The sequence below is a fragment of the Ascaphus truei genome, chromosome 7, assembly GCF_040206685.1.
Source record: "Ascaphus truei isolate aAscTru1 chromosome 7, aAscTru1.hap1, whole genome shotgun sequence".
Lineage (NCBI taxonomy): Eukaryota > Metazoa > Chordata > Amphibia > Anura > Ascaphidae > Ascaphus > Ascaphus truei.
The window spans coordinates 104,020,425-104,092,513 of NC_134489.1; the positions used below are offsets into that span (position 1 = coordinate 104,020,425).

Sequence of the window (72,089 nt, forward strand, 5' to 3'; positions counted from 1 at the left end):
GCACGTGGGGCATGCGCGGGTAAACTCCAGAATATCTTGAGACATCCTTGGCCACCAGAAATTCCGACGAATGAGATCAGTAGTCTTCTTAAAACCTGGACGACCTGCAGATTTAGAGGAGTGACCCCAAGACAGGACCACTGGAAAAAATTTGGATGGTACAAAGTGTTTTTGTCGGGAACGACCAAGTCCTTGGGAATGCGTCTCTGGGAGTGCAAAATCTTGTCAAGATTCTTGAAAGTAGACGTGGCGAGAATCCTCTCATGTGGAAGGATAGTCTCCAACGATTCCTCTGGCCTCTCTTCAGAAGAATGTATTCGGGAGAGTGCGTCTGCCTTTACGTTCTTGGTCCCGGGGATATAGGACAGGTGAAAATCGAATCGAGAAAAAAAAAGAGCCCAATGAGCCTGTCGTGGACCAAGGCGTCGAGCGTTCTCTATGTAAAGAAGGTTCTTGTGGTCCGTGAGAATAGTAAACGGCTCTTTTGACCCCTCCAGCAGGTGTCTCCACTCTTGAAGAGCCATATTCACGGCCAGAATTTCCCTGTTACCCACGTCATAGTTCCTCTCGGCAGATGAGAATTTCTTGGAAAAATATGCACAGGGATGTAACTTATCTTGGGACATGGGTCTCTGGGAAAGAACGGCACCAGCGCCGCAATCAGAAGCGTCGACCTCCAGGACGAAGGGACGTTCGATGTTGGGATGACGGAGAATAGGTGCGGATATAAAGGCTTCCTTGAGTGTCTCGAAGGCGGAGATGCCTCGGATGACCAAGCAGAAGGATCAGCTCCTTTTTTGGTGAGCGCAGTGAGGGGTGCCACAATGGTGGAAAAACTCGGTATAAACTTACGATAGTAATTAGCGAACCCTAAAAAATGTTGTATGCTCTTGAGAGAGTTGGGTCTTGGCCATTCAGTGACTGCTTGAAGTTTACCGGAGTCCATCATAAACCCCTCATCGGAAATGATATACCCCAGGAACAGAGTAGAGGTCTGATGAAAGGTGCACTTCTCCAGTTTGGCGTACAAATGGTGTTCACGGAGACGGGAAAGGACGTAGGAGGTGTGGCGTATATGGTCCTGGAGATCTTTGGAAAAAATCATGATATCATCCAAGTATACAATAACAAAAATATTGAGTACCCTACGAAAGACGTCGTTGATGAAATCCTGGAAGACAGCGGGAGCATTACATAAGCCGAAAGGCATTACCAGATATTCGTAGTGTCCACTACGCGTGTTGAAGGCCGTCTTCCATTCATCCCCCTTTCTGATGCGCACCAGGATATAGGCACCACGTAGATCCAACTTGGAAAAAATCTTGGCCCCCTGTAATTTATCGAACAGTTCGGTAATAAGGGGAATGGGGTAACGATTTTTAATAGTGATGTGGTTTAAACCCCTGTAGTCGATGCAAGGCCTCAATGACCCGTCCTTTTTCTTGACGAAGAAAAACCCAGCCCCTGCTGGGGAATTGGAGTGACGAATAAAGCCTTTCTTGAGATTCTCCTGGATATATTCATCCATAGCGTGAGATTCTGGTAACGACAAGGGGTAGGTCTTGGACTTGGGTAGGGAGTAACCTGGAACTAGATCGATTGGACAATCGTAAGTCCTGTGTGGCGGCAAGAGGTCTGACTGTACCTTATTGAAAACGTCCCGGAATTGATGGTAAACGGAAGGTAGAATAACTTCGGGAACAGAGGTATTGGCCAGCAGTTGATGAGTCTCGCCTGACCTCGGCCTCCAGGAAATGGGAGTAGAGGAAGTCCAGTCAATGAGAGGATTGTTAAGCTGTAGCCAAGGAAGACCAAGGGTGATGGGTATCCCAGGAGCGTGAATGGCATCGAGAACTAAGATCTCCTTGTGCAGATGTGAGGACAGAAGCAAGGGAGCTGTCTCTAAGGAGATGTGGGCCGGGGTAAGAGGACGTCCATCGATACCGACGAGTGCGATAGGAACCTTCTTTCTCACGAGTGGTATGCGGTTTAACCTGGCGAATTCAAGATCCACGAAGTTTCCTCCAGCTCCTGAGTCAATGAAAGCGGCGGTAGAAGTCTTGAACTTATCGCCTGAAAAGGAGACTGGAAATGTAAGTTTCTTAGGGAGTTCACCTTTAGCAAGGGGACGTGGCGACATTACACCCAGAGAGAGCCCCTCTGTACTCACTGGGTGTTCCCGTTTTCCCTGACGCAGTGGACACTCCCGAACCAGATGTTCCATGGATCTGCAGTAGAAACACAATCCCCCGGCGTGGCGGAACTGCCGTATCGGTGTTCAGATGAGTTGTACCCCCAATTGAATTGGCTCTGGCAACTCCAGTGCAGGAGTGTTGCTGGGAGTACTGGAGAACGGAACTTGAAAGTTATGGATGCGAGTGCGCTGACGCTCTGAGCGGCGTACCTGGATACGTTGATCCACTCGAACAGCCAAATCAATGAGGACCTCCAATTGATCCGGCCTGGATTGGCGAGAGAGTTCATCCTTGATGGGATCTGCCAGGCCTTGCCAGAACACAGAGACGAGAGCCTCTTGTCCCCAGTTAGTCTCGGCTGCTAGAGTACGGAATTCCACAGCATACTGCGTCACCATTCGCCGTCCCTGAGTGATCTGGAGGAGAGAAACAGATGCCATCTCCCGACGAGCAGGAGAATCGAATACTTGTTGAAACTCGGCTTTAAATGCCGGGTAATCTTGGGTAAGGTCAGAACGTCGCTCCCAAACCGGGGAAGCCCAAGCCAGGGTGCTGCCAGTGAGGAGGTTATAAATGTAGGCTACCTTCTTGCGATCAGTATTGTAGAGATGGGGGGCCATTTCAAACTGCACCTCACACTGGTTTAGGAAACCCCTACAATCTTGCGGTTCACCTGCATAAGGGGGGAGGAATCCTTACATCTGAGCTGCTAACTGTGCTTGCGGAGTGGGGGCTTACATCTGGCGGGGTCGCGGTCGGTACCCTGTCTGAGAGTCTGAGTCTGAGAGTACTGCGACCTGGCGTGTAAGTGTCACAATTTGATCCGCCATGGCCTGGTTTTGCTGAAGCAGATTGGAGAGAAACTGTTGAAGTTCGGTCTGGTCTGCGTCTTGTGGGCTCGACATAATGTTACGCCGGTGCTGCCCGCAGACCAGACCCGTCCCCTGAGCTGAAGGGGGAAGTGGTAATTCATGCACCCACAGCAAAGGTAGCGTGTCCGGAGTGTGGTTTGAAGCGTTGCCAGGCCAGGTGTAGTAAGGTAGACAATACTTGCCGGTACCGGTTGTAGAGATAGAGTGAAGGATGCCTCGCCGAAGTCAGGGAGTGGAGAGTGGAGATAGGTCGTTGTCCAAGCCGTGTACAAGGGGTTACCAGAGTGTGCGTTGTCCAAGGAGTGCCGAGATCGAGAGCCAGAGGGGGTAGTCGTACAAGCCATGTCAGAACCTGTGAAAACACTGAGAGAATCCAGAAGTACTTCCATACAGAGACTATGTCGAGCAAAGACTGAGAGCAGAGAGGAGCTAGATAAAGCAGGAAGGTCCAATTTGGAACGGAGACGGGACATGAAGAGCTACAGGGAGACACTGCAGATTGGTGCAGGCATAACAGGCCAGGTGAGTCTTGTTAGTAACCTGAGTATGCCCGTGCAGTGTGCGGGGCGGAGCCTGAGGTCCGGGGGACGGGAATAAGAGTGTGCAGACTGAGCGTGCTCCGTAACTCGTGTACGCGTGTGAACCGAGCCAGTGGATGGTGCAGGTGTGCGTGCAGGTGTGCGTGCAGGAGGGCGTGGGCGCGCCCGGCGCTGAGCAGAGGAATCGCCGAGGGGAGTGATCCTGCGACGGCGGCAAGGGTGAGGAGCCGTGGAGGCCGGTAAGGCAGAATTATTTTGTGTGTCCAGGGGCTCCCTGCGGGGAGGGAGTGCTCTGTGTGGGAAGCAAGGAGAACGCCGATTCCTGACACCTAAGTACAGGACTTCTGCCATTCCTACCATACACTTAGTGGGTTTTAAGGTAAGCCCAGCCTCCCTGATCCTATCCAGCACCGCAGCTACATGTCCTATGTGGGATTCCCAGGAACTACTAAAGACAGCAATGTCATCTAAGTAAGCCCTGGCTTAGCTCTGCATCCCTTCCAGTAACCTATTGACCAGGCATTGAAAGGTAGCCGGGGCATTCTTCATCCCAAATGGCATCACCAAAAACACATAGAGGCCACTTGGAGTGATGAATGCTGACTTCTCCCTAGCCTCCAGGGTCAGTGGGATTTGCCAATAGCCTTTGCTCAAATCCATGGTGGTCATATACTTTGCCCCCGCGAGTTCATCTAATAACTCATCCATGCGGGGCATGGGGTAAGCATCTGACACCGTCCCAGCGTTGAGCAACCGGTAGTCCACACAAAACCGGGTTGTCTTGTCCTTCTTAGGAACTAGGACTACTGGACTTGCCCAAGGGCTCTGGGACGGAGTAATTACCCCTAGGGTCAGCATCTCCTCTATCTCTCTCTCCATACTTGTCTTGACCTGTGCTGACACTCTATAAGCGTGCTTATGCAGAGGCTGCAGGTCCCCTGTGTGCACTGGGTGTTTTGTGAGATGTGTGGTCCCTGGCATGTCAGTGAAGAGGGCGCTAAACTGAGCTAGCATGTCCCTGGCTTCTCTCTTCTGCCTAGCACTCAACTGTGCCCCTATCTCCACCTGTTCCACAGTGCTTCCCTGCCTAGCCTCCCCTAGGAGATCAGGCAGAGCATTGCTCGCCAGATCCTCCAGCAGTGGGCTACAAATGGCCAGCACTGCTCCCATACTCGGTGCTCTGTATTCCTTCAACATTTTAATGTGGTATGTCTTGTGCCTCTCAGGCGCCACCTGTACCACATAGTTGCATTAGTTCACCTTTCGGATAACCGAGTACGGTCCCGACCAGGCAGCCATCAGCTTTTTCTCCCGAGTGGGTTTGAGAACAAGCACCTGCTGTTCTGGAATGAATTCTCTGCTACAGGCATGCTGGTCATACCATTGCTTTTTCTTGGTCTGAGCAGCCCTGAGGTGGTCCTGGGCCACCCCCATGATCATCTCTAACCGGTCTCTGAGATCTACTACATACTGGATCACTGAAGCATCAGTAGCAGTAGTCTCCCCTTCCCATCCCTCACGGAATAGGTCCTGAGGTCCACGTACCCTGTGGCCATATAGTAGCTCGAAGGGGGAGAAGCCTGTAGATTCTTGCGGTACTTCTCGGTATGCAAACAGCAAGTGCTGCAGGTGAATCTCCCAGTCTTTCCCCTCCACCTCTATAAAGGTCCGAAGCATCTGCTTCAGGGTACCGTTAAACCTCTCACATAATCCGTTTGTCTGGGGATGGTAAAGGGTAGTGTGGCAGTGCTGTACATCGCAGGCATCCCAGAGACAATGTAACAGTTCACTCATGAACTGCGACCCCTGATCGGTTAGGATCTCACTAGGGAAACCTACCCTAGAGAAAATGTTCAGCAAAGCTGCTGCCACTGTCTTGGCACTTATGGTGCCAAGCGCTACCGCCTCAGGGTACCGGGTGGCAAAATCCACCACTGTGAGGATGTAGCACTTCCCTGACCTGCCAGGAATCATGAGGGGTCCTATAAGGTCCATCGCTACCTTCTGGAAGGGTTCCCCTATTATCGGTAGGGGTCTCAGGGGTGCCTTCACACGGTCGCCCGCCTTACCCACTCGCTGGCAGGCATCACAGGAGCGGCAGAAGTTGCTCGCATCCCGGAATGCCCCCAGCCAGTAGTAACGCTGTAATAACCGGGCTCGCGTCCTGGTGACCCCCTGATGTCCCACTAACGGAATAGAGTGAGCTACCCGTAACAATTGCTGTCGGTACCCCTGGGGCACTACTAGCTGTCGCTTACCAGTCAATCCCTCCTCTATCCCCGGGTTCCCTTCTTCTCTGTATAGGAGTCCCTTATGCCATAGGCAGCGCTCAGTGCCCTCCGCTGCCTGAGATTCGGACGCCCGAAGTCTCACGCCGGCCAGGGTAGGGCCTCCCTTCACTGCCTCCCTAAACTGGGCTCCTAAGTCTGGCCACCCCCCAGTCATGTCATTGTCAGGGGAAGGGGACAGGGTGAGAGGGAACAGTAAGTCAGCCTGTGGTTGCAACTGATCCTGGCTTACCTCCCCGGGCTCCTCTGCGCCCTCCGCTAACGTTGGTCCCAAAAGCTGGGGGACTGGAGCGGCCGCCGGCGGCATTGCCGCGGTCTGGCTCCGGGTAACCGCCGCCACTGCAGCGGGCTGCGGCACACGGTCGTAGGTGCAGGTCATCGGTCCCAGGTCGTTGGCCAAAAGAATTTCAGCATCCAAACCGGGTAAAACCCCCACCTCCCGCACACCCTTGCCCACCACCCAATCCAAAAAGATGCGGGCCACCTGCAAGAAACGTGGCTCTCCGTCGGCCACAGTGATCTGCATCCCAGGGCCTGGGAGCAATTCCTCTGGCCGGACCATATCAGGTCGGACCAGGGTCACTGCAGCTCCTGAATCCAGCAAGCCGACTGCTTGCCGGTCACCGACTGTGACCGGGGTGAGATGTTTGCTCCGGCCATCCATCTGCTGCAGGTCTGCGCTGAGATGTCCTCCGCTCCTGGCTGTAGGCACCGATGAAACCGGGATAGGGGTGACATGGGACGTCTTGCTGGGAGTTGTTTCCATGACCAGTCCTGGTTCTTTGGTGGAAGCCACCCACACGCGGGCTACCGGCTTCGCAGCTGGGGTGCGTTGCCCCCGATGGGGTCCGTTGGAACGCAGGGGTTCCGGGCAATCTGGTCTGAGGTGACCAGTGCTGTTACAGTTGTAGCACCAGCGCTCATGCCGGAGCTCTCCCGCCTTCTGTGAACTGCTGCCCGCAGGCGGCTTTTGGGTCCACTGGGGGGTAGTAACAGACTTCTTGGCCGGCGCCGGTGCCGCCGCCGCCACTTTGGCTGGTGCCTTGGCGGTCATCTGAGACTGGCTGACCACATAGTCATCTGCCATCCTCGCAGCCTCTGTGTAAGTCTTGGGTTTTTTGTCGTACACCCAAGCCCACACCGCTGGCGGGCACTGCTGCATGAGCTGCTCCTGAAAGATGAGGTCCAGCAGGTGTTGGTAAGTCTTTTCCTCACAGCCCTCCACCCAGTGTAGCCCGTATAAAGCCATGCGGGTCACATAGGTGATGTAGGTCTCCTGAGGCTGCCTCTCCTCCAGCCGGAATTTTCCCCGGTAAGCTTCAGGGGTAAAACCGTGCTGAAATAGCAATAGTTCTTTCAGGTGGTCATAATCATCAGCAAACTCCTCTGTAAGCGCCATCAATGTCTGCTTAGCCAAGCCGGAGAGTAGCGGGTCCAAGCGTGCAACCCACTGCTGGGGAAGCACCTTGTACCGCCGGCACTGCGTTTCAAAGTTCCTTAAAAACATGTCGATCCGATCAGTGCCTTCCACGTACTTGGCGAGACTGTGCTTGTCCAGTTGGAATTCATCTTTGCGGGGTTGGACCGGGGGGCAATAAACGGGTCTGTTCACTGCCATAGAGATAAACTTTAGCCACTCCTCCGCTGTCCCTCGGTCTCCCCACATTGTAATCAGTGCCAACATTTCGGGGGTAAACGGACTGGTGGCCGCAGCCATCAGTGCCCCTCCTGTCGCACTTGTTCCGGGAGGTGCACTCGTTCCCTCCCCGGGATGCTGCCACCCCGGCATTGGGTTCAGTCCCTGATCTCCGGGCGGCTGTACAAGGGCAAGCTGAGCCGTATCCTGCGACTCTGCCCGCTCGGCTTCATATTCCGTGATTGCGGCAATCATGTCTTCGACCTCCTGGTCCTCATATTCCAGTCCATAATCACAGCACTTGTCTTTTAGCTGAGCTCTAGTCCTCAGGTAGTAGACGTGTTCCGCTTCACTCATGGTTCGGGGTCGCAGCAGTGAGGTAGTGTGACAACTTGCGTTACTTGTTGCACTACCGTGTGTTCAATATCTTTCGTCCCAGGAACTTGCAATTACCATCAAGTTCCCACTGGATATAGTACCCCGCAGAATACTGTAATCCAGGTCCAGTTCAATCCCGCCGCTGCCACCAGTTAATATACAAGCCTGTGACGATAGCTTATCACAGGTTGTAATTTACACAAATAACTGGGTTTAAACTGAACGAGGCTTAGATATAATAAAGTATATTTATCCCTTTGGATAGGTGAACACATGAAATAATACAGTAACCGACAAGAAGTACACTTACTTTGGGGATGGGGGATGAGAAGTATGTTGCATAGCAATTCTCTCGCAATCAGGTAACAATTCAGATGATATCAGAAGACAAAGGATAAAGGGTGGACAACAGTTTATAAACCTTTTGTACCCGATCCTTAACATTAAGTACAGGTGATTGGTCTTCAATTACTCTAGCCATTCATTAACGTGGGAACACATTTTGATACCTGCCCCCCTGCTAGCTGGTACATGCACATTAGAACTCTGGGGTTTCTTTTCTCTAGCCCCTCATCTGCATCAGGAATGCCAGCTAGTCTACCAGATTGGATTCCTGGCAGGATATTCTTTGTTGTAAGGTGTTAAATGGGACACTTAAAGACTGCTCTGGTTTGAGTAATCTCCGCCCTCATGCAAACAGTGGAGGTGACAAAATCCTTTGAACAATACTTAAGTCCTAGACATTGGGTCGCCTCTCTGGCCATATGCTACCCTGGTATACAAAGGAACTTCCTCTGGGTTTTATCCCTGCTTTGGGACACAGTATGAAGGATAAAACACAAACATATTAAAATATCAGGTTCCGTTGGGTCCAGCAGGTCCAAACTTCCCAGTACTCAATGCCGGAACTGGGAGACCGTATGGTCTAATTTGCGACTTGCTACGACCTTCGGAACCGGAGTTACACAAATACCCCTTTAACACTTTTCCTATTTTAATACAAAAAACTCCGCTGTAAATTAAATCACGGTTTTTCACTAAATCCCCATTGAAAACAACGGGCTCCGCCGCCATAGACTTTCAATGGCAAACCGCCGCCGTTGGCGGCTATGGGAATCCGCCACCATAGACTTTCAACGGGGCGACGCCGCCGTTGAAGTCAATGGGGGTTTCCGCCATAGCCGGTCAATGGAGATTGCCCACCATTGGAGTCTATGGGAAAAGTCCCGAACTTTCAAGGGGGTCCATACTCCGTCAGGTTGGTCCAAGAGGGTCAAGGATGGTTCTGCAGCGATGCCGGAGCAGTGACTACAGATACCCCAAACCCGGATCCTCTGGACCCTCCGGAACCAGAGCTATGGATTCCCAAATTTCAGCTTTTCACACTTAGCCGTTTTCTGGAGCTGTTTCTGCCGCCGCCATTGGAACCTATGGCGCGACCCGCTCTTCTCGGTTCGACCCTTATCGGATTGTCCAGGATACGGGGACCAGGTTGTGGTCAAGTGGGGGGAGGTCTAGGAACTAGGGGCAAAAAGAATTTTATTTCTATGTGCTCTAGAACTGTTTATTCCCACGCCACTTGTCGTTGAACTTGACTGTTAAGTGATCAAAGCTCTCCTATTGAAAATGTATCCTTTTTGTGGTTTTGCGGTTTGGACGGCAGCCAACTCGTTCCTGGAAAGCTCCTTCGAGGATTCTCCATTGAAGTCAATGGGCCCATTGGCTTACAATGGGAAACCGCCGCTCCTCCTCTCGGACGCCATCTGCTGGTCTTCACAGGAAACAGGACCCAAACAGCAAGATTCGCCATTGAAACACATGGAGCCCCAATGGCGACCTATGGGATCCTGCAAAATGGTGCCTGAAAAGGCGGGAAAATTACACAAAGGGCTATAATCACTAAACAACTATTAACCCTTGTGCTCCCGGATTAATCCTAGTGTGTGTGTGATGCAGACACTGATTAAACCAGATATTACAATAAAGCATGGGAACAGGGGAATACACATTTTCATGTCATAACAAGGGTTAAATCACATTGCTGGACCTCAGCCCAGTTAACCCCTTGTCTCCCTGGTGAGGTTAGGGGATGATCAATGGGGTGCAACCCCTTTAATCCTGGGCCACCCCCTTTCTCCCTCTACACTGACCCCATACCCTAACCGCTAAAACAAATCCAGATACCCCCTATCATAGCCACTAAAACCCATAAAACTGACCCCATACCCTAACCATTAAAACTTACCTTCTGCTAGCACTGGCCGGCAGCGGAGGTTCCAGCAACGAATCTGCTGCGGTGGAGGGTCAGTCTGCGGCCTAACGCTGGGGTTCATTAGGTCGCCGTGAAATGGCCACAACCCAATGTCTCATTCCGCATGGAGACGCACTAACTTCGTATTCTTGTGTATCTGCTGTACGACCAAAGCACTTATGACGACAGCTTATACAGACCTCCCAATAAGGCCCTACTTAAAAAAAGCGTGTAACCTGCCATTAAACTGTGTTCTAAAACGGGGAGACTGTTGAACTTGATGTCCAACAATTTATTTTCAAAGTGGTTGTTTCTCCTTAAGACGTTCTTAATGTGCTATTGTTCCAATATATAATTAGTGCTAATTAGCAAAGCGTGCGCTTTGTTGAAAACAACGGAACAGGAAAGGTGTGAAGTGTATAAATAAATTGATTCCAGCTTACATGTTCATCTACAATATATAATTTACTGTTTACTTAACATGGGCTAATATGTGTTAAACTGACCAGCTGCGAACATGCTGTATACTGCCATTTGATATATGTGCATGGTTTGCCATTAAGGTTTACATTTATTTTAAAACATTGCTCATGCAAGCCTCATTTAATAAGATATTCTGCAGGGGTGGCAAACTCCAGCCGTCAAGACCTACTAATAGGTCAGGTTTTCAGGATATCCCTGCTTCAGCACAGTCTGTGCTGAAGCAGTGATACCCTGAATATCTGACCTGTTGGTAGCCCTTGAGGACTGGAGTTGGCTACTCCTGATATACTGTATGCTCAAAGAGTTTTATATTTTATTTTCTATAAACTCTGTATTGTATCCTGAAAACAGGGACGTATGTTTGATTAAAATGAGTAAGTCTTTTAATTAAAAAAAATAATCTAATACAGCTCACAGTTTTAAAGCAGCAAAATGTGAAATCGTATATGTTTTTTTTAAAGAAATCAGCGTAATATTAGATAACAGTAACTGTTTTTTTTTTAAATTCAATGCTTAATGCCATTTTTATGAGTTTTAATATACTGCTCTCGCTTTGGTTTCTATAGCAAGTGTTAGCACAACCTCCCCAGCAGTGCAAGATTTTTGTAATACTTTCCTGTTTGTGACAATTTGTTGCCTATTTTCCCAGCAGTTTGAGCTGTAAAATGTAACTATAGTCAATGTTACCTTAGTAATATCAGCATACATTGTAGCTGCTGAGTTTCACTGACTGAAGGATTCATTGGAAACGAAAGGCTGCCATTATGTCTGTATTGTCTTCAAATACTTTCTGTGCAAGATACCCAGCCATCTAAACAGGCTCCTCACCCCTTCCACATGCAGCTCCTATGACCTGAGATCAGACTCCAATGGGCCTATTCTAGTAGCCTTCATAAACTAACTTGCTGGTTCTGTTACACCACCAGTTTTTTCAGTGTAGTTATCACGGTATTCAGAAAGACTCTGATGACCTGCGATAGCTAAAATGCCCAAAACTGGCGAAGATTAGCGACAGGGCCACCAACAGGGGGGAACGGCTGGTTTTGGCGCCCCGGGCTCCCGGACTCACGGGGCCCCTGTGCGGCCGGGCCAGTTAATTTAAAAAAAAAAAGTGACTGGAGCTGCATGATCTGCCTCTAATCCCTTCCTACCTAATGGGCTGAACTTGTTTCATTTTGATCCAAATCTTCTCTCACATCCATCCAAACTGAGATTCCTGATCTCTGCAGAGGGTGTAGCAATGTTCTGTATGTGGACATATTATAGGTCCTAACTAGAGGTGAATAAAAAAAAATGACAAACATTAAAAGTCAATGTGCAGGGTCACATGACTAAATTCAGGTCACATGACTAAATTCAGGTCACATGACCTTTTATATACTGACATATTTGCGAAGTGATGGTGAAAATTGCCATAGATAGTAAAAATCTTGAGCAAATGTGACCATTTGTGAAATTTACGAGAAATTCACACAACCATTGAGGCAAGAAAAGCCAAGAACCCCCTAATGGGGAATTACAATAAATGCTGAGTGTGGTGGAGCTTTACTTTGCTTTTACAATTTGGGATACCTTTTATTTAACCAACAACAGAGTTCTAAACTGAACTCAAGCAGAGCTCAGGTACAGAATGTTACAGTCCTCGCTAATCAGTGGGTTTGGACAAAGAGCGCTAAACAATGGTTTCCTCCACTAAACAACAACTAGTAACATTGTTGAAAACACATTTTTGTATCCATGTAAATCTTGGATTTAATGCTTCAATCTGAAAAAATAGAGCAATTTAGTAGACAGGTTTATAAACTCTACGTACTGTACCTTCCAAGTGATGGTTTCCACGTTGCATCATCTTCTCTTGTCTTTGTCAGGACAGGAAGAAAAGGACCATTAAAATAAATTACCTGTCAGAGAGGTAATAAAAGCATTGCTTCACTAAATTAATTTGCGTTACTCAAAGTTCTCTCAGAGCCTGAAGTTATGTGTGATAAAGCAATTTAAATGTCCTTGACCAAAGTAATTGTTAAATTGCAGAGTAGTTCAAGGCGTCTTTGACAGTACATTACGTAATGGGATAGTTCCTCGAGTCTTATGTTTTTGGTTTCTTTCTTGCATCTTATAGTACTAACTATACTCTCTTATTAACTAACAGGTTAGGGTATTTTACATACATCTCCCTTCGATTTACCTTTCATCTAAACAGTACTGACTTAGCAGGGCTGCTCAACTCTACTCCTCCTCCCCACATCAGGCCAGATTTGTAGGATATCCCAGCTTCAGCACATGTGGCTCCATCAGTGGCTCAGTCCCTGGCTGCACCACCTGTGCTGAATCATGGATACCCTGAAAACCTGACCTGTTGGGGATCTTGAAGACCACTGTCCTACAGCACCAATGGTACAGTATGTTTGTTACTTTGCCACGTACAGCTTTATTAAAGTGCTTACATACTGTACCTGTTATCAGCTTGTTATTGCTTCATTGAGGATTTGTTCATCAGTTTAAAGGTGGATTCAATCATAGTTGAAATAAAAATAAATGGTATGTTCTATCTGTCTCTTTGCTTATTTGTATTTTCTTACAAACGTCTAAGAATCCATCTCCAAATGTATACAACATGCACATCAGTTAGATTCAATGTAACACAATGCATTGCTGCTTCTAACCCTGAGCTATGTGCTATTCCATAAGACAAATGTCTGTGCTGCCAGGCACCTTGTGACCATTCAAGGGACTGGTGCCGGAAGGTGTCTTATGTCAAAGCACCACTGAGTAAGCATCCCCTAAATGGGTTAAACCAAACTACCTAGTGTTTGAGGTGCAATTCACCCCCAGAACTCTGAAACTCAATGTCATCACATTTACCAGCAAATCATTTCCATTTCTCTTTTATTTTTTTATTTCAAATATTTTTAATGTCTAGATCCAATCTGGAGGCTGAGATCAGAGAAGGACTATTTTACCTAATCTTCCAGTGATTCCCCCTTTTTATAAAACCTTAGACCATAGCTGTCACTTCACAATGTTTAAACCTCGCTTGAACCTGTTCCAGCATCTTTTATATTATTTCCTGAAGAAATGATCCACACAACGAACCCCTCAACACAATCCCCTTCCAATTAATATCTTCATTTACTCCATGTAGTTCTGGGACGGCACAAGACTGAACGAGTCGCTCGGCAGTAATGCCGCAGCCTTAGAAGTGGGTGAACCTGGTTTAAATCCCATTGTGACCTTGAGAAAGTCACTTATTATCCCTGTGTCTTAGGCACCAAAATGATAAATTCTACGGGGCAGAGACTTATTGGGCCTGCTAAATGCTACATACAGCGCTGTGCTCTCTATCAGGGCTATATTAGGAAAAATAATACAAAATATCAATTGCCCAAAAGTGCATAGAAGTTAAGTGGTCTGGGTAGGAAATTAAAAACATCTTAATCACTACTAGGGGCGATCAATCTTTCTTTCAGGCGTGCCAATAAATGGGCACAAATTTGCTGGTGGGCCACTGTCCTACTCCCCCCTACATCTAGTTCAAACTAATAGCTAAACCTAAACTTAAAACCGGCTACAAGGATAATAAAAACTCACTTTTCCCTCTCCCTCTTCCCCCTACCCTCTCTCTCACTCCCCCTCCTCTCTCACTCACTCTAACACTCCTCTCACTCACTCTAATACTCCCCTCCTCACTAACTCCCTCTATCACTCAATCCCCCCCTCTCTCATGTATTTCCTTAAGGGGAGGCCTCTGGTCCTGTGGTGGAGGGGAGCTGGGGCCCTGTGGGTGGATGCGGAACCCAACTTCCAGGCCGACCCAACCTCAGAGGGGGTGGGGTGAAGGTTGAGGAGAGCCAAGTAACGGTTGATCCCAGATTATCATGTCGGCCATTACAAATGCAGTTGGCTAGCCTTGTCAATGGATTGCATAACTCGGGGTGATATTATGAGGCCTAATAAGTCACAGGCTTCAACCTCCCAGGGCTTCTAATTGCTGCTGAACATAAGAGATGGTCTCAGAAATGCTAGGCAGCCAGGCAGTTATCCTCACTAACGATGCCAGCCTGACACAGTGAGAAGCATAAAAGGCCTCGTAACAGCACTACTGGGAAATCCTCCTGCATAGCGCATTTATATTTAATAAACCCATTTGTCAGAAATTATTCGGTTTCACAAATACTATCTGTGAGTGACCAGAATGCTGGAACATCTCTCTGTTACCAAATTAATTACCATTCCCTGTCACTCAGCACTCAGTGTTACTCAGATAGACCAGGCAATTATTTTCTGGGACCATTAGACTTGTGATTGGTTGGAGGAAACGGCCTTATACAGAGTCCTGCACTCTTAAAGCAGCAGTCCCACCTGAATAATTGTTTTGTTTTAACAGAATTTAAGAGCGGCATTGAGGCCAGGGGATCCTCCAGAGCTGAACCAAGTTAATTATAGCTACCGTCCCTTGTTCCCAGAACACTTTGCGGTGTAGATACTGGCGTGTTCCTCACCTTTTAAGTATGGCTGCCAACTATCGGGGTTTCCGAAAGCCAACGGGAAGCAGAATATAAAGCAGCAATAATACTTTCCCCCTTTTCCCCCTTATTTGTATATGTAAAGCATATGACAATTTTATAATTTTACATTCTTACCTAAGCTGCAAATTGTTTGGAGCTTCTGTTATAAATCTGTAAAAATCCTGAGTGTGGGCCTAATACAATGGCAGTCATTCAGTTTCGATCAATCCTTCAGTCAGTGTAACTCAGCAGCTACAATGTATCCTTATATTACTAAGGTAACATTATGTATTGTTACAGCTTAAAGCTGAAACTGATGGGAAAATTGGCAACTAATTATTACAAACAGGAAAGTGTTGCAAATATCTTGCACTGTTTGGGAGGTGGGCTAAAACCTGCTATAGAATTTAAAGGATGCTTTAAAATGCAATTAAGAGTTGAATAAAAATGATAATAATCATTTTAAAAAGCAGTCACTATTATCTGATACTACAGAACTGATAAAAAAAACCTATCTAAGATTTCATGTGTTGCTGCTTTAAACGCTCTACGAGAACACCACTAATTATACCAGTAAGTTTCATGAAAACTACGGGGTCCCCAGAGCTGAACATCACCATTCAACTCCAAAGGACCCCCTGGTTTCAATACTGTTAAAATGATCTTGACTGTAAGTGAGGTTGCTTTGTTAAAGACTTTCCTGCTGGAGTGGAAGGGTTAAAATGGGTTGAAGAAACCCCTAATGGTACACATATATGTGTGATGTGCTTCTAAGATAAGGACCAGGATACATAGGTGTTGAATGTTTCTCTGTATTTTATATGTCAGACCTCAGGACAAGGGTTTCTCTGATATTGTACACATCAGGATCAACATTGGGTTGAAAGAGAAGAGCACTGTTCTAGTCCCTGCCTTTTAAATCTGAGTATGACCTCCTTGTGACATTGGGTAAGGGACTTTAACTCCCTGTGACTCAAAATGAAAATGGAAGCTCTTCAGGGCTTATAATCGCTGTACCCTGTGTCAGTGCTATACAATAGCATTATCATGTTGTTAAAGGTGAAATTCCCCATAATTTTATATTTTAACTGGGTCACAAAAAAGCAAGTTTCTTCTCAGAAGCGAATATACACATGGAAGAACCAAGAAATTAAATCATTTCCTATGGGGATGCGCTTTTCTTCCCAGAAAAAAAAGTAATTACATGTTGAATGTGTCACCTCAAAGTGTATTACGAAGTTACAGTACAAAGAGTGTGTGTACAGCAGAAACACCTCACGCTTTCCCGTGTTTGAATTAAACATAATAGATGTCATTCCTTGTGTTATATTTGCAATGGCTCATTACCGAGCTTCGACCCGACAGGATAATATCTTCCCCGATGACTTCCATAACAAATATCCTGATACATCGCACAATCTGTTCCTCTCCCTCGGGTAGCAAAGATGTCTATGTGGGGGTTCTTATGGGGGCAATTAATGTGGGTGATCTTATGGGACAAATTAATGTGGGGGCTCTTATGGGGTCAATTAATGTGGGGGCTCTTATGGGGGCAATTAATGTGGGTGATCTTATGGGACCAATTAATGTGGGGGCTCTTATGGGGTCAATTAATGTGGGGGCTCTTATGGGGTCAACTGATGTGGGGGTTCTTATGGGGCCGGTACTCCAGTGTGCTTTGTGTGGAAGCCAATCAATTGATCCATTAATAACCCCTGCAGATTTTAATGTACCATTTCCTACTTAAGAAGTGAAGGGAATTAAACTGTAGCCATATTATGGCAAATACTGTATATGTCGTATATATTTAGCTGCAAATTGCTGTTATATTTTGACACTTTTAAACATAATACAATTGGCTGTTGATGTTACAGTCTCCATAGAGGGTGGGGGTGGTGTGTAGAGGCAGAGCTTAGTAATAAGTAGCTGTAATGCCATTCTGCGCTGTCCCCATTATTTAAATTTAGGAGGCATTTGAACCAAGGGACTGCTGCTGAGCTGGACTCCAGCTGCTTACAAGTGATAAATGGATTGCAATCCTGGCTGTGCTATGGAGGGAGCAACCACGAAGTCTGATAATATATAAACTGCACGTTGTGTATAATGGATGAAATGGAGGGTTTGCCACTGTGTAATGTAGAAATGACAGCACGGACATGTGCAACATGCCTCGATTCTGCACTTGCATTGCCTTTTATTTTCAGTCAATGTCTAAAGGCTGTTTCCAGAATCCCACACATAGAGAAGGCAGGGCATGAGTGCAAGAACATAAATACTTTACATGTTCCTTCTGAAACATGGCAATACCACATAGCAGATATAAAAGTTAAAACAATGTGATTCTCTTTGCTGTCTTTGTGTTCTGAAACAATAAACACTGTATGCTGAGAGATAATGGTATAAAGCAGGAACACAGGCCTGTCTCAGAGATGTGAATGTGCTTTCAAGGGATGTCACAGGAGACCTGGACTCTTTCACAGGGTCAAGAACCAGACAGGACACAAAGATCGAATAAGCAGGTGTTTATTTCGGTTGGAGCAAACAGACGCCACACAATAATCACCAACAGAGCTATACTCACACCAAACAGAGAATACAGGGGGAATCCTAACAGTCCCAGGTGCCCGGCACAACCGAAATGACTTACCCGGCACAGCTTCCACTCCTGTTGGGGATCGAGAACTCCAGGCAGCGCTGGCTGCAAGATGCAGGCAGGTAAGTTCGAATCTCCCACTTCAGAAAAGTACGTAGTTTTGTCTTGGGGTGTATCCGGCACAACCTCGGAGTACACCGTTTAGTCCATCTACACGCTAGCCTCAGCAAAGTCTGTGGAGCTCAGATCAGCTGCTCCATTTCTAGATTGTGACCAATCACAGAATGGATGCTGTGTGTTGAGCCAATCACAGTATCAGGTCTTGCCTGTGTTGGCCAATCCAGGCTAAGCATATGACGGGGAGGCTGAGGCAAGGAGGGCGGGCATTACAAACCAGCCAATGAGAACAGCGCCGACCTGCCTATGTTCACAATACTGACCTGCTATCTCTGGATGAGATAGGCACCTCTTTGTCTCGGGAAGACAGTGACTCCCAGATAGGAGGCCGGCCCATCCCCACTCTCCTTTGTCCTCAACCCCCTAGTGGAAATAGCTAAACTCAGATCTCTGAGCATGTAGGCTGGGTAAGTGTATTACCAGCCTAGCATGCCCAGGGAACAAAGAAACACACAGTTACACCAAGCACAAATACATAGTCACAGAAAATAGAGGTTTACACATATACATTCACACAATATATTTGGCCAGATGAGCTACAATAGGATATATACAGGGCAACCCTATATATTCATCCAAGGCAATGGCTTCATCTTTATTATTTTAAAAGAGCCTCATTGCCCATATCATCACATGGGATATTTTTATGTGCTGTACACTGTAGGGTGGAGAGTTTTTATCACTGTTTACCTATCATAGCTTATATAATGTGTGCTTGAAACCTATTCCCGACTTTCCCCGATCCTCCCGAGCCACAGAACCGGCTCCCTACGGAGGGAAGGGGAGTAGCCTGCTACAGCTTTATCTAACTCTGCATGCTCAGTAACTCCTGTGATGGAGCATAATCTCATGAACAACATCTGCAAGCAAACCACTCTGTAGAAGTTATGAATACAGCATCTCTCTTTACGTTTGACAGACAGAGAAAATGAATCTTAAATGATAGTGAGAACCTACCATAACCTCACAAGTCCTGCAGGGTACCATTTACATTCTTCCGACACCGACGCTAACGCTAAAGAAAACAAGTAATTGAAAGAAGAAGTGATGGAAGTTATAGTCTCTATGGCAATGGTTTTTTTCGGAAGAGGGGGGGGGGGGGGGGAGGGGCGGCAGAAAATAAAAGAAGCTTCAGCTTTTCCATTGTATATTCCTTACAACTCATTGAGAAAGAATACAGTGCATTTTTGCAGTGTGTCACTGTGCCCTTTTTGGAAACATGAAACTGATTGTAGATTACTATGCAGCGTCCTTTCCACAGGATACCACTGTGCAGCTGTTCGCATTATGTATCTAGTACAAAGTATTAGTGGCCTTATTGGGCCTCTCGTAGGCAATCATACCTTGAAAGGGAACATTAGGATCACTCCACAAACTTGATAGAGCACACAGTTTTGGAAACATAAAAGTCCACCATGTCTCATGTTAGTGCATGTATGCTTCATGCACACGTGAAAAAGTCACCTGTGTCTGTACATACTAGTGCAGTGAAAAACAGAAAGGCCACCGCATCATACATACAGTACTAGTGCAGTGATTTCCAACCTTTTTTTGGTCAAGGACCCCCATGAAATTCTGAGGAACCCCAACGCGCTCTAACAGCGAGTTTCAGATCAGATGCATTGTATATTCTTCTGTATTTGGTGCAATTTTAAAATGACATTAAAATTTCAGGGAACCCTTTATGGATGCCCGGGGAACCTAAGGGTTCATAGGAACCCTGGTTGAAAAGCAATGTACTAGTGCATCTATAAAGAACTCTTCTGGTCCACTGAAAGGTCTCACTGCTGTGACAAACCTGTTATTTATCTGAGCCAAAACGTAATGCAGTTCTCCTCGTATAGGGGCTTATTCAATAGCTCCTGAAGGGACCGATTGCCCTGCTATCAACCTGAAAACTCATGCCAGTCAATAACAGTTTTCAGCATATTGTGGTGCGATTGGCCACTTATTGAGTAAGCCCCATATAGTCTTTACCCAACGAGCGATCCTTTGTGGTGTATTTCCATCCCAGAAGTTTCATAGAAAACAAGCAGGGGTTCAGCTACATGTCAGATTTGATCACACACATAATGTGTACGATTAAACTGCAGATATCAAAACAAGAACACTTTTTATCTTCCAATAACACTTCGGCAGAGTTTTAATGAAGTAAGAAATGTACAGTATATAACCAAGCCTGGGTTAAGAAAGAACAGAGCCAGTCATCAACTCAAAGGCAGCTATCATTGTGGACAAATCAGAGGCTGTCGTGCTGGCTCTGGATTGTGAAAATGGGTTTATGCTGCAAGGCAGACACACGGTATATAGAAAAAGCAGAGACCTTCCGACATATCTTAACAGGAAATGATCCAGAGCTACAGCAAAGCTACATGTTTGCACTTATTAACCTTGCATGACCTTCACTATAGGCATTTTGTGGCTCCAAGCTTAGTTTAACTTTGTACAAGTACACTGGGATAAACCTTTCTGCAAAACAACCAAATGAAACAAAAACGGTCTGTTTTTTTGTGTGTCCTAGGAAGTGTAATCACTTCACTCGGAGTCTTGCTGGGTACATTGGCTTGCCTCAGTTGGCAAACTATGACTGTTGAGTTTCACCTGCTTTCAAGATCTCTCTTCGTGTTCCTTCTCTCCATGGGGCCGATGCAGTAACTTGCGAGAAGGCTGAATTTGGCTGTTTTATTGCGAGATTGGCATGTAGTATGCAGTTGATGGCGGTATGTGTGCGAGTTACCTGAAAAACGGCATATGCAATTGTTGCCGGAAATCAAGCGCTGGCGGGGTGGCGAGAATGGCTATTTCGCCATATTAAGCAGCACGCAGAATGCAGTAGATGCCGAGTAAGATCTCGGGGGTGCGCGGGAGAAACTCCTTGCGAGAAAAGCGCCAAAAAGCTGCGGCACCAACAAGCAGGCGAGAGCCGAACATTTCTGCTGCTAGTGACATTGTTGTGTCATTGTACTGTTGCTGCTGGCAGCGCAGCTTCAATTGTATTACATGTCATTCAGAACCTGTTACATGGGTTGTTTATAATAAAATACATTATTAATATTAGCCAAAGGTGTCTGTCTTGTGAATGACAAGAAGCAGGTATGTTCCTAAAACTATCTATTGAGGGACAGCGCTGTGAAAGCCTTGCTAATGTCACTAGCAGCAAGAAACACACTGCTGTGAGTAACAGAATGTAAGGTCAAACTATCCTGAGGTGATTTTTTCATGTTCAAAAGTTGCCGCCAAATTCTCCTTCAATACAGATGCATGAAGTAATTCCCCACTTGCTGCATGCACGGGTTACAGTACACACAGCAACTCACTGAAATGTACTGTAAGCTTTGCAACATAGTCCAACACACAGACACAAATGTACATGAAATGTCACAAGACACATGCACACATGTATCACCTCTTCACGTGTCAAAGAACAGAAGACACAACTGTAGCACTGCACCAGGTATGTTTCTAAAAGTATCTAATGAGGGACAGCAGTAAAAGGTTTGCTAATGTCAGTAACAGCAAGACAGTCACTACCGTGAGTAACTGAATGCTTTAAGCAAGAAGGAGGTTTTTTTATTTATGTGCAGAGGTTGACGCCACATTCAAGTGAAATACGGATACATGCAGTCACCCGCCACTCACTGCAGGAACTCGCAACATGTGCAACTCACCATTGTATCTCACAATCGCTATTTACTGCATTTAGCGGCAAATTCCCGCCAAACACAGGAGATTTAAGCGCGCTGCCGACACACACATATCGCAAGTTACTGCATCTGCCCCCATGTGTCGGATTCACAGCTGTTTAATGACCTGGAAGAATTTCAAAAAATATTCCTCAGCTTTACCTTTTTTTTTTTTGCTGTTGATAGTTAAAAAACTGAAATGATTTATTTACATTTCAGGGAAGCATGTTTCCAGGGGAATTTTTTTACTGAGTTACATTGATACTTGCAACAAGTTTAAAGGGAATGTTAACCCCGTACACCTTGCAAAGTTTTCTTTGGGTGTGTAGTTCATATAAATATAAACCACCTGTTGAATCTAACACTTTGTGTATAAGCTGCAATTCGTTAATTTTTTATTACCTTCTCAACAAAAAAAGAACAATATTAAAATTCTCATGTGATTAAAAACATTCATTTATCAGTCAGTTTCATTGCCAATTTTTTGGCCAATATAATTCTTACTCTCACTGCGTTAATTTGTAGTAGCATTGACACTGCAATACCACATCCCCGCCTCCCCCCCCCCCCACCCCGACCCCCCATGTGCTTACTGAGGTTCACAAGAAGATAGATTGCAGAGATTAGGCCATGAGTTCAAGAGACAATGCTCATCAAGGGTCACAGTCACTATAGACACAAACTAAGGGTGATTTTTTGCGGTACTGTAGGTGTATATGTGTATTGTGTTGAATGAGAGATATGCTTGTAACTGTAATAAATGTATATATCTATTTTTATATTCTGTAGGTTTTTATTTTGTTCTGTAGTGAAGGGCAGTTTTTCTCAGCCACATACACTTTGCCCCTATAACATTACAGCTTAACAGCACTTACTATATATGTCCCTAGATGTTCTAATGAGGATAAAACTAGAAGTAACCTGAATAATACTCATCGCTGTTAAAAGGTGATAGTTCATTCAATGGGGGTGGTAAGAAATTTTTAAGAGCTGCGTTATTATGTGAGACCTATAAAAAGAAAATGTGATGAGATGATATTGTAAGTTAAATGACTGACCTTTCCTGGTGCAGAAAACATAGCGTTAGGGTCATACATCTTATTTTGGAATTCTGGGGCTGATACATAATCAGCATTATTGGAATCTCTGCTGTCAAGTCATACACACGATTTACACTTAACCCCTTCACTGCCAAATGTGCTTTAAATGCATCATACAGTATGAGTGTGTGTGTGTATATATATATATATATATATATATATATATATATATATGTGCGTGTGTAACTTAGTCCCCCTACCCTGCCTCCGGTGTGGGGGAGCTGCTCAGCTGGTTGGCCAGAGCTCTGCGTTTGGGACTGTGGGAGTGGCCATTCTGTTAGTCGCGCATGCGCAGTGTGGCGAGGCGCGCATGTGCAGTGTCAGGAGTGCGGCGACCATCTTAGAATGGCTCTGCATATGCAGCAGCGGCACTACATGTCCCAGAATCCTCAGGTTGGAGGGAAGACCACATGGGACTGTCCCAGCCAATGGGATTCGAGCAGGAGAGAGGAACAGGATATCCTCCGCATGTGGGGAGAACGCGCTTCAGTCCTGACGGAGGAGCAAAGGGAGAAGGTAGTGTCATAGACTTTGACCCTGGCCCCAGTAAGGCCCTGAGACACCTGTAGAAGTGTGTTGCAGAGAAGGCCCCAGATAGGGGCTCTTCCCAGTAGTATTATTACTGCGCCGGTGACCGGACGGCCACGCGGCGTTCTGCGGCTTGGGGCAAGGCCACAGGACCCTGAGACATTGTGTGAGACCCTCCGGCTGGAGCTCACACTGAGAGGAGGCCCTCGGTACATGGGACTCATTCCAACACACCACGCGAAGCAGAACCTGGGTACTGGAGTACCCAGGCAGGTACCCAACGTGCACCAACATCTACAGGTGTTAGCGCTACCTCACATTTGGGTGGGATTGCTGGGAAGGACACCAGGGGTTATTGGTGCCACAGCACCCTCAGTACTTTGGGGGAACCACTAAGTGTTGGGGTCATTGCACGATACTGTGTTGGTATTTGATATTGTGTTATCTGTGTTAGTGTGTGTACAGTAAAGATTAGTTATATACATTGTGTGGCATATTGCTTTCTTCTGTGTATTGGTTCCTGTGAAGGGTTATCCTGCAAACGCTGGGATCCTCATAGGTGGAGGTGCTGCACGAAAGAGAGAAAGACCTCACGCCAGGCTCCCAGAGGCGAAGGCTCAGGCCTCCTGTCAGCAGACAGGTACAGCAGCAAGCATAGTTGCCCGCGTGGTTCTCTTGGCATAAGGAAAGGGGGATATACAGTATATATATATATATATATATATATATATATATATATATATATATATATATATATATATATATATATATATATATACACACACACCTTTATTTATGTATATTGAACATCAAATATATTTTGAAATCCAAGCAATGCTGTTTCTCTTGTTGTTTTCTTTTTTTCTGTTCATTAAATGTTAAACTTGCTGAAAATTTGACAAACATGTTTAGGGGATATTCTAGTAGCTGTGAGTTGTGCAAATTCTATGCGGAAAAAGATGCCTTTCTGATCAGTTTATATGTTTTGCTGTTCTGTACGCTGTTCTCGCATGACCAAGCTGTGCAGAGAAGGCTCCTTTAGAAGTGGGCAAATCCAAGCAGGGTGACCAAAGTAACATTTTGTGCAAGCAAGCTAGCTGAGTTCTAGTGGGTCCGATTTGTCCGAAAGGCAAAACCACTTTAATCAGCTCGCAATTTGTTTCCAGAGGAAGACCTCCAGGTAGGTAGGTAGGGGGGGGGTAGGGGTGTGTGTGTGTGTGTGTGTGTGTGTGTGTGTGTGTGTGTGTGTGTGTGTGTGTGTGTGTGTGTGTGTGTGTGTGTGTGTGTGTGTGTGTGTGTGTGTGTGTGTTTGTGTGTCCTTAAACCTCCCTCCAAATAAATTAGGGCGAAACACTTATACTCTAAAGGAGAACACATGAAGTAACCTGGGAGATATGCTAATGATATGCAAAGTATTTTTCACTGAGTCACACCCCACACCATATTTCCATAAGACCAATACTGACAAGTGTAAGGGGATGTTTCCTCCCCTTGATGCACTGGCATTGATTGCTCTACCTCGGGCACCTGTACAGATGTTGCCACCCTCCGTTTACCTTACTGCAATTGGCTGTGGGGAGGTGATGATGACGCCGATTTTGATTGGCCACAGTATTTAGCCTAGCAATCCTCCACTACCCTTTTACCACTCCGGGAAAAAGGCCCCCTTGGCTGAAACGCGTAGTGTTCACTGACGGCAGTATACATGATTTCTACAGCATGACCTTTGCTTCATGATGCAACTCCTGTGGACGATATGAGAGACTGCAATCTATGTTGGAATTACTCTCCCTTGGACTGACTCATACACTATTATGGACAGCTGAGTATCACTTTCTCTGCTGCTCTGTGTCCTTTCCGCTTTGTGGGATGTAGGCAAATGCTGGTTTGATTGAGCATCCAGTACTGGCTTTATTTTTCATCCTATATAGCCATGTGTTTTATCTTTTTGTCAGAATCCACAGGAATGTTTTGCACTCATGTTTTTTGATATTTTTATTATTTTTGATTATTGCTGCACAGGGTTTGAGTACTTTTCATCTTATTTTCCCCTGTGTCTCCCACTTGGTTTAAGATATATAATTTTTTCTTATGTTCACTATTGTGTCTATAAGTTTATTCATTGTATATACTTAATTATTTTTTCTTTTGGGTTTAGTTATATTATTTGTAGCTAGGATCCTTAGGGGTTGTTGTAATCCTTTAGCTCATTTGTATCGCCTCATATTTTTGAGAGAGAATAATATTTGATACATTTAAGCTCTTGGTTTTACTTTCAGCGATATTAAATGCATTATTTTTCTAGTCACAGCTTTTTTATTTTTGTTATGCTGCCTACAGTGTGTTTATGTTTTTAATGTTAGTGTGTCTTATTGCTCGTTATTAAAATCATTTCCTTTTTCTATTTTGACTTAGAATCCAAGTCTTTTTTCTTTATATTAGATTAGTTAGTCTGTGGTATATTTAGAGTGCTATTTTGGGGATTGTCTCAGTCTTTTGGTGTGTTATATTTATTTCTCTTTCCCCCAGCACCACCAGTGTTTCCCTAGTTATTTAGTCACAGGCTATCCTGTTTGGAAATGTTTTTTCTCAGGATTCTCTGTATTAATTTTTGGGTCTGGCTTAACCACTTATTTATATAGTGTGAGCAACTGCCTTTTTGTGTGTGTGTTATATATATATATATATATATATATATATATATATAGTGAAAAAGAAAGTACACCCTCTTTGAATTCTATGGTTTTACATATCAGGACATAATAACAATCATCTGTTCTTTAGCAGGTCTTAAAATTAGGTAAATACAACCTCAGATGAACAACAACACATGACATATTACACTGTATAATGATTTATTTAACAAAAACAAAGCCAAAATGGAGAAGCGCAGTGTGAAAAACTAAGTACACCCTTACTGCTTCCATAGAAATTAAGATGCTAAGTAGCATATAGGTGCTGCCAATCAAATGCCCTTGATTAATTGATCATCAGCATGTGTGACCACCTCTATAAAAGCCGAAGTTTTAGCAGTTTGCTGGTCTGGAGCATTCAGGTGTTTATTAACACAATGTCAAGGAGGAAAGACATCAGCAATGATCTTAGAGAAGCAATTGTTGCTGCCCATCAATCTGGGAAGGGGTATAAGGCCATTTCCAACAATTTAACAATTTCTACAGTGAGAAAGATTATTCAAAAGTGGAAAACATTCAAGACAGTGGCCAATTTCCCAGGAGTGGACATCCCAGCAAATTCACCCCAAGGTCAGAGCGTGCAATGCTCAGATAAATTGCAAAATACCCAAGAGTTACATCTCAGACTCTATAGGCCTCAGTTAGCATGTTAAATGTTAAAGTTCATGGCAGTACAATTAGAAAAAGACTGAACAAGTATGGTTTGTTTGGAAGGGTTGCCCAGAGAAAGCCTCTTATCTCTAAAAAGAACATGGCAGCACGGCTTAGGTTTGCAAAGTTGCATCTGAACAAACCACAAGACATCTAGAACAATGTACTTTGGACAGACGAGACCAAAGTGGAGATGTTTAGCCATAATGCACAGCCCCACGTTTGGTGAAAACCAAACACAGCATATCAGCACAAACACCTCATACCAACTGTCAAGCACGGTGGTGGAGGGGTGATGATTTGGGCTTGTTTTTGCAGCCACAGGACCTGGGAACCGTGCAGTCATTGAGTCAACCATGAACTCCTCTGTATACCAAAGTATTCTAGAGTAAAATGTGAGGCCATCTGTCCAACAGCTAAAGCTTGGCCAAAATTGGGTCATACAACAGGACAATGATCCCAAGCACACCAGCAAATCTACAACAGAATAGCTGAAAAAGAAAAGAATAAAGGTGCTGCAATGGCCCAGTCAAAGTCCAGACCTCAACCCGATTGAAATGCTGTGGCTGGACCTTAAGAGAGCTGTGCATAAACAAATGCCCACAAACCTCAATGAACTGAAGCAACGTTGTAAAGAAGAGTGGGCCAAAATTCCTCCACAACGATGTGAGAGACTGACAAAGTCATACAGAAAACGATTACTTCAAGTTATTGCTGCTAAAGGTGGTTCTACAAGCTATTGAATCATAAGATGTACTTAGTTTTTCACACATGGCTTCTCCATTTTGGCTTTATTTTTGTTAAATAAATCATGACATGGTGTAATATGTCATGTGTTGTTGTTCATCTGAGGTTGTAGTTACCTAATTTTAAGACCTGCTAAGGAACAGATGATTGTTATTATGTCCTGATCTGTAAAACCATAGAATTCAAAGAGGGTGTACTTTCTTTTTCACATGACTGTAAATATATATAAGAAGAGACCAATAAAGAGACTGCACTTTTACTTATACTCCTGCCTGAGAGTGAAGTGTATCGGGAGGAGGGGAAGGAGAACTCTCTTGTAGGTACTTCCCCCCCCCCATACAGCTGGGGGCTGCAGGAGATGGAGGCGCTGCACCAGTAAGTGACAGAGGCACAACCCCAGAAGCCTGTCCTGTTCTCCCCCATGTCATCGCGGGAGACTCAGGGCCCCCTGTTACCAGCAGTTATGCACCACACTAAGACACATAGCCTGAGCAGTAGATTCCCAAGGAGACCCTATCTGAGATTGGGGGGGAGGGGGGAATAAGGGTTACATATATATGATACATTAATAAATATAGATTTCTAGATGTGTCACTTTTAGCTTCCAAATACTCTGTACCGCAGACCTTCCGTCTTCCAGGTCATGTGATCACTAGCGTAGTGATCACGTGGCCGCAATCTGCCCTGTAGTAATGTATGAGGAAGTCCTGCCCTGCAAACCAGCGCAAACATCAATGACGTTGGAACTTGGGGTAATATCAACTAGCCCACCGGCTGCCACTTACAGTATTACCAATGTCATGGGACACTCACAGGGTTAAGTAACGTATACAGGCAAATTATTTTGAAATCTAAAAAAAAACTAGCAAACCGTTTATTGGGTACAAAAGCAGTAGTGCTGGTTTATTGACTAAACTTCCTTAGAAAATATGACAATTCTACGCCATATCAGTGAAGGGAGAAAGTCAGGGTTAGATGCTCCACTCTTACGGTCCAGATTGTTAACATACAGTAGTACAGAGGTGGACAACTCCAGTCCTCATGGGCCACCAACAGGTATTCAAGATATCCCCACTTCAGCACAGGTGGAATACTGAGCCACCTGTGCTGAAGCAGGGATATAGATAACCTGAACACCTGACCTGGTGGTGGCCCTTGAGGACTGGAGTTGGTCACCCCTGCATTATATTCCTATAACTTCTCTTTTATAATTCAGAGCTCTGCACTCATCAGAGCAACCATGGCATAGTGTTATCTTCTCAGGTCGGTACATGAGCACAACGATACCCTCGATAACAAAAAGGATCCTTTTCTTGTCCATTCCGTTATATTTGTTATAGGGTGTGGGGTTAAAGATACACAAATTAAAACAAATGTTAACCCCTTTGCTGCCAGGGGCACATTGCAAAGCAGCAGCCTGTGTGCTGGGTTCTCTGCCAGAGAAGGGGTTAAAAGATCCAAAGGCGTTACATAGCGGAGTGCTTTCACCTTACTGTAATGTCAGTTTATGTTTCTAAATGGGACTGCAACCAGGCATCACACACAGTGTTCAGTAAAAAAGGGGACCCCTTTCATTTGTCATCAGATCGTATATATTTCTCACACAGCCCCCATGAGAATGTGCAAACTTGTAGGTCTGTGATGTAGATTAACACTATACTGTACAAGAAGCACAATGTAGACAATCAACTGATATTAACTAAATTTATGTCACTATTATGTCAGCAAGTCCCAGATGCGCTGCGGGAGGTACGTGTTCATTAAACGAGAAATCGTTTTTCCTTCGTACTTTAGCTCTAAAATGTGTTAAACTGCTGTAATCTAATCTGAAACACTAAGATTACTATACAGTTTGAGTTCAAAGTATGGTTCAAATTGTGTATTCAAAATGTCCTCTTCCAGCTGCTGAAACGCCTGAAGACGAGAACGCCGCGATCTGATCACATCCTCGATAACGCGCTGATCCAGCTGCTCCCTCTCCTGAACAATACGAATTAGTTTTTTCAGTCCTAGCTACCCTACTTTATCAGGTTCTGTCTGCGTTTTGGACTATAATTCCTGCTCCGTCCCAAGCACTTTATAACGCACTTATCTTCTTTGCTAAACACTATTTTGTCTATGCACGTGATGAGGTCATCACGTCGTCACCAGCGCCAAAGAATATTTATTAGAGTATCAGATAATTCTCAAACATAATAATCTTCTGTGGCAGACCTATAATTGCTCAAAAATTCATGAGAACTGAGTGATTGTTCTGCAACATATGATAAAAAAATAAAAGGGGTCCCGTTTTGTTCTGAACACACACACACAGTGTATACACACACAGTGTATACACACACACAGTGTATATACACACACACACACACAATGTATACACACACACAGTGTATATACACACACAGTGTATATACACACACAGTGTATACACACACACACACTGTGTATACACACACGCACACAGTGTATATACACACACACACACAGTGTATATACACACACACAGTGTATACACACACACAAATAGACGTGTAACAGATTCCTCATTGGTTATTTGTGTAAAATGCCTTCATGCCCAGACTGGATCATATCCCCCAATGTTTTGGTGATCGCCTTGGACACGTGGCAACACGTTACACGGGAGCTGGTACATAACGTGTCCGAGTAAATGTTCCTATTAACCTTTTCAGTGCCTTCATGATGCTTGTTTCCTCGGGGTGCCGGATCGAAACAGAAGTGGAGACCTCCCACCCCCCCTAATACTGCACTTTCCGTCATCTGGGGCCGGGTCGAATCACATGACTGCTCGTGGATCCAGGTCCCGTGGCACTCTGCGGGTTGAAGAAGCCGACATGGCATTCTGATGCACAACCACACGTGTGTTGTCTCTCCTTTCAGGAGTCAGGACCATGAATGAAACTGTGGCAGGAACAGTAAATATGGCCCTGTTTGCCTTTATAGTATGTGGAGTTATTCCACAAGGTACCTTCCAGTGCTGCATGAGACCCTTACATGGGCCCTAAGTGTAACGGGTCCTCTGGCGCCAGAAGATGTCCTACATAATAACCAGGTAGCACCATTTAGTTAATATGGGCAAAAATCCGGGTGACTGAAAAATCAGACATTATTTGTAGATCGTTTTTCAATGGGAAAGTATTGTAACATGAATCTAGGGAGGAATGTTCCTTTCCTTAGTTCCTCCCTTCCGTTTGATTCCCTGTGCGTTGAGCATAACTTTTCCTTTCTGTTGCTTAGTAATGTAACACTCGGGATGAGCAGAGGAAACTCTTGATTGACAAGGAATGTGCATCATGGGAGTTTCAAAGAGAACCATAAAAGTGAAATGACTGTTTTTAAAGATGATACAATTATTGCAAGGAAGCTACTGTAATTACCTTGTTGACATTTTTTTAAAAAATGTTTTGAGGGACTGGCCCTTTAGACCAGTAGTGCTCAACTTCAGTTAAAGACTGAGCCAATGATTGAGCCACCTGTGCTGAAGCAGGGATATCCTGAAAACCTGACCTGTTGGGGGTGGTCTTGAGAACTGGAGTGGAGTGCTTTAGTCTAGCACAGTATATCAAGCAACCAGCAGAATGGAACCTACATCTATTGTACTCCTGGATTCTGTGTGCTGTGGATGTCAATTCCTTACATAGAAACCCTTTATAGTCATTTATTTTTAAGGCACTTTTCACAGTTAAAAAAAACAACTAAAGCTTTTTTTTTTTCCTTCTGCTGCATTCAGCTATATCTTTAAAACATAAAAATGTAGGGAAAAAAATGTAGTCATAATACTATAATATTTTAAGGCATTGTACTTGGGAAAATAGATGGTGCCATTTCCATTACTCATTATTTAATACATACAGTATGTTAACCCTGCCAGAGGGGGCTGCAATGCATTACAGCACAGGGTTAACAAAAGGAGACCCCACTAAAATCCAAAGTGTTTAAAAAAAAAAAAACCCACATATCTTACTTTTTCACTGATAAAATATGTTCTTATGTTTAGAGTACTTCTGGTTTGGGACATTTTGGAATGGATTACGCTATTGAGGATAGCCCAATGAGATACATGTGGTGACCTAGAGGAAGTCCAGGTTGGTGGGAGGCATCTTACTCTATCCCGTGTTATCAAATACTTTAAGTAATCTGTCAATCAAAAAGTAAGTTTAGTCTTGGAAAAAACAATACCTTAATACCCCCCAAAAAGGTAAACTAAATATAGTATAGGAGAATGGCACGTTTCCCTGTCTAGTATTCAACTGTCCTTTAACAACAACTGCTGGTTATATTTCATTGTGTAACGCCTTCTGCGCCATAGGGGCTCAGGAACATAGCACTGCGAAGCAGGATCCTCTGGTGCGTAATAGGTTATTGATACAAGGATTAAGGCTCTCTCTCCAAATGTAACAAGCACAGAATAAAAAACCCTTAATGCTGACGGTTTTAGGCATCGGTCAAAAAATTTCCATTGACAAGTCTACTGGCGGGTGCTTATCCACCACCATTATTAACTTGTCCTGAGTAGAAACACAATATGAATTCTTGGCTCTTGTTAGGCTGGTTTGCTTCATGGCCCTGTCCTGAACAGCCGAGTGTCGAAATGATTCAGGCATGTGACGTTGCAGATAACCTGCACGGTGTCATTGTGTGAAGCGCATTTCCTGCAATATCCTAATCCAGCCTGTTAGAGTTAAGTTCCCCTGAGATATAAAATGACCTGTTCTTTCCTCCACCATTCCTATTGTAGTGCTTCTTTTCTAGTGTTTCAAATTGGTGAATCCTTTGACACAAACCAAGTAAAACAGAAAGAAGTTGAGCACAGAGGAACGAATTCTCCAGGGTATTTCGCTTTTAAATGAAGTATTCCTTTTTGGTTTCATCCACAGCTTCCTGGAGAGAAGGGTCGTTTTTCAAAGCAGCATCAGCGCTCTCGGCAAACTCTGTTCCCTTGGCCTCATTGGTGTGGTAGGTCCCCTTGTGTCTGTACATGTAACGAAGCATCACTACCAGGAGACATAGTAAGACCACGGCAACTGCTGCGATCACACCTGTGGGGGATGAATCGCACATTAATAGCAAGCTATTGGCATGCAGTGTAATGAATCTAAACTCAATGCGCACCTCAATCAGCCGTCCACAAACAATACTCAATCAATGCCCTGCACCCCAAAATGTGCCACAATATCCTGTCCACCCGAAATCAACTTGCGAACACAGAAAACAGGAGTGCCTCCAGTTACAGTGCTCCCCAGTTTAAATGTGCCATGCACCAATGTCTTGTGTTTTTATACACGGATTTTGATCCTCTCATGATCCTCTGGAGTCACTGGCTGTCTAGGATTGAGGAACATGTCTTCACTATTCCTGGGTCATCACTAGGAATGTCTGAGTAACAGTCAGGCTATTACTGATAACACCAGGATGTTGAAGCCAGAAGTAACATGGCGGTCATTGTCGGGATATTTGGACATAATAAAGTCACATACTTGTGTGCAACCTAGAATTTTGCATGCAAGCAAAACTCTAATTTGCAATATTGCATTCAAAATATCGACACACACCTGCCGCGTCCCACTCCTACGCACCGACATCACTGACCAGCCGCCACAACCACTCACTCACCACCCACCCAGCGCCTCACACCCACCGGCCGCACTCACACCCCTACGCACCGACATCACTGACCAGCCGCCACCCGCACTCACCAGACACCCGCCGCCTCACACCCGCTCACACCCTAGCGGTAGCCCCACCCAAAGCCAGCACTCACTACCCACCCGCCACCCGTACTGAACACCCACCCGACGCCTCACACCCGCTCACACCCTAGAGGGACACACCCCTCACATTTTTACATCACATGTCACCAAAATATACATTGTACTGTGGTGTCGTTACAATAAACCATTTTAAACAACTTCGTATTAGATTTTCTTCCATGTTTCTTTTCAACATTATTAAACAGCCTTTCCACCAAATAGACATCCTATTGTTCCCCTATTTATAAATAATACTACCTATTACGGATTTACATCCCGGGCAACGCCGAGTATATCAGCTAGTACTACTCTAAGTCTGCAGTTTCACATTTGCAGGGAATCATGTATTTCCCTCGTGTCCCATTTCTAAAAAAGGGACAAACTATTCCCCCTGGCAAATCTCAGTTTTATGAAGTCTCAGTGTGCTTTCTCTCATTCAGTTTTCCTGCTCTCTCTTCTACACTTCTCGTTTTCTCTCTCCATGGATACTCGCTGCTTCCTTCTTCCTACTCTTTCTGTGATTTATATTTGTGTCCATCTCGCCTTTTCCTGCGGTCTCATTATTGTAGGTCATTCTCACTGATTTGAATAAACTGATAGTGCTGCGGTGGTGAGCGGTGGCTTCATTTCCTCGGCATTGTGTTACATTGTATGCACCTTTGGCTGCCAAAGGATGAAAGAAGTCCGAACATTTTCCTAATCTTTTAAAAAGGTTTAATACAACCAGGAGACCATAAACTAAAACTAACCCTATATCCCCCCCCCCCCCCCAGCCCCTGCCGCCAACTCCAAATGTGTAAACTATTGACCCGTGATATGTTATTGCTTTTCTAAGGAAATGACAAATTCCATTAATATGTTGAAATATAGAAGGTATTAGCAATGCCAATACATCTTTTTAAGATTGTGGTTATTTTATCTGAGTTTTGAGTGACAGACCCAAGTGAGCCTGTGGATCCTTTTTGTCCTTCCATATGTTGTTTTTTTCCCCCCATTTGTTCTAAAATGTTATTACTCTCAGCTTAGCTGGAATTTAATATTAGATCCAAGAGAACAGCCACCTACATCCAATGTTTATTGCCTCTGCCCATGCTGTAAGGTATGACATTAAATCTGACTGCCTTACCTGCGATGATAGCTGCATCTGTTCCACTGCTGGTGCCTTCTGCAGCTGTGAATAGATCAGAACATTAGATCAGTTACTTAACCTCTTAAACTATACATCTTTGGGTGTAAAATACATCTGGGCTGCTTTGCTGCCGATGGATCAACTGGGCATTATAGAGCATTATTTTGCTGGTGCCTTTAGCAGCCAATGGGTTAATCCTCAAAGATATAAAAAAACAAAACCCCTCTTCTTGTATTTATCCAAGTGTCCTGGCTGTAAAACTGGGACAACGAGGGGGTAAAGAAAAGTGTGTGACAAATAGCAGAAATCCCATTACTTTCTGTCGAACTTTTTTCTTTGAACAATGATTTGCTCTCTTCTTGCACCTCTGTTTCCCGGCAAATGGCTGCTTTGTGACAGACCCGCAAACTGCTAGTTTTAGGTTAAACTGCCAAACTTTGTCATTTTGAAGGTGTTTTAATATGAAAGGGATGTTCTATTTCCCTCTTGTGTCATCGATTTGGAGAGCAGGAGTTAGGGCTGCTGTTACTTCACATAGATTTTTCATGCATTTTTCCGTCTCTTGCTGCTTGTTCTTTTCCATTTGTTTTGTGCATCAAAATAAAACATCATTTCAAACCCAAAACAGTTGTACTGTATCAAGTGCGGGAGATCAGCGGCGTAACCAGCGTGTCGGTAAAACCTGCTATGTGGGGTTGGAGAGCCCATCAGGGCCTGACCGGTCGGTGCTAGAGGTTGGGCCTAACCTCCGGATCCGGCACGGAAATGCTGGGGCCTGGGGTGGGGGGGGGGGGGGAGGCGGGGTGAGGGGGGGTGTCTCACCCTGCGACCAAGTTCGGCAGGTGTGAAGACATATCTTAAAACACACCTCTTTAACTAAGCATATAAGTAGCTTCGTGGCAGGTACTATACATCGACCTTAACCCCTTGCAGATGCAATTACCAGAAAACCCTTCCAATGTCTTTATAAGTTCTCCCTATTTAATACTTAGATTGTAAGCTCTTTGGGGCAGGGACTCATTTTCTCATTTTTACTTTTATGTCTGAAGCGCTTACTCCCACTCTGTGTTATATTATTATGCCACATGTATTACTGCTGTGAAGTGCTATCTACATGGATGGCGCTATATAATATAAAGATATACATAAATACATGGTAAAATTCTAATTGGGGGGGGGGGTTGAGTGTGTGTGTGGGGGGGAGATGAGAGAGGAAGGGGGAGAGAGTGACAGAGAGGAGGGGGGAGAGAGACAGGAGCGATTGTGAGTGGGAATGAGAGGAGGGGGCAGAGTGAGAGAGATGAGGTGTAAAAGGGAGTAAGTGTGAGAAAGAGGGGGTGCTGTGAAATAGATGGGGAGGGAGAGGGGGTAGAAATAGAGGACGGTGAGAGAGTGAGTTTTGTGAGAGGGAGGCAGGGAGTGTAAGGGAAAGAGAGGGGGTCTCACAAGGTTACAGCGATGGAAACGAGATGTATTTAGCGGTTTTTATTTGCAAGGCCCTTTAAAAATGTTTGCAGGGGGCACCAAAAAATGTAGTTACGCCTGTGACAGCTGAATAAGAAAGCTGTTGTGTCTGACACAGACAGGACGGTAAATTAATGATGCACCACATGATGTTAATAGAGTCAGCTTGAATCAAAGATGAGCGCAGAACGTACAGCTGCTCCCCGGGAAAAGCAGCAGTCCTCCCCAGAATACGTTTTTCTTTCACCTCACCCAGAAGTTGATCTCTTTCCCCCCAAACCTCTGCGAACCCCCAGGACCAGAAATATTTGTAATTGTTTAGGTGCTGGTTCTGACACAAAACAAAAAATTACAAATATGAGGGTGATGAGTAGAAGGTTGCAATGTCATCTCTTGAGGATTTTGTAACTTCCTATTGGTCTGGCAGAGCGAGCCTGAGCACGCAGCCATTGTATGTAAGCCCAATGGACACAAACCTACTTGTCACTTGGAAACCGGTGGTCAAGGGACCCACAGATTCAGGGAAGCAGAAAAATGTAAAATACAGCGACCAGGCGTGACGGGCACACAAAAAGCTCACGATCTGTTGCTCATTGGCAGCAGGACAAACTCCAGATTATTTTTCCCTTCTAGGATAAATTGCCCAGAACACGCGGTGCCATGAAATGTACCAGTGTCTAGTGGATGCACATTGATGAATTTGGTAGCACTGCAGGAAATGATGGGATTTCCTGGGCAGTTTATCTTTGGGATCGGGAAGGGACTGAAATCCTCACCCCACCTACTGCTTCTGTTTGTCAGCCTGTCCTGCGCCTTTCAAATTCTTTTATATTTCACAGGCGCTGAAGCATCCTCTCTCCTGCCTCTTGCTCTGCATGACTTGAGATATACTGTCAAACTATTTATGAGCTTGTGCTGAGAGCGGTTATATGTCAAGAGCAGACTATCCCTCTCACAAAATGTGGCCCTACTATTTATATACAATATATAAGATTGGAGTGGGTGTTTCTGCGAACGTATTAAACTGTTCTATGCAAAAGAGTAAAATAAGCCGGCAAATTAAAAGCTACAATAAATGGGTCTTTAATAGCTCAATGTTTCGACTTCCAAATGGAGCTTTTATCAAGCGCTCCATTGGGAAGTCGAAACGTTTAGATACATTTATTGTACACTTTGGTGTGTCGGCTTTTTTTTTTACACATTCACATATATACATATGCACAAAGACACACACACACACACACACATATATATCAAATGGAAATATCACTGTGTGCTCATTTGCATGTCTTACACAGGTCTGCAACCCTGCCTTATCACCTAGAATACAGTGCTTCCACTGCAGCAAGGGATTCTGGGAAATTACATGCAAATGAGCACACAGTGCCACCTTTTGCTTCAAATCAATTTTGACATAGACCCCTATAAGCTTATACTTGCTGCATTGCTTAGCTTTTCAGCACAGCCTGGGTTAAGATGCATAGCCAGTAACCCTACCCACAGACAGCTGTTTCGACCTTTTAGGTCTCATGAGTGTGGTTATACAGTACCGGCTTTGCAATTTGAAGCTTGGATAGGTATACACCACACATTAGATAAATTATGGTGGGTAAAAATAAAGTGACAAAAAACCCTCCACTGTATATTCTTAAAGATCAATGCAAAATTAAGTGCAAAATTAAGTGCAAAATAAAATGACTGTGTTATACATATTTTCTCTAGGAATCAGGTGCCACCTGTAATTTAGTATTTGTGACACTGAAAAAATTAGAGGCGGCAGTGCGCAAAAAATATTTTCTTATCTCATGGAACCTGCTAAATGAAAAATGTAGCATTTTTATACCTTTAAAGATTCCATAAGACCCCTCCTGGCGTCATAGAAGTCTCAAAGTACTATTAGAATTATTCACCTTTAATTCATACTTTTTCTTACAAAATTGTACAACGTACCATTTAAAAATTAACCAGCAAAATCAATATGGCAAGTCAAGTATCATTGTACCTTTAACTAGATTCATTGTCGATTGTAATACAGAGTACACTATAATTGTACAATTAAAGAAGACAATGTGGCTACAAAACTCTGAACACTGATTTCAACTTTGAAGAACTCTCATGTTTGTCTTTCTGCAGTGTTTAGGACTAATAATATTCTCGTTAATTGGCATACGATGTATGCCCCTTTGGCGATCAATGGATTGAAGAAGCTTTTTACATTGATCAATGCAGCCAGGAGATCCAAGTAGGACTATCCCAACACCCCCATCTCCTGACTTCAAATGTATAAACGTTTGACCGATACAAATCGTCCTGGGACATCTTATTGCTTAAGGAAATGACAAACTCAATGAAAAAGTTTAAATATAAAAGGACGCCAAGTCCTTTTTTATAATTTTAATGATCTTGTTTAGTCCCCCCCAAAAAGTATCACAACTTTCAAGAAGTCTACACTTATCCAGGCCCAACATGCCTACAAGAACTTAAAACTACTGTAGAAAGGGGGGGGGGGGTGATAGACAGCACTCTGACACAATGACTCAGCAAGGTTGCAGGGTGCACGGAACAGGAAGGGACCCTAATTCCCTTCAGAAGTACTAACAAACCAAAAGATAGTACTAGCACTCTCTGTCTCACAGCTACAGATATAAGCGAATACCAGTGTAGGGAATATGAATAATTTAATTACACTAATAATAAACTGAAAATATAGCAACAATAGCCAATACGCCAATGCAAGAATAAATATCACCATAGAGCAAAAATAAAAGGGGGTGGAGGGGAAAGAAGAAGAAGGGGAAAAAACATGAAACAAAAGGAAAAAATCACAATAATGGAAAAAGGAAAGCAAACTAGGGGGGGCGACGTTTCGAGGGGTGACCTCTTCATCTGGCCCATTCCCCCTGGTCCCAAAGGGTCCCAGAGGTACTTCCCTAAGCCTTCCCTCCCCACTGTCAAATAATCCCACACTCAGCTAAAGATATAAATCAAAAGTCCTATAGAGGGCAAATCACATAAGTAGACACCAGATATCAAACAATAAATGTGAATACATGAATATTGTGAAAGACAAAGTATATATGTAGATATCAGATGTCAGACAGTAAACAAGTAGAAGCAAACCCTCTATCAACAGCTCCTAGTGCCCTGTGGATTGCTTGCAGATGCCAGATGCCAGATGAAGAGGTCACCCCTCGAAACGTCGCCCCCCTTGTTTGCTTTCCTTTTTCCATTATTGTGATTTTTTCCTTTTGTTTCATGTTTTTTCCCCTTCTCCTTCTTTCCCCTCCACCCCCTTTTATTTTTGCTCTATGGTGATATTTATTCGTGCATTGGCGTTTATTATTAGTGTTATTAAATTATTCATATTCCCTACACTGGTATTCACTTATATCTGTAGCTGTGAGACAGAGAATGATGGTACTATCTTTTGGTTTGTTAAAACTACTGTACTTTTAACTACAATCTTATCATGTATATTGGAGGTTATACAGTATATTGTCCTGGAACAGGATTATGTGTTTTCTCTGCTCTCAAGCTGCCAGCACTCCCCAGTGTAAATTGTAACACTGTTGATACAAATGTTGCTAACCTTTGTGGTTTGGCAGCTAGTTGCCTTGGCAACACCCCTCTTTTTCCAGTAACATGGTTTGCCCATACTCCCCTGTTATGTTTATTAAAAATGTATAGTCCTGACTATATCCTGTTTGTACCGACAGCCATACTTCCTTTTGGAGCCAGCAGTCTGTGAGTACCCATCCTTTTACTGCCTCTCCCAGAACAAATCATTGATATTTTAGCTTCCCCTTATAAGTGCCACCCCCAAGTTATTTTTATGTTCCTGTATACTCTTCCAATAAAGCTGCAGAAAATAGAAAGACTCTGTGTGCATTTAAAGGGGACGAGTTAACCTGCCTAACCCTACTCCTTTGTTACAGGGAGCTTGATGGCCAGAACATGTATGAAAGCGTCAAGAATAAAAAACAGGATAGGACAGCAACTGATGTACTACAAAAAAATGTCATTGCTTCCAATGGGACTCTTTTCTAAAATAGCCTTCGTTGTTGTAAAGATTGGGAACACAGAAGAATAATATGTGCATGCCATATATATAATTTATTTTCACCAACCATACACAAAAACGTTTCAAGAGAGAAGCTACGCTCAAGACCGTGGGTGCCAGAGGAAGCAGGCCAAAAACATGAATAACTTGTTTTCTTCTCAGTACCAAAATAGCAGTGTGATGAGCAAATTGCCATTTTTTGGGCTCAGACTAATCTGTGGGTGGCAAGTGATTGACAACATCTGCCTGTACGTGGAATATGAGCTGGTATACTAAAATGGTTTTAAAGAGATTAGAAACAATTCTTACCTTTGAGCAAGTGAATTATATTACTGTATTAAAAACCTTGTGATTCACACTCATTATATTGTTAATGAACTTTTGATGGTGTAATTAATCACGATGAATGAAGATCCTTCTTTAATAAAACGATGCAAAAATGTCTGGTTTTTCATTCATAAAGTAGCCTAACCTTCTGGTCAATGGTAAATTAGCAGTCACAGTCTAGAGTTATTAAAAGAATAAACTTCTTGCCCTGCTGTTGGCAATATGATAACATGTTTCATTACATATTCTTTAGAACAGGGGTGCTCAACTCCAGTCCTCAAGAACCCCCACCCCCAACAGATCAGGTTTTAAGGATATCCGTGCTTCAGCACAGGTGGCTCAATTAGTGGCTCAGTAAAAGACCGAGCCACCTGTGCTGAAGCTGAGATATCCTCAAACCCTGACCTGTTGGGGGGTCTTGGGGACTGGACTTAGGCACCCCTGCTTTAGAGCTGACCTTTGTGAAATAATTTGGTATTTTGGCCACACCCTGGCTGTTATTTTCATTGTCAACATTTATTACCCAACAATTGTCTCACATGGACATTTACGCGATGGGCAGAGGTGTAAAAATATCACTGCAAAAAAAGGTCAGAGTTTGCCAAAAAGATGGTGTCTTGCCATACACAATCTGCAATATTTTCATTCACCTTTGCGGAGGAAGTGTGTGGGCACATCCACTGTCTGTGCCTCTGTGTTGTACAGTACCCAAAGATGTACTTCAAATGATTGTATTTGTCGTGGTGAAAGATTTGTAATAATGAACAATAAGATAATAAAAAATGCACAAATGCGCACCAGGGATTAGTGGAAGGTAATTTATTAGAAATACACAAAAACTGAGGGGATCCAACCCCACCTCAGAACAGCTGTGCAGCTGAATGGCTAAGTACTACCAAGGAGAACACCTAATGGTGACAAAACCCTAAGCTGCACAGTATACAAATACAGTAAAATTTATATAAAAAACATGAAAGAAAAAAACAAACATGAAAACAACTATCAACAGATTTGTATAGAAACCGCCATAGGGTTGGGTACTGGCAAGGGGAAACGGACACTCACACTGAGACAGGTCATCCTGCGCGTGTATGCTGGTAAGCTGAGACGGAGCCTGCAGGAGACAGCAGCGGTTTTATCCATCTCCGCGGTGCCGAGATCCGGATCCTGTGCAGACACCGCGAGTCTGCTGACTGTCTCAGTGTGAGTGTCCGTTTCCCCTTGCCAGTGCCCAACCCTATGGCGGTTTCTATACAAATCTGTTGATAGGTTGTTTTCATGTTTGTTTTTTTCTTTCATGTTTTTTATATAAATTTTACTGTATTTGTATACTGTGCAGCTTAGGGTTTAGTCACCATTAGGTGTTCTCCTTTTTTAGTACTTAGCCGTTCAGCTGCACAGCTGTTCTGAGGTGGGGTTGGATCCCCTCAGTTTTTGTGTATTTTTAATAAATTACCTTCCACTAATCCCTGGTGCGCATTTGTGCATTTTTTATTATCTTGTTTTTCAGGGTGCCTTCCCCCCTTTCTAAGGGGGGTTCACCTAGATTTGAGAGTTTCTGGGGAGACGCTTTATGTACATGCTGCAAAGGGATCATCCACACCATCATACAGCACGAGCACTGAATATCCTGTTTTTTCTACCTTTAATGAACAATAACTCTAATAAATATTAAATATAGTTAAGTCACACGGGTTATTTCCGGGCCCCGGTGGAAGGATTGCGTAGTGCAGACTGCCTCTTGCAATGCTTCTATCGTCTCTCATCACTGCTGCTGCTCTAACGTATATTCACACCATGGTCTTACTTCAAAGACTTCCCTGTCAGATCTGCCCTAGTAGGAGGCTTTCATTGCACAATCCTGCCAGGGAAGTCTCTCCGGCATATATGTATAGCCGGGGCCCCCCTGGCTCCCTGTGTGTCCCCTTACCTTTCCATAGGGGTATAGGACTGCAGGTTTCAGCAGCCTCAGGGGCTGCAGGACGCGTTGCCAGGCAACCAATAGGGCTGAGAGATGTACTGTATGGCACTTAGAATTCTGACAGTTGGGATTCTGACAGTTAAGGGGACTGTGAGTTGGGGCCAGGGCAGACAAGGGGAAGGGAGGGGAAGGGAGGGGAAGGTAGGGGAAGGGAGGGGAAGGGAGGGTCTGAGTGTCAGTGGCACTGAGACTAGGCCAGAGATTCCCCATAGGTCCCAGATATGCTCCACTCACGTGTAGCTTGTGGCTGCTGCAGGGAAAGCCCATTAGATAGGGATGCTTCCCCATTTAATATAGTGTCAGGGACACAGTTAAGACGCCGTGTGGTGATCGCAGTCTGTGGTCTGGGATCAGACCACCGCTGTGCTATCAAAGACTCTTAAAGGTGAGACCCTCCTATCGGAGTCCACCCAACACAGAGGCGGACGCCATCGCGGAGGGCCACGTCGCTGGATCAGACAGATCCTCATTTCTAAGTCGGCTGCACCGAGTACTGGAGTACTTGGCAGGTACCTCAACAAGTGCACCAACAGTTCATGGTATAGTGCTAGTCCCTACACTTTTGGGTGGGCTGGACACTGGGAAACGGACATCAGGGTATTGGTGCAAGCATCCGATATACTTTGGAACACTCACTGGTGATACTGGGCGGGGTGCTCATTATACTGGGAGGTGGTGTTATGTTATATGTGTTATCAGTAAAGGTTGTTATTATATACTGTGTGTTTACTATTACTATTGGTTCCTGTGAGGGGCTTCTCCCACTATGCCGGGATCCCTCGCAGGTGGAGGCACTGCACCGAGACGATTATAATACCACCCCAGGCTCCCCCGTGGTGGAGGCTTGGGTCTTCTGTGAGCCAACAAGTAACAGCAGTACCGGTAGTCTCTTCATTTAGGGGGAAAGAGGGCTACATATGTAATCCTCTTGCTTTTACAGTTCAGTGCCAGACAGAGCTGTTGTAACAATGGCCTCTTTCCCCTGTCCCTAGAGCCGACTTTATGATAGCACTGGTAACGTGCTGTTTGATCACTGGGAGACAGTGACCTATGTGAACCCTATTTTTTGCCACAGGAGTGGCCAGCAACGCAAAGCAAAGGACCAAAAAAAATGGGATTGTAAAAAGAAAGAAGTTGACGGAAAAGTTTGACATTTTGTTCACGCCGATCACTAATGGCATTTCTGTCACCCTTCACATGCAGTTGTACCACTGCTGGCATTCTTATTAAAGTCTTCTGTCGGTATCTGGTGCAAAAAACATCACTACTGATGGAGAGATCAAGGTCTTACCTGGTGGGCAAATCAGTAATGGAACTAGTCTTCCCTGGAATTTGGTTGGGGGCTGTGTGAAGAATAGTAATGAAGCCTTATAAGAGATGCCTGGCAGACTTTAGGGGAGAATATCTCTTGAACTGGGGTGGACCTTTCCACGTGCTGCTCTAACTATCCCAAGGGCATGTGGGCCGTAAACCTCATTCCTAATCGTACAAGTAAGAAAGGGATTCGGAACAGGAAGCAGGATCTCTCTGTATAATCCTGTACACATCCTCCAAGGCCAAAAGAGGACTATCATTACACACACTACTTCATTCATTACATACACTAAGAACACAACTGAAACTTGCCTTGGGCTACATTGTGTCCCCAGTCATATCCGGATGCCCCTGCTCATCAGGAAAATTCTCAGCCTAAACTATTTTTGTGTTTAGACTTTAGACAGCAAGAGATTGTTTTGTTCTCAATCAGGTGGAGGTCCTGTGACAGAGGTCCTGTGATGCTTCTGTAAAGCTCTTTCCTCATTTGGGACCAGCAGGAGCTCGAATTCTGGGCTCCATGCGGCAAAACTTGAAAAGGGAAAAGTTCTGAGCTGTAGTCTTTGGTCGGCCAGGCACAGAGAATGAATAGGACCTTTCATCCTGAATCCCAGTAGTCTACTTCTCCCCGGTTTAACCCTTTGCTATCCGATGGCTTAGGGTTACATTTGCCAATTTTCATTTGATGCACACAGCAAATATAATAGAACACACAATACATATTTCTAAGAAATGCACCCGGTCTCATTATAAGGCTGGGGAAAGACTTGGATGAGCGAGTCCTAAACGCTGCTATTTCTGGGCACTGGATGTGTTCACCTTCATTGTATTCACCAATTGGATGGCTCCAGGCAAGCGTTAGCTTCTCCATACATGCCTTTATTTACATGTGACTGCACTTCCTCAGGGGAAACTTTTTGATGAGACATCAGTAAATTCATCACACTCATATAGGTCTTCTATGTCTCAGAGCACCTAACCCTTTCTGGACTATGTTTTTTTAATACACATTTCTAGGCTAATTAGAACCTAACTGACAAAGTCCTGTGCAAAGTATAATAAATAATAACAATAAAGTACTGTATCTGTAAAAAGAAAAGAAAAAAACACACCAGCACAAAAAGGATAAAATGAGCAACAAAGAAGAAATATTTCACATTAATATCTCTCAAAGAAAGAAATACCTGAAGTCAAGGAAAAAAACCACATTAAAATTAAAATGTACCTTTAAATTCATTAGCTCACATTAATTTGAGCAATTAAAATCAGTACATTATGACATGCCGTGAAATGGTAGTAGTGAGTTTACAACAAACACATAGAGGCATTAAAGATGCCCCTTATCTTTATTTGGTAGGAGACTTAATGCACTCGCAGGGTACACTTCAAAGGCCAGCATTCTAACTCTTTCCCTCCCTTGTGCCTCCTGCTTGCTGCTGATAAACAGCTTAGCTCCTCCTCAGGATTTATCGCTGGTTGGAAATAAACTCCACCGTCCAAGATAGCAAACATCCTGCCTAATTCCTAATGCTGCAGTCACACTGCAGAGTCATGGCAGGAATCCTAGATCATTGGAGAAGAAGCTTGTTAGGTGCAAGATGCAAAAGGGTGAAAAGGAAAACTAATATAACCCCTTCAATGCCAGTTGCCGGCCTCTCTGGTAACAACGGGGTGAAGTATACAAAACATGATGCACGTGGTCACAGATTAATAAAGCCGTGTAATTTGATCAATTCTATTATTATGTGTGTGCTGCTCGACTCTCCCCCTTATGTATATTACAAACGCACGTACAGTATGTGAAGTAGAATCTCTGCAAAGAGAATGGATGCACAGAGGTTCAGGGACACAGGTGCAAAATGCCTTAGTGCCAATTTGGCATCAAACCAAACCGACCCTATGATACATAGAGATCCATTCTAGCAGTTTGGCAGCATGAACACTTTGATAGATATATAGTCCCTTTGTAAATCAAAATCTAGCTTGAGGAACTAGAGCCAGCGACCCATTAAAGTATACAAAAGGGGACAACTTTAAAAAAAAAATCAATTTGGCTGCCTACTGTCTGATGACCCTTTATTTTCTTTAAATGCCCTAAATGTAGAAATAAACGTTTCACAACTTATTCAACAGCCCCACAGCAACATGTCACACAATACTCCGAGCACGTCCAATACATTGATTTTCAGTATATGTTCCTTTTTGCTTCTACATATGTAAGATCACATTTTGAGTTAATACGCATATGGTTATAAAAAGAGCCCTGGTATCCTATGGGAAACGTCTCTTTTTATAGAGACACACGGTAAGAAATCACATCGTCTTGTCTGTTCCTTGCTCTTTTATTCTCAAACCTCTGGGCACGGTGCCCTCCAGGTCTCCGCCAGCTTTAATTGAATTTAGACTATTAATTTGATGAACTAATGGAATGAAAGACCCCTGGGATGTTCTATGCAATGAGCACACACTGCTCAACGAACAGAATCGCATCACGCTACAGATGCAAGCGTATGGACCACAATGCTACATACGACAATACAGTGGGCTAAGTCAGCCCTTGATGGAGCCACTGATTGAGCCACCTGTGCTGAAGCAGGGATATTTTAAAATCTGACCTGTTAGAGGCCCTTGAGGACTAGAGTTGGCCGCCCCTGCACTAGATATTCTCCCTCAAAACATATACATTAAATGGAGTTAATTATGAATTAGGTAACCTGACAAGACGGTAACAGCTGCTACAAAGCCTCCCACATGGCCAAATACATCAGTATGTTGTTAGACATGAAGTTCAGTGAAATGCAACTTGCTACATTGAGCCTAGTTAGGGTTTTGTTACAAGGGCAGTGTGGCATGCAATCCCTGCTCCTCAATCAGCTCTGAAATAGTTAAATATGCAACACCAAATCAACTATCTGTGTGCCGGAGGGGACCCGTGGTCAGAGGGCCCCCTCCGGCACTCGGGATCACATGACCACTCTCAGAAGTGGTCACTTGACCTCCCCGTCACTGATGATGGAAGAGGACGCGTCATCCCCCTTCTGTCCGCCATCCCTTCAGATCGCGTCCTGAACTCCATAGGAGCACAGGATGCAATTTCCCCTAAGACAACCAGCATTTTTTTGGAGGGGACATGGTTGCTACATTGAGGCATCTCGGGTGCCAGAGCCCATGACATAGTAGCTAGGTCCCAGGGTACTCAAAGGGTTAAAAAAAATAAGATAGCACCTGCAGGGGTGTCGGCTCCATTATCTCTATCATAACCGTTACTCAGATTGTGTTGCATATATAGTAGGGTGACCAGATATCCTGGTTAAGCTGGGGTAGTCCCATTTTGTAGGGCTGTCTCAACTTTTTGGGGTGCTGTCCCAGTTTTCTGCCCTTTCAGGCCGTGCATGTGCACGAGCAGCCGGCGAGTGCCGATTCCGCATGCATGACATTTGGCTCGGTTTTTTGCCTGGACAAATATGGTCACCCTAATATATAGGTACCGTAGAATGTGGTTAGGGATGGGCAAAAAACGGTCAAAATTAGTTTCCCAGAATTCTACGGATTATTTTGACAAAAATCGTTCCGCACAGATTGAGTACTAAAAATCCAACTACAATGAGAGAGAGAAGGAGACACAGACACAGACACAGACACAGACACAGACACAGACACAGAGACAGGCACAGGCACAGACACAGGCACAGGCACAGGCACAGAGAGAGACTTTTAATTTAGTAGTATCTCATGTATTTTAGCAGTCTCCAGTTGTACATATATCCCCTCAAACTTCCCTCTAAATAAATTAGGGAGACATGCCTGTGTGTGTCAGTCAAAGGAATTGCCCGAGGCGGCTCCAAAAATATATATGCAACTGGCGACTGCTAATTAAAATTAAAAATTTTGCGGAAGTACTTATTATTCTAAATGAGCAATATGGGTTTATTTTTATAAATTATTATTATTACAGGATTGAAGCAGGGGTCCCCGAAATGTAACCATGTTCATTTAATCTCCAGGCCCCCCCCCCCCGGCTTCCAGACATAATAACCTCTGTAGGGTGTGCCAGTATATCTATTCAGTTTAAATGTCCCTGTCACACGGGCCAATAAGAAACCGCATCGGATAACGTCACAGCTTCCTATTGGCCCGCGTGACGCGGGACATTTAAACACCACCATTATGTTAGGCACACCGTTTCTCTGACTGCAGAGATACTGGCACCCATTCCGGGGGTAACTCTCTGGAAGCAGGGTGCTCAGCTGATGCTCAGCTCCAAAGCCTCTCTGCTTCAATCATGTACTTAAAACCCCTACTGCAGCTTTAATTAGAGCTTCACAAAGCGGGAAAAGAAGTCTGAGGGGCATATTAGCAGCAGATATGTGCAACGTTCTCACGAGGGTGCGAACCCTGACCTTCACGGAAAGAGCCACGTCTGAGTCACAGTCTGCAAGCTATTCGCCAAGCATCAAGTCAATGTGCATCGCAGTCGTGTCTAATACAAGTCACAAGATGCTCCAAAACCGCAAGTTTTTTCCCCGGAAACTATAAATGGGGCACACGGCGTGTTTCACTCACGGTCTGGCAATATTTTGCTTCAAGCTTACTCATTTGATAACATTATTAGTCCTTTGAAGCTCAGCGAAATGTTAACATTTTGGGGGGAAACGCGTACAATTTGGTGAATGCCCATTTTGGCCTATTTTGCCCACATCATCTAATTAGCACTGCTAACCCATCATGGCCCAATAATTTGGTTTTATAGATTAGGGCTCTTTGATAAATCATGATCAGAATGCCAGAACAGAGCAGTGCAGCACAGAAGGGGTATTTGTGAGAGCAGGTAATAGGGCATTTGGATCATAAAACATATAGAGAGTAATGATATTTAACCTCTTCAATGCCCTACTGATGTTATGGGTAGAGATGGGCAATCTTCTTTGGTGGATTTGAATCTGCCCCGGATCGGCCGGTTCCTTTGGCCTGGGTATTTTCACAGATCAGTCCCAAAAAGTCAAATCCGTAATGGCGAATTAAATCTATCCCTATGTTTAAAAAAAAAAAAAAAATAGGTTTGATGCAGGGGTCTCCAAAGCTAAACCACGTTGATGTCAGCTCCCCGAGATACCTCCGTAGGGGTGGAGGTATCTCTCTTTCAGTTTAAATGTCCTGGTCACAGCTTCCTATTATTGGCCCACAGGAGAGGGACATTTAAACAGCAGAGAGATACCGGCACTCCCAACGGGGGGGGGGGGGGGGCGGGGAAGTATCTCAGGAAGCAGGGGGTATCCAGAGCTGAAATCAATGTGGTTCAGCTTCAGAGACCCCATGCTTCAAACCGATTAAAAAAAATAAAATCATTTTTTTAAATATTTTGGAATCAGGTTTTTAAAAATACTCTCCACTTCCGTTCCCTGTATCCAAGGTCTCATGGCGTCATGTTATCACTCCAGGAGAAGTCACATGATGCCGTCCCTGGCACTGAAAAGGTTAAAGGGTGGGTGGAGTATTAGCCTGCTTCAACATTTTGGGAAGCTCCTCAAAATAAAAAGAATATGATCATAAATGAAACTTGGATTTACTCCAATTTAAACATTGACGTTAACACAAAGCAGCAATTTGCAAACATATTTCACATAATTCTCAAAATAACTGAAAATAGCTAAAAAAAAAAATTTTTTTTACAAAGACCAACTACAATATGATAATAGACTTTAACGTACGTCTAGTTCAATGACTGATTTTATTGATATCCTGCCGCTAGCCTTGGATGTAAACATACCCGTATTGTAAGCAGCTGCTGTGTAAACAAGACAGTGCTCTGCCCTTCTTCTGCAAATGATTTCATGGGCTGGACAAACTCTCCAGCTTTCTAGAGCTTGTTTTATTTTTTAAACATAAGTGGATTTATGTTCAGAATCCAGTGAGTTGCAGATTTAGACAGGATACAGGAATATCCTGTTTGCATTAGTGGGGAGATTAACGGATAGGCCATTACAGGACAGATGGGAAGCTAATTGAGTATGATCAGACTTGCTTCTTAACATAATACAGTGTGTGGATGTATGCAGCCATAGCCCCAGGACGGTGTATATGGGGAGTGTGGGCAAAGCAAAGCACTCGGATAGTGGGATATATTCTTACATCAATCATTTTAGTCTGTGGGTGCACTAAATAAATTTATTTCCTAAGGTTGCTTCATTTATTAATACTGCACGAACATTTACAATGTGAGAGAACAAATGTATACGGCACTTCACGTTAAATCGCCTTGTTGGCAGAAGAAGGCGTTATTACCAGCTACACAAAAATGTGTGTCTTAGAGCTAAGCTGGCCAACTTCTATCCCCAAGGGCCACCAACAGGGCAGGTTGACAGAGCCACATGTGCTGAAGCAAGGATATCCTTAAAACCTGACCTGTTGGAGGCCCTTGAGGACTGGAGTTGGCCGCTCCTGCCTTAAAGGGAGCATGAAACCGCCAAATGCTCATTATTTTATCCCATAATCCGCTGACTAAAATGTTAAGAATAGGGCATTTTCAAGTAGACATCCCTGACAAAGGAAAAGGACATTTACACAACATTTGGTAACAAAGTTTACAATCTAATTGTCTTCCTTAAACAAATGTAACTATCCAGAGTGAAGAGACTTTGCTGCTTTTGTTTCAATTCAAACTAAAATTACAATTTATATTTTTTCTTAGGGCCTCTGATTGTTGAAGTTATTCCCAATCAGGTCTTTCCTCCCCCCTTTCTCCTCCGGGTCCTTATCAGACACAGATAAGGGGATGGGGACAGAGGGGCCTGTCTGTGCAAACTGTTGTTGAACACAGAGTAACATCGGACATAAAATCCCGTCCCGCTCACAGTCACCATGTGCCCAAGCTCATTGTAAAAATACTTATAGGTGTTGGATTACCATTAAGAAAAGCATCAATCCGCCAGATATAACCCCTAGATCAGGGGGGCTCAGCTCCAGTCCTCAAGCCCCCCCAACAGGTCAGGTTTTCAGGATATCCCAGCTTCAGCACAGGTGGCTCAATTAGTCCCTTTTTCAGCACAGCCACTGATTGAGCCACCTGTGCTGAAGCTGGGACATCCTGAAAACCTGACCTGTTGTGGGGGCTTAAGGACTGAGCCCCCCTGCACTAGATGTTCTCCAGCAGAGTGCCATGTTACCCTGGGGTGCTGCGACCCTCTTTTGAAAGAGATAGCTATGTCTACGGAAATTAAAGGGTTAAGATGCCCAATAACCAAAAATAACCTACCCGCCCACCAACCCAGTACTGCAACCCAGTACTGCATTGCTGGCCCCTCTAGCACTCAACGGGTTAAACACATGGTTCAAGTGCACTTTTTATGGGCCTGATAGTACATAATGCAACTACAATGGTTTTTTCCGTGTGCCAGTTCGGCCCGATCGCACTTTATACAATCAGGACCGATGTCTTCCAGATGCGCAGAACGTGACTTCTGCCTCCTCATGGAAGATCTCTCTTTGGTACCCATTCTCAGACCCAAATCCTTAGTGTTACTTTAAGCCAAACAGTTTCCCAACATCTGGCTCAGGTTGCGTGCAAACACACACACACACACACACACACACACACACACACACACACACACACACACACACACACACACACACACACACACACACACACACACACACACACACACACACACACACACACACACACACACACACACACACACACACAGTGTCACAGATATACACACACACACACACACACACACAATAATAATAGCATGTTTTTGTATAGCGCTGCTAGTTGTACATAGCGCTTTACAGAGACGTTTTGCAGGCACAGGTCCCTGCCCCGTGGAACTTACAATCTGTTTTTGGTGCCCGAGGCACAGGGAGATAAAGTGACTTGCCTAAATTCACAAGGGGACGACACCGGGAATTGAACCAGGTTCCCCTGCTTCAAACTCAGTGCCAGTCAGTTAACACCATCACACAGTGTTACACTGACACACACACAGAGTCACTCAGACACACACAATCAACACACACACACACACACACACACACACACACACACACACACACACACACACACACACACACACACACACACACACACACACACACACACACAATCAGACACACACACATAGTCACACAGGCACAGAATCACACACACACAAAGCGAGGCAGCCACATTGCTGCCTGATTCTCAGAATCCTCTGAGTAATTTTGGAATATCCCCCATTTCCTTATTTGTGCTGGTCACCTCTGTGTAAACTTGTCACTTTTTTTTGAAGGTTTAACCCTTTGAGTGTTCCCACTCATAAGGTCTGGCACTCCAGGGGTTACTTCATGGGTCATGTTCTAAGGGAGACCACCCAACGGGAATGGCAGGGGAGGGCTAACCTATAGTGACCCCGCAACGAGGAGCGGTCACATGATCACTATGCGCCGTGCCCCCCAGGCACTCAAAGGGTTAATCTATACATATGCACAAAGTATTATTAGAGGCATCTAAGTGAAACTCAATTATTATTATTGAGTTGCTAGCGATGCATTGCAACATCGGCACCAAAGAGGTTAATAATTGTAGTAACTCACTTAGATTTGCAATAAAGTTGGCATTGCACAGCACTCCAGCACAACAGCGGTTAATAATTCTATGCTGCATCCACACCCATTGTACTGCGCTGCAGCATATGCTGGCGATATGTTACAAAAAAGGCTAATCATTTCAAAATTCATACATGGGGATAATAGCGCTAGAGGCATTGCCATTCTCTCTCCAGCACTCAAGTGGTTAACTGAAGTAGCCCACGTGAGCTTTCTCCGCAAGGCATGCCCGGGTCCGGCGGTACCGAAGGGTTAACGCACGAGTCTTTCCTGCGCCTTTTCATTGACCAAAACTGGAATGAAAGTCTTGGCAGGCAGCCGGCTTCCCCCGGCGCAAAACCAGAGCGAAGTCGTTACTCACGTGGAGGCGTGGTACTCAGGCTGGGGGAAGACATGCTGCGGGTTCTACAGGACCTGTGTTATACGCAGCGGACTCCCCCCGTGGCTCCGGCTGGAAAAGTGGGACCGAGTTTGTGGAAGGAGCCAGGAGAACGGAGCTCTCTGGTTGCAAAACACTCCTCGTCTGCCTTGTGACCCTCTCCAAACTGGGAGAGGAAACAGCACATATGTCACACGCAGTACTGGATCATACGAGGAGGGGAGGGGCTCAGCTTTACAGATAACAGGAACTGTGTTTTTTTTAACGTGTGCTCTGTTATCAGTGGTGCTGTGTTGGATTTCGAGAGAAAAAAACACCACTTTCTTTAAAGAGGCATTTCAAGCGGCATTTAAAAAAAATATGCATCTTTTTTTGCTGTAATATATGCAGACTTTGATTACCTTTATTGAAATGAATTGCCGAAGCTGATGATTGGTTCGTTCTCCCGTATTAGATTGGCAAAGTACCTGTTTCCCTAGGGTTCACTAAATGGCTGCCTTTCAGTTTTAATCAATCCTTCCGTCAGTGTAATTCAGCAGCTACAATGTATTCTAAAATTATTAAGGTAACATTATCTATTGTTACAGTTTTCAGCTCAAACTGCTGGGAATATTGGCAACACATTATCACAAACAGGAAAGTGTTGCAAAGATCTTGCCCTTCTGGGGAAGTGTGTTAAAATACTGTATGCTGTTGAAATCTACGGATGCTTAGTATGTTAAAACTCATTAAAAATGGTAATAAGACTTGAATTACATTTTTTTTAGTAAAGTATTATCTAATACTACTGATTTATAAAAAATAAAAAATCAGTTGAATATTTTATGTATGTCCCCATTAAAGAAGCACTTCTGGGGACCCTTTTAAAAAATAGGAATGAAGCAGGGGGTCTCCGGAGTTGAGCTTCATTCATTTCAGCTTCGGGCACCCCCTGCTTCCTGAGATACTTAACTGCGTACGGGGTGCTGATATCTCTGCGCAGTTTAAATGTCCTGCATCCCGTGAGCCATAGGAAGCCGTCAGGGATGATGTCACGGCTTCCTATTGGCCCAAAGGACATGGGACATTTAAAGCTGCCATATTGATAGCTCTGACCAGCCCCTTCTGGGCTGCTACCCGCACCCCCTTCTGATGTAGCAGGGGGTCCCCGGAGCTGAAATGAATGAGGTTCAACTCCAGAGACACCTGTTTCAAATGTGTATTTTTTTTTAAATCCACACAAAAACAAAGTGTCCCCAGGAATGCCTCTTTCTGACCCATCGCGTCTGTCTGTACTATGTGCGAGCAAGATGGAAGCAATATGTGTCATATAAAAGCAGCGAGACGTCTCTCTGAAGCAGATTGCCCATTTCCTGGGAATGGGGAACTCTTCATTTGTTAATAAAAAATAAAAAAAGAAGTGGTAATCTAGGTTTATTATGACAAAAGAATCCCTCGTGCAATCCCACCAGTCACCCTTTATGGAAAGTGAACAGCTGAGTCACTTTTTGTTAACCCCTTTACTGCCACAGTGACTTGAATTTTTTTTTTTACTGGACATAATTACAATAAAAATGTTCCAGTAAAGTTGATGCATCTGCTGATGTCTGTCAGAGGGGGCTAATTCTACTGATACATTGTTTTATATATTTATTTATTTGTGGGTCTTCCCCCTTTAAGGCCTTGTTCAGGGTGCAGGCTTCGGAGGGCGGGCGTGCTGCCGTGCGAGCTGCCGTGGGACACAAAGTATTCAAATTGAATACTGGTTGTCAGGGTAGCAGCTGCCCTGTCTCCGAAGCCAGGAGTTGACGCTGGCTACAGTTTCACTAAACAAAAAAATAGTTTTTTGATGCTGCAGCAGCGTCACTGGGACCTCGGCAGCCAATGAAATCATTCTTGAGAATGATTTCAAGACTGCAGCCTCGATCCCTAACCTCACGTCTGTAGCCCCGCCCCCTCCCCGCCTCCTGAAAACGTCTGCTGGGGATGAACACTCATCGCCCAGCAGACTGCCGCCCTCCCTCCAACTCCTGTCTCTGGCACCCTGAACGAGGCCTAAGGCTGCAGCCCCTCCCCCCCCCCAGAATCTATATACACATACAACAAAAAAGCTTTGATCACCATGGGCTGCTGCTTTAACCCTTTGAGTACCTTGGGATGTATCTGCTATATCATGGGTTGTGGCTCCTCCCCTTCTGTCATCAGTGACGGACAGCAATCTCGTGATCGCGAGTGTCGGAGGGACCAGAGTCCTACGACCCCACGGCCTCATCTGGCACTCAAAAGGTTAATGCAGGGGTTCTTAATTCCAGCCCTCAAGACCCTCCCCCACCCCCCCCTCCACCCTCACCCCCCACAGGTCAGTTTTACAGGAAATCCCCGCTTCAGCACAGGTGACTCAATCAGTGGTTCAGTCAAAGACTGAGCCACCTGTGCTGAAGCTGGGATATCCTGAAAAGCTGACCTGTGGGGGGAGGAGAGGAGGGTCTTGGGAGAACCCCTGGGTTTATGTAAAACTTTTTGTCAGCTTGAGAACGTGGCCACAAATGTAACAAGCTGAGCAATATCCTCACAGAGAAGCAGAGAGCTACATTAGGCCTGTGTGGGACACAGAGGAGACACAGAGGGAGGGCTTGTCTGCTGTGTTGTATTTGGAGTCAGTATTTTGGGAACTGTAGCCTGAAACAGTTGGTGTTTTAAGTGACTTAATCCTCCCTAGAGATGCTATTAATACATGAACCTATCCAGAGAGCAGCTGCAGTCCTGCTCCAAGATGTGGTCGATCCGGGTGGAATCAGGTCTTCTAGATGTTGAAATAAATCAGGCTTACTTTTTTCCCCTTCTTATAGTAAGGTGTATACGACTGTGCTACATGTAATTCTGAAAGCTGATAATCTTTTATGAAACGATTTTAACTCAATAGTTGGAACTACAGTAATGTTTTCAAGGTCAAAATGTAAGGTGTAGACTGTAAAATTGTGTTTAATATCTGCCTCTGGCATTTGGTGGCTAGGAATCGCCCCACACTGTAAATAACAGTATCCAAGCAGCTGCTTTGAGGTACAGAATAAGAACAGACAGGAATAACACAGCTTTAGAACTGAAATAAACATTGGTTCCTCTGAAAAGTTTACTACCGTTCGTAAAAAAATGTTTCATGGCATCTCATCTAATATTCTGCTGCTGTAAAGACAAAGTGAACGAAGAACAGTGGCATATCAATGTTTGTGAAGTGACTGTAAAACCTCTGTTCTTTTAATGTAACCATGTATTGTTATAACTGTGCCCAGGACATACAGTACTTGAGAGGTTACTCTCAATGCATTACTTCCTGGTAAAACATTTTATGAATAAATATTTACCAGGCTCAATAGAGCTGACTGACACCATTAAAATATTTGAAAGTGACAGTCTGGGACACATGGGTGACTTACTTGGAACAAAATCCAACCTAACTCCCGTCAGTAGTGTCTATTGATTGACACACGCTCTGTAACGCTGTGAATTTAGATACAGCTATGTAAGTAGTCTTGTATGCTTCCTGTGTGGAGGCTATATGGATGTAACCCCCTCCCTCATACCCCCTGTTTCTGTTTTCTGTACCCCCTCTGCCCCCTCCCTCCATGCCCCTATAATTTGTAAAACCAATAAAATACAAGTTAAAAAAAATAATAATAATAATAATAAAAATATATATATATATATATATTTGTAAGTATTGTACATGATTTTTAAATTGTTTACATTTGACATGCTAAACAAATGCTTTGGAGGTTTTTTATTATTATTATTATTGTTTATCTTTTTGTGGTGAGACTGTTTGTCAGTCGTCAAAAGTGGAGGTGGAATATTGTCTTTGTTTTGTTCATTGTTCATATAGTAATTGTAAGGTCAGACATACTGTATCATCAGTAGATGGTTTGTGTAAATGCTGCAGAACCGATAAAATAATATTGCTACTTTAAAGGTAATTGAGTCTAAGAAAAAAACAAGGCAAGGTACTGCACACCCAAAAACATTATCAAAAACACTACAGTATCAATACAAAAAGTAATAGAGAGAGGTTACCGGTTAGTTACCAGGTGATTACCGTGATGAACGCCCTTAGAGGCTCAAACGCTGGTCGATGCTATGTAAAATAAATTTTCTTTTGGATCAAATATTCAAATAGAGTGCCTGGAGATTCATCAACAGTGGTAAGTTATTTAAAAACCTGTGTTTTGACCTTTTATTGGTTCCACCCCCACTTTAATTAGAAATCATAAAAAACAGCCATGTGTACATAGAGTTACATAGCTCATAGTTAGTAGATGTGGTTAAAAAAAGACATGTCCATTGAGTTTAACCCATGTGAAATTTAGTCAACTGAGAAACGTATCCTATATTTGTACTTATATTGATCCAGAGAAAGAAAAAGAAAGAAAAAAACCCAGTGACATATTATCCAATGCTGGCTCACAAAAAGAATAATACATTCCTTCCTGACTCCTGCAATGACAATCAGATTTCTCCTTGGATCAAAACCCTTCCAATGTTTACTTATATGGTGTATTCTTATGTGCCGTTACTTTTTAAAACTATGCCTAACCTTTTCTAAAGATACTGTATTTATATCTGCCACCACAGTCTCCATCGGTAGTAAATCCCACATTGTAACTGCCTTTACTGTACAGAAAGAAGCATTTCCTTTGTTTCTGCAAAATCTCCTTTCCTCTAATCTCGGGGGACGCCCCTGTGTTATTTGTACTGTCCTTGTACTTTACTTTGATGAAAAGTTAATTTGAAAGCTCTGTGTATTGACCTTCAATATATTTGTAAACAAACCTAATTAGGATCGCCTTTCCTCATAATTCATACCTTCCATCCCCTTTATTAATTTGGTGGCTCTCGTCTGCACTTTTTCCAATATCATAATGTATGTTTTATGGAGCGGTTCCAAAAACTATACTTCATATTCCAGTTGTGGTCTTACTAAGGATTTATGCAGTGGCAAAATATATCCATACCCTGTTTTATGCAAGATAATATCCTCTTAGCCTTCGCGTCTACTGCCTGACCTTGAGCACTACAGCTAAGTATCTGTCTACAGAGATCCACAAGTATCTCCATATTACAAGAATAGAGCATAAAAGAAGAGAATAATAACTGCAGAAAGCATATAAACTCAAATCCCCATAAAAAAACAGTATGTTAAAAATGACTGAAGCATTAACCCCTTTAAATGTGCATTTTCCCATATTTTGTTCTAACATACATATGTTTATTGATGTATCCTTTTAATAAAGCTTTTTATGATATCTGCTCATATGCTTTCCTATGAACGAACTGAATAGCACTGTGGTGATATGAGACCTGTAAATAAATACTACAGTAACTTTATTTCTAATAAAAAAAAATGCAAAATCAAATAAAAAATGAATATTTTAACGTGCCTTAACTTTGTGTTTTCTTCCTTCTATAAACAAACCAAATAGTCTGCTCTATTAACACTTTATTTTCAGTGATTCTCTCTTATTAGAAGCCCATCACACATTAATTTTGAGATGCACAAATGTCTCCAAAAGTGTTGACTAATTTTCTTAAATGCTGCCAAATACATGTTACTGTAAAGTGAGCAAAAATAGGACATTTTCGCCGTTGCATATTTGGGTTTACATAAGTAAATGGCCCCTCTGCTAATTAGGACTCTGACTCTCTACTCACCTCCTCTCGCTCTCTTCTCTAGCAAAAGCATCTTACACCCAATTGCCCTCCCCACTACGCATTCCCTCCACCCTATGTAACACCCCCTGCCCCCCCAAACCTTAATGGAATCAGCTGTCAGGCTGGACTATATTCCATACGCTGAATAGGGTTGTAATGTCGCTCACCAAAAGGTATCAAGGATATGTACATATAGATAGGGGTGCATACGGGAGATTAGTATAAGTAGACAGGGTGTAGGGTTGAGATAACCCAAAAGAAATCCTATTTGCACTCCCTTCTACTATAAATGGCTGGGAAGAATTCAATCCCTGGGTAAAAAACCCCATACACCATATGAAAGAAATATATATAAAAACAGTTTATTTAACACATATGCAAAGACTACTACAAATATTAAAAGAAACAGGGAGTGGGTGCAGGGAGTGGGTAGAGCAGTGTGTGGCACATTCCCTCAGGAAGGGACATAGATGTTAAGCCCTCTGTATACTATTGATGGTGGACTTACTACTAGTTCAACTGGTGTTTGTATTTCTGTGTTACATATCTTACACAGAGTGCATGATTGAATATATACTGCTAGTACCGTTGCAGATGACCGACAGGTTATACATACAATAATTACAGCTGTTGAATTACAGCGTATAATATATACCTACACTGCTCTACCCACTCCCTGCACCCACTCCCTGTTTCTTTTAATATTTGTAGTAGTCTTTGCATATGTGTTTAATAAAACTGTTTTTATATATATTTCTTTCATATGGTGTATGGGGTTTTTTACCCAGGGATTGAATTCTTCCCAGCCATTTATACTGTAGTGGAAGGGAGTGCAAATAGGATTTCTTTTGGGTTATCTCAACCCTACACCCTGTCTACTTGGACTATATTCCAACCTGAGCTTCACTGCATCCTACAATGAGCAGCCACTTCACCTTCTTGTTTCAACATTGTCCCTCATACCCTCTAGAGTGTCAGCTCCTAGGATCAGGGTACTTAAGCATCTCCGTCCTCCTTTGTATGTCACTCTGTTTATATAATACACATAGCTATACCCCCACTGTACCGCGCTGAGGAATATGTTGGCGCTTTTAAATAAACAATAATAATCATAATTAAAAAGCCCAATTTCAGGTTCTGGATTAAAAAAAGGCTTGGAAAATTTGGGGCACACGCGGGCCAATATCACCTGTTTTGTAAACTTCTAATATAAATTCTAATTGTGATCATGATCTGTTTCATACAATTTAATTCAGTATTAGTCGTCAAAGTCAACATTTTGGTTCTGGACACCCAAACCTCACTTTCCTGCGCCCCTGGGAATAAACGTCTGTGCCCTAACCCCTTCACTGCCACAGGAGCCTGGAGAAGCTCTGTTAACAACGGGGTTAATGGGGTGCAAGCTTACAGTGCTGTAGTATCAAATGAGCAAAAAGGAATATTCTACAGCTATTATCAAGTATAGGGTGGCATCAGGGGCAGAACTACTGTACCATTGGTGCAGCAGGGACAAGCATCAGGGCATCACAACCTTAAGGTGCCTACAGCGTGCTGAGGATGAAGTAGAAGGATTTGTCAGGCTCAGCGCTGCGTCTGGTTGACCCAAACATATCCTTGCACTGGGGGACACCCTTTCACTAGGTCCGCCTCTGGATAGCACGTAAGGGGCTGAGATATGACTAGAAACCTGCAGTGCACAGCCACCCTGGTTAGTTGGAGTGAGTGCAGCTCAGTGGGTACAGGAAGGGCTAGAGAATGGATAGGGCTGGCGCACGGCATTAGCAGAAGAGCCTGGAAATAGTTTATGGGGTTTGATTACAGCTCTTACCGAACAGGTGCAATGGATATTGCAGTGATGCCGGCCACGGATTTTACCGGGCTTGTAACAAGGGCCGTGCTGATGAACACCTCTCTCCACTCATGATGTTTAGCTAACTGTAACACTAGTAAAAAAACAAACAAAAAGGTCATGTTTCCTTGAACTAATGCTCTCAGAAGAAGATTAACTCCTTCGCCAACTAAAGGACCAAAAACCCACGAGTTCTCCAAAGGGGCCAGATCAGCAAACATTGAGGAGCAGACGGACCACGTGCTTTTAGCAATGCAATTTTAGATATATTTAAAGACTTACAACATATAATATTGCAACATTGTTCAAGCATTTATATCATCTGTTTCATGAATATTTACATTACCTCAAGTTACAAGTGAGTTTCAGTGTAAAAAACTGTACTTAACTGTCTAAGCAACTGGTGTGAAATTAGCAGACATTCTAAGTGTCCCATCCAGGCCCATCACTGGCTGAATTTGACCTGTGAGCCACCAGAAGAAGAACACTACAGTGAAACCTGGAAAAAAATGCATTCTTTAGATCTGTGAGTTAAACTGTTTTTCCCCCTGACTCCTCCCCAAATCGCAGCCTGACGCACCAGGAGAAGAATACCTGGATAAATTGACTTCTTTTAGAACCGGTCTAGGTGCCACTTTCTGGCAAAAAGTTACAAAGGTGTCGTCCCTTGGTGAATAGCAGCCACATTGTGAATATTCTCATTTCCTGCTGCACTGTCTGTATCCGCACAGTTCCTGAGAATGTCACATCACAGACTGGATATTAGTTCTATAAATCTCAGAAACACATCCTTTCTATTGTCTCACTAGCAAAATAACAATAAGTGTTATTGTCTTGTAGTCTGTTTTGTAAGTCATCATTACTGGAAATAATCTATTGTAATATTCTGTATGAGTATATTATTCACTTTTTTAATGGTATTGAGGCAATCTCTCCACTGACACACTGCCTCATGAATTCTCTCTCTGCTTTAATGTAACACGCTTTAATACATGATTCTGATATTTCTTTTTTTCTAAACTAATACTCAAGTTTTCATGTCAATAAGTTTATGGTGTGATAATTGCAATTTTAACATTTTGGGGATAATATGTTTCTAACTCTCTCTCATGATGGAAGGACTTTGTAGACATAAAGTGTTTAAAAAGGAATATAAATATGTTTTAAAAACAGGTACAACCTCATCTATACTGAGAAGCATCTAATGAATCTTGGACATTAACTAATCAGACGTGTACATCGTATCATACAGTTTGGGGAACTTTACCTTGACAACTTGATGTTTGTAAAAACGTTTAAACAAAATGTAAAGTGCATTGAAGAACGCTCATATTCGTCCATCTTTGAGTTATCACACAATGTTAACTATTACTGATAAGATTGTGGATGTTCTGTGAGTCGCCCTGGTTTTCAGCAACCTCAGGAGGTTGTTTATAAAAGTCTCCCGGATATTAAATGATCCTCATGGATTTCAATGGAATCACACTGATAAAAAAAAAACCAACATACTTTTCTACTAAAAGACCTACTGTATAGCACTCGGAGATCATGACAACGTGATTGCTTACATAGCAATCACATGGTTACTATGCACCATGCACTGACGTAATTGGAAGTGCAGGGCCCCCCTATTCCTCTCACTGCACCCAAAGAGAAGCCTCGACACATAGGGGATGGACTGCATGTGGCCCCTGGATGCATCACCTTTTTGTCCTCTTTCCCATTTATGGTGGAGGGAGGGGGTGGGATGAGGTTAAGGCTAAGCGGGAGTGGTTGGGCTGGGTCTGAGGATCTTCTTCCAGATGCCTACAAAGATAGACTTAGAGTTGGAGAGCCTCCTCTTTTCCCATGCCCAGGAGAACTCAGAACACCCTTCCTCCCCTCATTGTGAAATTGTTAGTGTTGTTTGACTGTTATTGCTTCATGTTTATGAGTTTGTTTTGATATTGTATATAAAAAAAAAATAAGAAAAAAAAAAGAGATGGATATTAAAAAAAAATATAATTTGGTACGTTGGTCCAGTTATATATATGGGCGCAGCTTTGGGGAATGTTTGGGGGGGTGTTAAGTTGGCAGCAGGGACTCTGATCATTGTTTGAGCTGGGTCTTGTTCTAAAGTGGGAAGGGAAGCCGTATCTGCTGGTTGGTGGGGGGCTCCTCAGGTGTGATTGGTGCCAGTGTTCTGGACGGCAACTGGCAGCAGTGGCTAGCCATGTTGGGGTACCATGGGACCAGATATTTGCTTAAGGACATGCTGGCATGTTGAGATGGGGGGGCACTTATGGTCTCCACTTGTTTTAAACAAAGTGGTATCAATAAAGTGGTGTCCCAATTTGATTTCCAATCTTGGCTACCATGTGTTCTTTTGGGGGTTATGTTTGGGAGGTAATGGAGATGGGCGACTGTGCAAAGGCTTCAAGGTCAAGGGGTTGACCTGACCTCCGCTAGAAATAGGGCACAACCCCCACGCGGTTCTCTGAACATCATGAGGGCTTCTAGTTTTTGTGAGGTTCATATGATCTCATAAGGGCACTTAAGGGGTAAAAATTATATTTATTGGTCCAGAACTTCTAAATCTCACTGATTTCAGTTCTCAGAGGTGGACATCTTTGAATGACTGCAGATAAACACTTTCATCCTATACAAATGTAATGCTCTTTAGGCCTGTATGTTAATCCACTTCAAATTTGTAAATCTCCACCTAAGTGCTTCAGACTTGATCCATTTTAACACCAGATAATGTTGTCTATAAAACGCACAGCTTGAGGGGTTTAACCACAAACCCATTATGGGATTGTCTGACGTCTGTAGAAAATCTATAAGATTAAAGGGGCAATTTATGACACACATCTTAAAAATAAAATAAAAAATATTGGTTGGTATCTGCATTTCACAAAACCTTTTAATGCAGTCTACTGGGATTCTTAGCTGTATTTATTGTGCTGTTGCACCTGCGACTTAGAATCACTATTCAGACGACTGCTTATTTCCCATACTAGATCAGCCATGATTAATGTCAGAGAAAGTACTTAACAATTTGCATACACTTATTCCTGTTCTTTGGAATGAGTCAAATCTTCAGTATTTTATGTTCTGGACATTTATACCCAAGGTGATTTTCAATAGGATTTGAAGAGAAAACTATTTACATGAAAACAAAGCCTCCTGCTGACACATAGAGAGAAAGGGCATGTATTTTATAAGTAGAACAAATTGACCTGGGGTTTTTTTTATGGTAGAAGGAAATAGTTGAAGGCGTAATCTGAGTTATTTTAAAACAAACACGGTCTTATAGGTCACCTTTAAAAGGCACATTTCCATTTTAGTTATTGTTTTGTGTGTAAACCTTTTGCTGCCAGAGGAGCATTTTGTCAATGAAAAGGTTAAGGTAGAAGAAGCTGAGAGCTTTACTACCACATCTGCCCTTTCAGAAGTGGTCGGGCAGAGAAGGAGTAAACACGCCCCTGGCAGAAAGGGCTGCCTATGCTAATTATTGTACACAGTTATTAATAAAAATAAAAACATTATTATCATCTATTTATAAGGCACCAACAAATTTCGTAGGGCAGTACAATAGGGTTGGAGGACAAAACCCCCCATAAAATAAACATTATTGAAAAGCCCATTTTTTAGTTTGGCCCTATTGCATTATGTTTGCTTTTTCTTTTATATCCATGATTTTGCGCTCCCCACAATACGAAGAATGTGTGAAAACGAAAATTCTTCAATATATATCTGAAATATTTTACCCAAATCTAATAACAGAGCAGCTGTAATGTCAGTGACACCCTTTGGCTGCCACCCTTGGGCAACTCAGGTTTTAAGTACAAGAGATTCAGAGGTAGAAGTGAAATCAGCAGCCCAGCACACAAACCCTCAGACATGCAGTTTATAAAGATGCTCATGGAAAACGCAGAAGGGCTATCAAAGTTTGCTAGTTGCAAAATCTGGGGGAAAAGCAATACATTTATCAGTGGGAAAAATCATACTGGGGCTCAATATATTGAAGTCTCACAATGGCAAAACTGGGGCAGAAACAACTTCAAATTTACCCGGAAAACATTCACACTGAAACCAATGAGATTTCCTTCTGTAAAACAAACAGGCAGATGCAGAAATTTTGCATCAGATTTACAACTGTGACAATTTGCTAAATTAATTCCAAAGTTTTTTTTTAACTTTCTTTGGATAAATCGGGTTGTTGTTTTTGTACCAGTTTTGCTGCTAGAAGAGTGTGATAAATAGCTTTTAGAATAACAATATTTGGGGCACATTACTTCCTCTCCCAGCATATATTTAACCTTGTGGCAACTAATTAAAGCCTTCCAGTGGTTTTCAATTACAAGCGTATATCAGGGAGATACATTCTGCTATGTACTTGCGAACGTTTTGCTGTTCTGCAGAATTTTGCTGTCTTGTAGAATCCTTCAAATGTAGATATAAGTTGACCAATCATAATTAAATATTTTAGCTTCCAATAAAAACATTGTACAATAAACAGCCCTCAGAAAGAACTGAATGTGCAGTGTCGCTGCGTTATGGGCAATAATAATTTTTTTTTTAAATTATCTCCCGTTTTCTGTCACCTGAGAAAGTAAGAGACACCTCTTTTTATTAAAGGTAACGTTTCTAAGTGAAACCAAACAGCGGTGGAATACAAGTTGAACATGATTTATTGTTTGCATACAAAGTTCTCTGTGTGTAAGGGGAGTAGTAATGGACGATACTGTCAAAATCTGTGTGTCCCGCATTTCCGCATGCGGATTTTATACTTGATAATCCATCCGGATTCATTAAAATTCTCTATTGACGGCTATCCGGGCAAATGGGGGAGAGAGATACAGATCTCATTTTATTAACAGTTACCTGTTGTATAAATTTATATCCCCTCAAGCTTTCCTCTAAATAAATTAGGGAGACGCGCCTCTGTTGAAAAAGAAGCACAGCTGAAGGATATGTAAAGTATACAATGAGTACAACCCCACACTTTCTATAAGGCTCTCCATATCAACTATATAGAGTTCATAATAAGCCTAAGGCACCAACCTAATGACTATAATCATGTCGGACCCAACAGCAGACTAGAACCCACAAACACTAATTTTCTAGGCCACAGCTCTAGCAGTGTGAGCTAAACCAGCCAATGACTAACACAACGGTCACAGCTGTGCTTCACCTTGTTTTTAATTGTATGTGTCAGAAAATGTGCGTTATTTATTCTCTATTAGAATATGAAGAGAGAGAAAAAGACAATACGTTAGATGAGGTGTACTCCTAAATACTCCAACAGGGTAAAATAGCCTTTAGAGTTGTATAATGACCTGGACAAAGCAAATTGTAATATATATACAATTCAAAAGAATGAGAAAGAGCCTCTAGAGAGCTGAAAAATGGAGGATACATTAATGTAATGCAATGTATCCGTGATGTATTAATCTGAGTTTAAAAGTTATACATTTACAGATGCAGCGGCCGTTATTCAAACACTTCCCGCGTTGTATATCTCGGAATACCCATGTGATGGCGCGTGATTTCTTCAAACTGTACCGCCTTTAGACGCGAGTGCAGGCGAGTGCAGAAATTGCATTTTAGTGTTCTGGCTTTTAAACACCTGAAATTGACACAATAGCACAGTACTGTACACATTACAATTCATTCATTTCATTGCATTTAATTGCTCACAATCCATAAAATTCAAACAAAGCAAACGCGATAAACACGTGTGCCTGGGGCGATTGGCGGCGTTAATGCCACGTGGAATACAGCTGCGCACACGAAAACGGCACCGTGATTTGTTCGAATAACGGCCGCTGCATCTGTATTAAGATACAGCATGAAGTGACTAACAAAAGAAAACGTAATTATAAAAAGCACAAGATCTGAGGGTGATAAAACCACAAAGTGTACTGGTCCTAATAGTGATACCTAGTACTTAGGGGTAATTTAAGCACAAATATAAGCAATGAACGAAGCCTGTATATTTATATTTCCAAAACAAAAGACTCATATCTCCCAGGTGTGCTTCTTTTTCAGCACAGGCATGTCGCTCTAATTTATTTGGACTCACACACATACTCTCTCACTCTCTCGCTCTCTCGCTCACTCACGCTCTCGCTCCCTCACTCTCTCGCTCTCCTGCAGAGAATTCATCTGAAAACAGATTGTTCTTTGCGTCTGAAAGAAAGAAAGTTTGGATTTCACTTTTGTAGAGTCGCCCTCAGATCAAAGGAACCGGACGATCTCAGGTGGATCCAAATTCGCCAAGAAAATGTCCCCATCTCTAAACGGGAGGACATTACTACTAATACATTGTCAGACCCAGCATGGAATATCTTCCATTCCTAAAGCATGCCGCGTAATGTTTTGTGTGCATGAAATACGGAACGATGAGAGTCAGCAGGTTCCGACACTCATGCTTTATATCTTCTTATAATATATACAACTTGCTATATAATTGTTCATTATCATTATACTATCAGCAAGTTGCTTTATGTTGTAGGATGGGGGTTGATTTTTCACACCTGCCGTGATCTCCCTTGTACAATCGACCTACAGTAGCCGAATAAGACAGAATAATTGGGCAAATAAAATGTAATTGGGAATTGTGGACCAAGCCTGATTAAGCAGTGAATTCACACAGAGAGGGTCCTTTAGCAAAAGTTTCCCGGCTGCAAAAAAACAGGGGAAAACAGGATTTATCAGACAAGTCCTTCAGGGGTCACGTATCCAGACAATTGTGATGCAAAACCAGGGGATTTTATAAAGGAAAGAGGGAACCCATGTTAGATGTAAGTAGTAAAAATGGGCAGAATATGTGGTTCTCAGGTCATGTTAATATGTGTGTTTGAGCACCTCTTATATTATCTGCCAATGATTGTAAATAAGTTGTTGGTACCAATCTTGGGCATATAAAAAAAACATTAGTCTTAATAAATATCAGAGAAATTAATGTTTTTTTGTTCTTCAATAAATCTGGTACATTTGTGACAGTTCCCAGATGGAAGTCTTTAATACATTATCACTGGGGCACGCAAACTTTTTTTGCGGCGCCCCCCTGCCTTACATTCTCCGTTGGCCACCCCCCTCCTTACCTTGTGCCGCGTCAAATGGGGTCGTGTGATGTCATGTCACGTGACCCGTGGCGGCATTTGACATCACGTTACCATAGCAACCATGACATCACATGACCCCACGGCGTCATTTGACGCTGCGTTGCCATGGTCACGCGTGCTGAAGCCGGCAGAATCCCGGTATGTAGAGGTTGCGGAGGTCTCGCGCGGTCCTCTGGCATTTAATTTCAATTCCCGGGGGAAGAGCGCGGGACCTCTGCAACCGCCAGCGCCCCCCACAAAAACAATCTTGCGCCCCTCAGTTTGCGCACTGCTGCATTATCATCCTCAAATATATTTCCTATTCCAAGATGTTTGCCAGCAAATAGTGAAGCTATTTTCTACCTCTTTTTAGATTGTTTCATGATGTCAGGGAACAATGGTAGTTTGTGTAAATCTGGAAGATCAAAATGGGAAATCGTTGATAAATGGGGTGACACTTTTCCAGAACAACTTGTCTCAAAAGCAAAGTAAACTCCTTATGCGTTGGCTTCTGTTGAGTGATTGCACTGGATGAGTAATGAAAATGAGGGGAGAGTCGCAGAATTTATGAACAGGCCTGAGAGTTTACCAATTGATGCTGTTAGCACTACAGAACACGAGAGTTAAATCTGATCACAAACCAACTTCTTTCACCAACTCAACTTTCCATTTGTATTTTTCCCTATCTGAAGAGGTTCCACAATAAATGTCTGTCCACTGACCACTGACCACTGACCACTAACCAGAGATGAACAAAAGTGTCAAAGTCTGTCCAGCACAATTTTGCACAAACTTGTGGGTCCTATTTACTAGAGGACCAAGTTGCTTATATATACCACCTCAAACACACCTTTGTACTGTACAACTTGTAGAAAGACACAAAAAAGAGCACAGCTGAGATACCAGTGATTTATGCTCATTTAGCTATGCAAAGTATATTTAAATTACTTAAATGAGCTCTCTCTCTCTCTCTCTCTCTCTCTCTCTCTCTCTCTCTCTCTCTCTCTCTCTCTCTCTCTCTCTCTCTCTCTCTCTCTCTCTCTCTTTCTCATAAAGTTTGCTAAAGTGAACTCTAGAAGCCAAATTGCAGAACAGATCTCTTAATCCTCGCTATTATCAATATTGTATTGCACCTTGTAACACAACAGCATCTAATGCTCTGACCTGCAGATTCAAAGGGAGATATTAAAAGTATTTATTCTACGCTTACCATGTAATTACCTTTGTATCTGACCTAATTAGGGCCATTTGTAGGGACACGCTCACCTTGGGTTTACCCCTAGGTGTAAGAAACATTGATTTGTGACCTCCTGGCACTTAAAATAGATGATAATAGAAATGTTGCACGCCGGGATATTCTCCCCTTGCTTGTTCGGAAATGTCCTTCTCACTGGTCAGTAGCCATGTGTGGGTTTTTTTCTGAAAATGACAAACATTGGGATTTGGAACCAATGAGATAATTATAAATCCAATGGCGTTTTGCTCACAATGGTTTAGTAATGTAGTGTGTTATCTGATTGCCTGGGATTATTATGTTATTATATTAAAAATGAGTTCTAAGCAGAGTTAGGCCTTTTCTTGAGAATTTCTCCCCTCCCCCCATTGTGAGTTTTATATATATATATATATATATATATATATATATATATATATATATATATATATATATATATATATACTATATATATATATATATATATATACTATATATATATATATATATATATATATATATATATATATATATTTATGTATATATGTGTGTATGTCTATATATGTACAGTATGTATGTATATCTTTATTTTTATAGCACCCAGAGCTGTACTTAGCATTTTATAAGAGAGACAATACAGTATAGGGAATTATATTACAATATGGGCAAACAAATGGACAGGAAATCCCTGACCCAGCGATCTTACAATCTAAGTGTTATGTTGGGAGAGTCACAGAGACAGCAGGTGAGGGAATAAATGCAGTAGATGGCAGTGCTTGGCCACAATGGTTGGTAGGAGCGACAGTGGGTGTGGGACAGCAGCCATGAGTGCAGGGTGTTGGAATGCTTCAAGTGAGAGGCGAGTTTTAAAGGTTTGTCTTAAAGGTGGGGAGCAGAAATGGGAGATTGCGAATTGACCTTTATGAGATTGATCCGCTGAAATCCGCGGACCAAAGGAACCGGCTGATCCACTGCGGATCCAAATTTGCCCCCAAAATATGCCCAACACTAGTGGGGTGAGATGGTGCTTGGCGTATACTGAGTGTGAGGGAGTGCCACAGTGAAGCGACACATTTCACCTCCTTTAGGTTTACAAAATAACAATTGACACATATCTTGTTCTCAACTCATCTGGTGTCCGGTGCTACATTAGGCTGGGGCCATGGACCGTGCGGAGGCGTCCACACGCTCAGCGAACAGACTGCCTGGCCAAAAAACGTACCTTGGCCAAAACGCACTCGCTTCAAGCAGGTGACATCACGGCCGCGCACGCCTCCGCACGGGCGAAGGCACCATGTCCCCAGCCTTAGTCAGGAAATTCCCCTATGTTCATGTCCAGGTACTCCTTTTTTTCAGATGGCTGAACTTCATCTGGCTTCTGCTGCCACTGGAAAGACATACATGTGTAACGGGTATTCCCTATGAATATGACCGCTACTACCTGCTGTGCAACCTGTGTGGCTCTCAGGAGCCTAAGCCTCCGCTTGGGGAACCTGGGGTACATGCATGCTATACATATCGTGGTGCAACGCCTCCACCTGGGAGGGATCCCAACGGAGTGGAAGAAGGCCCTCACAGGAAACAATCACACAAAGCGAGCAATATAAAACAGGACTGTCTTTACTGCATATTATAACGTATATCATCACATATCAACACAACCTCCATGCGCCACGGCGGACGCTAACCACACTGCGCCACGGCGGACGCTAACCACACTGCGCCACGGCGGACGCTAACCACTCTGGGCGTCACGGCGGACGCTAACCAATCTAGGCGCCACGGCGGACGCTAACCACACTGCGCCACGGCGGACGCTAACCACTCTGGGCGTCACGGCGGATGCTAACCACTCTAGGCGTCACGGCGGACGCTAACCTCCCACAGAGTGATCCCACCCCGTGTCCAGTGTCCTCCACCCAAATGTCTCGCACCCCCAAAGTCAAATACCACTGTGCATGTGTATGTGTGACTGCGCAGCCACTATTTCTGGTGATAGGCCTGGTTGGTGCACGTGAGTTGCAGGTTACCTGCCCGGGCTCCAGCCACGGGTACCACGATATCACTGGAGATCCGCCCGATCCGGCGTTGTCCTCCACACCGCGTTGGGTGAATTCCAGCGCGGATAATATCACCTTAGTCCCAGGGTCTTTGGTGGTGTTCTGAGCCCAGAACCCACCTCGCAGGGCCGCACGGATTCAGCACTGTGTCCCTGACTAAGCAACCAATTAATGGGGCAGTGTCCCTATCTAGGGCCTGTCCCTAAGCTCCACAAGCTACTAGGTGGCTCAGGACCTAACTGGGACCTTGGGGGCTGCTGGCCTAATGCAGAGGGTCACTGACCCCTGCATCCACCTCTTACCCCTAGCTGGTCCGGATCCTGACTGCCTGCGTGGCTGCAAAACCCCGCGAAATGTATCTTTTCCTTTGCCAGGCAATCCTTCAGCCCTATTGGCTCCCTGGGGTCATGTGTCTCTGCCCCTATGCACCCTGGGGGCTGGCAGTCTCGTCTCGCACATGCGCGAGCTATCTGGGGCCACTCGCGCTGTCTGTAGTCACTGCGCATGCGCAACAGCCCTAGACATGGCGGCGCCCTGCTTCCCGAGCCGCTCGCGTCCCTAGCTACCAGGGATTCCTCTGCTCGCGCGCCGGCCCCCCCTCACTCCCTTGCACACAGCGTCTGGCCAAAAGGGAGGAGGGGGTCAGCCACAACAAGGGGGACCTGGCTACACATGGGATATTAGTTTCATGCAAAGGTGTATAATTGCATTATACAGAGTTTAAGCATTTCAGGCATGTGTAATAGGATTTACCAACACATTCATCTATTGAGCTGTGCACTGCTGGAGGGACCTGAAAGACATTTTTCAACCAGCAGTAAGGGAGGAAGGTGGCTATATTTTAACTTCAGCTCTGGAACTTGAGCTGTAACGTAGGAGACAGGTTCACATAGATATCCTGATATCTGTGCTTCAAAGCGTATTCATAACTTCTTAACACAAATTTGAATACATTGAATAACAGAGGGGAGCCAATCGTTAAAAAAAGCCAAAATAAAAAGGGAAAAGTGGATACATTAATCCAATGAAGCTGAGATTTGAAATGTAGCCAGAAAAAAAATACATAAATCTATCGCTAAACTAAGTTTAGTGAGATCTGAAAATATTTCACCCATTGAAAGTAAAGTATTTTTTCTCTGTGTTAAATCTTGAGATATTTTTTTGTACTAGTTATCTTTATACACACACTACTGTATATATACACATATATACCTCTACACATATATTATATTGGTATGGGGAATATCAGCATGACAGGCGTCTGAGGTAGTGTCCCTGAGTCTTACTCACATACGATGCAGCGCCTCCACCCCATCAGGATCTCTGCGGCCGCAGGGGGATGTACTGTATCTGATGGGGACCTCCTCTGTGGTACCTCCTTCTGTAGAATGACTCCACACTCACACAGAAGGGTTGTAGTGAACAAGGGCATCTTTATTTGCATCTCTCCAGGCAAACTGCCCCTCATAGCGGTCGTGCTAGCCGCTCATCCTGTTGGAGTACATTCCTCTCAGAAGGTTCATCCTCTCTTAATAGAGTTGGCTCACCTCTCCCCTAAGGGAGATCACCATCTTTGTCAGGTCCCTGAACACAGTGTGTAGTCAGCTAGCACTTGAATCTGACAGCCTTGAACTGCTGCAGACACTCAATGAATTTGAACCCTTGATCAACTAGCTAAGAACCACTAACTTTAGGAAGTGGTGTGTCTTATATAGCCTCAGAAACAGACAGCTCTCTGTGTCACTAACAGTGGACACAGAGCATGTTGTCACTTCCCTTGTTACATATGACACCTCACCAGGTTGTGAGGGCAAACCTCCATGATTGTTGCTGGCAACCCTGCATACTTACCAGGTTTACTGCC

At 43.7% G+C, this 72,089-nt stretch overlaps 1 protein-coding gene across 1 annotated transcript; it reads right to left on the reverse strand.

Annotated features, from left to right (window-relative positions):
* Nucleotides 1–27,491: 27,491 nt before the first annotated feature.
* On the reverse strand, nt 27,492–52,517 carry GYPC (glycophorin C (Gerbich blood group)). Its single transcript, XM_075609764.1, has 3 exons — nt 52,313–52,517; nt 34,214–34,258; nt 27,492–32,376 (listed from the first exon to the last, which is right to left on the reverse strand). The coding sequence occupies exons 1-3, from the start codon at nt 52,344–52,346 to the stop codon at nt 32,180–32,182; spliced, it is 276 nt and encodes a 91-aa protein (XP_075465879.1). The 5' UTR covers nt 52,347–52,517; the 3' UTR covers nt 27,492–32,179.
* Between the last annotated feature and the right edge of the window lie 19,572 nt (nt 52,518–72,089).

Excerpts from the sequence above, each read along its gene's own strand:
- GYPC (XM_075609764.1), bottom strand. The coding sequence starts at position 52,346 with ATGTCTTCCCCCAGCCTGAGTACCACGCCTCCAC. Across the intron at positions 34,259-52,312 it reads CCTGAGTACCACGCCTCCAC|CTGCAGAAGGCACCAGCAGT; the intron begins GTGAGTAACGAC and ends ATCTATTCACAG. Across the intron at positions 32,377-34,213 it reads AGATGCAGCTATCATCGCAG|GTGTGATCGCAGCAGTTGCC; the intron begins GTAAGGCAGTCA and ends CATCCCCCACAG.